Source organism: Nicotiana sylvestris, chromosome 4, assembly GCF_000393655.2.
Source record: "Nicotiana sylvestris chromosome 4, ASM39365v2, whole genome shotgun sequence".
Taxonomy (NCBI): Eukaryota; Viridiplantae; Streptophyta; class Magnoliopsida; order Solanales; family Solanaceae; genus Nicotiana; species Nicotiana sylvestris.
The window spans coordinates 919,206-991,294 of NC_091060.1; the positions used below are offsets into that span (position 1 = coordinate 919,206).

Consider the following 72,089-nt stretch of genomic DNA (forward strand, 5'->3'; position numbering starts at 1 on the left):
AGAAGAATGGTTGTTTGAAAAATCGCCTCTTAAGTTTTAGGGTTTTGAAAAGTGAAAAATAACTGAAAAGTCTGATTAATATACCCCTCTCAGACCCTCTCCGCGGACCGCATAAAAAAGACTGCGACCACGGAGCTCCACCGCGGACCGCAAGAAATTAAGCGGGGTCACGAAGGCTTGGCCTTGCTCACCACGGACTGCACAAATTCCACCACGGTCGCGGAGTCCCCACCATGGCCGCGAAGCTTCCACCGCGAGACCTGGCTTCAGAGACCTGCAACTTCTCTGAATCTGCAACTTTTTTTTAAGTGTAAAAATATTCTGAAACTCACCCGAGCCCTAGGGACCCCAAACCAAGTGTCATACTAACTCAAAAATATCATATGGACCTACTCGTGCGATCACATCATCAAAATAACATGTAAAATCATGAATTAAACCTCAAAACTCAACATTTTCATCAAGAACTCTCAAAGTTCATAACTCTTCAACCGGAAGTCCAACTCTCGTCAAATAAACTCCGTTTTTTACCAAATTCCACAGAAATGTCTTAAATTATATATAAGACCTGTACTGGGCGCCGAAACCAAAATACGGGCCCGATACCATCATGTTCTAATCAAATTTCATTTCAAATTTCTTTAAACAAATTCCAGAAAATAATTTTCTTTGAAAATTTATTTCTCGAGCTCGGGACCTCGGAATTCGATTCCGGGCATACGCCCAAGTCCCATATTTTCCTACGGACCCTCCGGGACTGTCATATCACGGGTCCGGGTCCGTTTACCCAAAACGTTGACCGAAGTTAAATTAGCTCATTCTATAATCAAAACTTATTATTTTTCACAGATTATCATATTTAAGCTTTCCGGCTACGCGCCTGGACTACGCATACAAATCGAGGTAACTCTAAATGAGGTTTTCAAGGCCTCAGAATACGGAGTTTCATTTTAAAACAAGTGATGACCTTTTGGGTCATCACAGTTATTGTTATTATTATTGTTACTAGGTAATTTGCCCGCACTTCGCACAATCATAAACAGTCTCATTAAGTTTACAAATTATCCTTTACTAAGATTCAAAAATAAAAAATAACAAAAAGATAGATTCTTCTTAAAACTAAACATGTTAAGAGCATTCAACAAAAATGGTAAAATTAGCATTATCACATATTTGAAGAACCTCTAACGAATGATAACAAAAGTCTTCCCTTTTATCATTTTATCTTCTACTTATTTTTCAATAGTAACATTTGTTCCTTGATATAACTGGCTTCTCAATATTGAATGATCTTTCACAAAATAATCAAGCATCCCTTTCTCTATTTTTATGTTCACAAAAAACATATAATGTTCAGTTTCACGGCGTGCACTATACTTGTTGGCAAGAGCTTCATGATATGAAGGTTTCCTAAAATCATCACTGTTTACAACTTGTTTGGATGGTTGTTACTCATTGTATTGTATCGTATTGTTACTTTAAATACAATGTTTAAATTCGTCGGTACATAACGACGAAATGTGCCACTCTATGTAACGACCGATTTGGTGTGGTCGCGTCGTTACCTTGTCTTTTTTCTCAATCTCACCTTTTATTATTATTAAATTATTTTATTTTATCATTTACCCTACTTTTTTATATAGTAAGTTTACCTTGTATAATAATTTTTCTTTATAATATTGCAAGTTTATTCTTCATCTTGCTAGTGCGTGATATCATGAAACGATAGCAAACGACACAATCTGTCCAAACATTGTATTTATCAAACGATACAGTACAATACAATACAGTAGGATACAATACATTATGAAACGATGTGTAACAACCATCCAAACAAGCTGTTAAGATCACATGTGAGTTCAAATAAGTTGGACCTATTAATAAATAACATAAAAGAAAAATTGACTAAATATTAAACCAATGATAATCTTGACTGGAAATTGATGAACACAATGTTCTTCCAATAATCTTCACGGAATCTTAGCATTAATTCTCTGGGTAATGAAGATACACAAGGAAAAAAGAGAAACGAATAAGAAAAATACAAAGGCATATTACAAAGAAAAAGAAGATAAGTAGTTTGTATACACTAAACAATCATAATTTATTCTCCGAAAATCTTTTTCAAAACCTCATCAACAAATTCAACAAAGAAATTATACTTGAACAATTAAAATACTAAAGAAAGCTAAATATAGAATGAAAACAAAAAATAAAAGAAAGGATGGCAAATAAATAATGTAGCTAAAATTGGTAATCTCGAGTGAATGTAAAGAACAATCTTAATATCAAGCCCACCAAAAAATTGCCATTGTATCTTAAAAAACTTGTACTCTATATCGAGTTTCCCCAGTATGCGACGAAGGCAAGATAATAATTTTTTCTACAATTTACAATCAAAATCACCTCATACAATAGTATCCATCAATCTAGAGAAATCAAGCGCTTGTTCTTTTTTATCATTCCGGATACAAGGAAATCTTCTTCCTCTATTGCCATATAATTGTCCACAATTTGTATTGTGGCAATAGGGTACCAGTTTGTAGAAGAGCGTGCCCTCATTAAGTCTTTGTTGTACTGTCTCATTGTTAAATTTTGTGTCATGAAAGTTTTGGCCAAAAGAACTCCAAGTCTATATCCGTCTTCACCACACGGTAAATTAATGGGTAATTCAAAGACATGAAACTTGGGAGTAAATATGTGATTCTTTGAAGTCCCTTTTTTTGTCGGATTCGCCTATGGTTCGAAACACACTTTGAAATTTATAGTTGAATATTTATTTCAAATGCTAAGAAGGGAGGAGAAGAATACCTCAGATGCTCTTCTTTCGATTGTAGCTTGTAGCATAGAATTACTGTTGCTTTTTAGAATGTGAACTAATTGAGGTTCTATCAGTATGCCCGATGAAGAATTCCTGAGACAAGATTGTGAGAAATGCGAGCACATGTACATTCATACAAAACGACTAAAGAACTAGAAAAGCAAGAAAAGTTGATGAAGGAATATATATAAAGTATTCGTTGTCCACAATTGTATTAACTGTGGCATGGAACTCGACATAGTGCATGTCTGTTAACGTGCAAATGGCATCAATCCTTGCACTGTAAATCTCATAGCACAGCAGAAACCTTGGATAAAAGGCCAACTCGATCATTCCCATGTAGTTCTAGAGCTGTTAAACCATTATAGCCTTTTGAACGTTAATGATGAATTGCCCCAAATGACTATTTAACAATAGCAAGAAATTTAGATTTATTCTAAACTCATTCAAGCACATTCGTAATGTATGTTAAACTGATATGATCATGCGTATCAAAAAATTGATGTCAAGGCAAACAAAGAACCCAAAGTAACATACTTTATATGCAATTATTGGAATCACAACTACATAAAAACTTGTTCAATGTAACTGATGATACTTCCGCCAGTAAACTTCTTCCATCAAAGTCAATAATGTGATAAAGTACATATAAAGGAGAATTCGAATGGCATCAATCAATTAAAAGTGTTACTTAAAATTCTCCTACACTAAAACGTTTAATGAATTGAGCACACAGTAGATACAAGCTTTCTTAATTGCAATGATTAAAGTATATTACTGAAGACATATTACAAAAAATAAAGAAGTACATTATATTGCGACACTAATCGCTATTACTTACTCATCCCGTCATAGCACTGCAATTCAAGTCTATTATTAATATAATAATAGGTCAAAATTCGAAGTAAGAAGAGTGAAGGATGTTGGCTACTTCTCTTTCTTTGAGGTTGTAATGCATGAAACTTCTTTAATATTTTTATCCCAAAAGGATAAAATTCAAGAACTTAAACCCTAAAATCAGGATTTTTGTAGCATAATTGAGAAAAAACCTTAGATTTTGGACCCTATTTTGCATATATCAAAAGAAAACGAACCTAACAGAAAGAAGAAGAAATTCAACTCCATAGAAAGAAGGCAGGAAATCAACATACATATGAACTTGCTGGTTAAAAGGATCATGGTAGGGCTTGTAAACCTGATTTAATTTTCGTACACTTTTGCTTCGTCGACCGGGTCTCCGCTACCACACTGTATCTCTGGCACAAAAGTGATTGCGCAACACTTCGGAGAGGAGATCATGGACTAATAGTACTTCAACAAATTTTGCTAACAACAAACAAATTCAGAATCTATACGAAAGCCATTATATGATGTCAAATTGCGTTAGATGGATATATGCTCAAATGAACGAAATGAAATATCAATATAGCGCATCAATAGGGGAATTCTATTAGATTAGCACGACAATTTATTAAGGACCAATACCCGAACAACCAAATTAGAAATAACAAAATTTCTGTAAACTTAATACGTAATTTACTATAGTGTTAATATACGAAGAGCCAAAACATCAGAGCACTGACATGGATCTAAAAAATTGAGACTTGAAACTAAAATACTGCATAAAAGGAATTAAATATAGTCAAAAAATGGCAAAAGAATAAAGAGTAGGAATGATGTTGAATTAGATCGTTATGTTACCTTTCTTCCAGTTTCGACTTGTTGATACTGGATAATTTACTCCGCCCATAACCAAGTTCATAAACTCAGAGTTTTCTTTTCTTTTTTTGGGTTTATTAACAAACGATATACACTAAAGATAGGGAATTCAAGAAGATAAGATGTAATGTTAGATAATAAAGATGGAATTCAAGAGACACCATAACTGTTTTCTCAATTTGAGAAAGAAAAGGAATGGGCGTGACTTTTAATTTTCAAATAAGTGACTGTTGAGTTTTTTTAAATAGCAGATAAATAGGAAAAATAGAGGGAAACCCCCAAAAAAATGGAGAAAAAAGATAAAGGCAAATTTTGATCTTGATACCTGCCACATCACCGGACTAAGTCCATCAATTATATAGATATATAGATTATTGTTATTGTTATTATTTGAGTTGAGCTTAACTGAAGAAGTTGGATTCATATAATGGATCCAATTTATTTTGGGATTGAAGCATAATTACTATTGTTGTTGTTATTATTATGTTTTCTACTAATAGGAAGCTAAATCAATTAATTTATATTTTAATAATTCTCTTAACCTTTTTCTCTAATTGATTTGCTTTGGTTTTCTATTTTACAACAAAATGCCGAGTTTGAGAGAGCACAAATGTAAAAGCATGGCCATCGAGCAAAGAGACGGCCACAAAGAGGTGAAAATCCTGAGATCAAAGCTTTGGCTGTTGGAAAGATAAAACAGCAGTTGTCTTAATACACAATCTTCAACAATTTTCATTTTAATAATTCAGGAAGGTTTGTATGTTTCATCTTGCCATTTATTTTAATTTACTGTGAATTGATGAATTATGAATATGCTTTTCCTTGTTTCATTGAGTATTTGTTATGATTATTGGGTTTGAAACTCTGTTTAGAGATGTTTATTGATAACTTGATTGACATTTGGTTCTTTACTCTATTCTCTCTCGTCTCTTTTTTCTTTTTTAAGAAAGAAAAAGAAATGAACAAAAAAGTAAAAGTAAAAGGATAGAATCTGCCTTTGTTAGTGTGTTAAGTTGAGAACAAAGGCACTCTTAATGCTAAGTCTGGTCTTGGTTGACGATACCAAAATATATACAGCACTCTTGGAGCTTTTTCACTAACTAAGTGCAAGATTAGTTGTAGATTCTTTTCATTCTATTTATATATATATTCACGAATGCTCCAACTGATCTCATCGTCCCTTGAATATATACAAAAATTGCATACTCCATTGGCTTTCGAAAATGGAAATTGTGCCAGCTGAATCCATCATCAGACGTAGAGCAGACGAAGTGGCTGAATGGTTACATTCTGTCATTGATATAGCTGGCCCTCCTCCTAGTACAACATCAGTTAATCCAACACCGCGTGTGGAGGAGTACAAAATAAGAACAATTCCCTCTACGCTTTTTAATAGTACTAGTGGGGGAGATTATGCCAAGTACTATGAGCCCCATGTGGTTTCCATTGGTCCAATACACCATGGAAAACCTCATCTTCAAGCCATGGAGAAGTTCAAACGGGAAGTAGTGAGGGAAACGGTTGGACGTGTAGGCATACCCATTGCGGAAGTGTATGCAGCTGTTGAAAAGGACTTGCTCAGCGCTCGGAATTGTTACTCTCCTAGTCCTTCCGAATGTTATGCTGACGACCGTGACTGGTGTCTGATGTTGTTCCTTGACGGCTGCTTTATTATTGAATTCCTCTCCAATGAAGATAGAATTACTAGTGGTAGCAGGAGCACGCTGAATATGAAGAAACATTATCGAGATTTGGTGTGTCGTGACCTTTTATTGTTCGAAAATCAATTGCCTTTCCAGATTCTACATGTGTTAGCACGCGCATTTGCATTTACTGAGGATCATTTGCTAGACCTTACCGGGCGTTTCCTCTTTAACCATTTGTTAACAATATCCCCTTATACTTCATTTATTGGTTATGTAGAGTACGGTTACTTTAGAAAAATCATGACGGACCCGGCCACTCCAACTCCTGCTCATCTTCTTCAAAATTTTAGAGACCTATGGATTCCTTCTTATTTTAGAGAAGAAGAAGAAGATGGTGCTATTTTTGAACCTTTATCAGTCACAGAGCTGAAGAAAATGGGTATTCGTTGCAGTTGTTCAAACAAACAACAATATTTTGGCTCATCAGTCATCCAGCTTAAATCATTTGTGTTATCAGGAACGTTGTTCCTTCCTCGACTAGTTATCAACGAATGGACCAAGACCCTGTTATTAAACCTAGTCGCTTTTGAATTTTTATGCAGCGAACAAGATAAAACCATAGGGGTCTGGTCTTACTTGAATCTCATGAATATGTTGATTAAAGGAGAGGAAGATGTTAAGGAGCTGCGAGCCAGGGGCATTCTTCAGCTCAAATCCATTAGTAGTGACCAAGAAGTGGTTTACCTCTTGAGAGATACAACAACACGTGCAGCGCCTAATCATCGAGCTTACTGGCAAGTCGAGCGATATATTTTTACTTACTCCAAAAGTAAAATGTTCCCTCTACGAGTTCTCTTTGCTGAACTTAAGCATAGGTACTTTCGTGGTCCCTGGAGTTTTCTGCTGTTTCTTGCTGTTCTCTTCACTGTCAGTATGACTGTAATTCAGACCGTCCTCACAGCAATTCAGACTTATAAATAGACTGATTGTGCATACGCATGTTGCCCCCTATCAACATTTCATTCTTGTTTTTGCCTGTATCTTCATTTGTTGTATTATGATTGTGGTCGAATATGGAAACCGTTGGATGAGTTTACTTGATGAAAACTCGTCCAATGGATTTGTTAGGAGGCAATAATTAGGCCTTTTGTTTGGCATCATGTTTCCAATTGTACTTTCCATATATTCATAATATCTTGATTGTGTTGTTACGGCTTGTTTGGATGGTTATGTATCGTTCATAATGTATCATATAATATTGTATTGTACTGTATCATTTTGATGTAAACAATGTTTGGATAGATTGTATTGTTTATCGTCGTTTCATGAAGTCATGCACCAACAATATGAGAATAAACTTGCAATATTATTATTTTAAATAGTAAGGTATGAGGTAATATTATTATACAAAAAAGATAAGGTAAGGATAAAATAGGATTTTTTTTAATAATAAAAAAAGAGCAAAATGAGCGGAAAAATAAGGAAACAACATGACCACACCAAATCAGTCGTTCCATATATAAAGTGACATTTTTTGTCGTTATGTAACGACGGATTTAATAATATAAAATTTAAGTAACAACCAAAATAAATATTGTATTTAACGTAACAATACGATACAATACAACAAGTAACAACCATCCAAACAAGCCTTTAGTGCAATAGTAGAATATGGTACAACAATTCCAGTGAAGACATTCTTTAGTATGCTTAGAAGTTTCTTACCATATATATCTATTTGATCAATAAGGGTCAATTTTTATTATTAATGTCTGATTTTGCTATTTAAAATTCACCAAGAAGCAGAGGATGAGCAACATCACTTATTTTAAGTTTGCCAACACTGGCTAAACTTTTAAACACAAATGGCTACCTGTTGCTATTCCTAACTTCCTACGCTTAAGTATAACACAATTTAACCTTCAATTGGTCAGTAGTAAGTCAACCCTGATGAGGAAAAATGTCCATTACAACCATTTAAAAATACAGACAAGAAGAGATTATTTAGAAGAAATGGAAACATCTTAAGTGTTTCTCCCTAACTATTAACAAACAGCATATATACTATCCTAAGTTTTATTTTTCAAGTTTCCTTTCTTAGAAATATTCACAATTTTTCATATTTTATCACATCACTTTGCTCATATTCTATCTGTGCATTAGAGGGACTCTGCAAATTGAGGAGCTCCTAAGTCAAGCTCTTGTTTCATTATGCAGTTCATAAACCAGTCACTGCTGAAAGTCCATAATCCCTTCTTCACTGCTGACAATGCTTCATCCATGTCTTCTTCACATGCAACGAATATCGTTTTAGAATCGTCTTTCACTTGATCTAGTCCATGTATAACCTAAAAATTTGGTAAGAAATGAACATCAAATAATGCAGGGAAAAATTACATGCTCCATCTCCTTAATTTTCAATTATTTCCATCTTGGTCGTTTTTTCTCAAGCGGAGAAAGTACAAGTTGACTCCCCTTAATTGGCCTACCTAGTGCAAATCCAGATTAGTCGAGCCAGTAGATTTTAGATAATAGATGGTGAAAGAAAAGGAGAGAAAGTGCAAGTTTGACATGATTTTGGAAAAATATAAACGGCATTATGAATATTCTGAAGATTGCTTGCTCATTAAGCAAATATTAACTCACATTTCCTCCTGCAGATTTTATAATGGCTGATAAGGTACCAACTGGAGGATGAACATGAGCTGCAAGACATATGTCATACCCCTTGAGCAGAGATTGGGGGTATGTTTTTGCTCTAAGAACTGCTCCTTTAAGCTCAGTTCTGTACTTCAGTTCGTAGTCTTCATCCCTCAAAATAAATGGCATTTCATCTGGAAAAATCAACGGGGACTGATCAACAAGTGTCAATAATCCAATTAAGGTCAAACTTAACAGTTTTTACCCACCTATAAATTTTCCATCCCGGAAGCTTTCTTTCAACCAACTTGGTGACAGTATCCAAGCTCTGATCGCATTTCCACAAGACCAAAAACAAGAAAACATGCAATCAAATTCTGGAGTCTAGCTACTTACAAGAATTTAGGTTACAAATACAAGAGATAGAAGTGAATGGACGATGTATTGTCTATATGTTTAGAAAAATAAGACATTACATATGACGTTCAAAAAAGATCAACGGACATTTGGATAGTATCTTAACTTTTTGGCACTATGCTGCATTATTTCCAGCCATGACAATCCTACATATTTTACTAAAAGCACAACAACCAAAATCTAAAATCATCCTATCAAAAATTTATCCTATAGATGCAGACATAGATTTTCACATAGGTTTGGAACATTTTATGTACTTTTTGCATAAAATGTCCCGTAAACTCTTATTGCACATGATGTGACAATTTTGCATACACTCTTAAGATGTCCATCTTGGAGAAACTGTCCTTTTCAGAAGGGAAAGCTTAAAGTAGCCTTAAGAAAGAAAACGTTCATCTTTTAACCTGAAATAAACATCAGATGTAAACTCTAGTAATTGTATTCGGGAAATAAGCAGAGAAAACTAAAGGATGGACAATAGTCAGTCCATCTTGTAATTTAGACTTAGGGCAGTTCAACTCCACCTGAAGCGCCTCGGCTAGCAAACCAAGTAGCTATTTGATCATGTGTTAGGCTGTGTTAGAATGACGAGTCGCACTCAAAAATGTAAGTTGCATATCCATCTCATCTTCTATACTTCTGAACTGGGTAACTATGGTGCATAATATACTTTTAGTATAACTGTGGTGCGTAAAGTACAATATTGGTCTTTGATTTGATCATTCCTCATCGACTGTAGTTCACATGCCCATGGCCAGTATTGAGAGACTTAAAACCTGAACTTACTTCTGACTACTTTGAACTAGTAGTCTAGTAACATAGCCTAACTATCACAACTCTATGCTTTTACCTTTCCTGGTTTTATTTTCCTTCAATTGATCAGTTTTGGTTTTTTTTCCCTCTCAATATTACTAGCGATAAAGGACTACAGGAGAAATAGCAGAAACAGTGGACAAACGAAAATAGGAAAATAACAACTCCAAATTTATGGAATAGTCAAGATAGATTAAAATGCCATCAGGCTGCAGCAAGCAGCACACGGAGGAGAAACTCACCCTGAGCAGAGAGCAGAGCAAAAATTCAAGGTTTTCCTCACTTTGCCTGTGACTACGTGTGTGCTTACACTTCCATCAGAAGTAACATCTCCACCAAGGTCTCCGATTATCTGCATAAGCAGCATAAATGTGCAGTTAAAAGGAACAATAACTGAGAAGAATCCCTCAAATAACTGAAAAATAGGTTACAGATTCATATTGTGAAAGGGATTAAGCATCAAATAATCATTAAAGAAGTATCTGGCAAAAAAGTAGGCAACTAGAGTATACCTTGGTCAAATTTGCTTTTTTATTATCATCAGCAATGTTCATCAGCATAATTCTGTAGCTTGTCCCTCTTGAAGAAACGCCTCGGCTACTGTGACCTTTATATGTGGCATTAACTGTTGTAGCTTCTTCAGCATTCTTTTCCAGAGAGCAGCTTGTCAATCGGTCACTAGGATTAATATCTGCCCGACATTTTCTCTTTGAAACTGCAGAGAAACTAATCCCCACATCACTTTCTAAACTATTGTCCTTAGCATGCAAGTCACATTCAGTTTGATGTCCTCCCTTTATTTTTTTGGATTTAACAGAAGTGTACGATGTTTCCCAAGTCCTCTTCTTTGATCCTGATGCTGAACAAGAACATTGTTTCAGAAAAGCCTGGCTTTCGCTTTCATTGAATCCCATAGGTCCGCGCTTGCTGCTCCCAGCAGCACAATCTCCAGGTTGATAGTCTTGACAATCTTGAAAGAAATACAGAAACGAGAATAGTGATACACATTGAAAGATCTGTAGAAGTCACAATATGCTCTAACCTTTTTTTTCTTTTGAATTCAAAGTAACTAAAAATAATGTTGATGAAGCCAGACATTTAAGGGTCATAAAATTACCAAATTTACCTTGGAGCTAGTAACTATTTTGATGTGTGCAGGGAAGTAATTGTTACAAGGATAAACATGGAGTTGATACAAGATGAAAATTAATGTGGTAGTTCTGTGAATTAGCAGAAGTGGTATTAGCTTCGCTTACCGTAGTAGTTAGAGCCGATGCTTTTAGTTGCCTCATTTCTGTACTGGGAATGGTCATTTCCATCAGACACAGTTTCTCTTTGTTCTTGAAAAACTGGAGATTGGCAATCCTCTCCTGAAGGCTTCAAGGGAAATTTCAGACTTAGATACACTGCAGAATCGTGTAAGTTGTCCTTGTTGAAATGAGAAATCATGAGATTTGAACCACCAGGAAAACACAATGCTTTCCGAATATCAGCCTTAACGGGGAGCCTGCGAGCTCTGCCTTTCGTGTCAACTTGACCAATAACTGAAAACCCCTACACGTGTTGCTTATTATCATAAAGTGTAGGAGCAACAGAGCATGTGCATAGCCAGTATCTATGCACCTATTTGATTTGTGTTATCCGTATCTAAACTATACATAAGAAATACAGAGGGATTTATCATAAGGTAAATACCATAATGCATTTTGACATATTTTGTTTTCAGCTTGATAAAGTTCATCAAAAATATGAAACTTACCTTAAATAGCATGCTTTTGGGAATCTTTTATACATATTTACTAATGTATTATATTCTAAAACCAGCCATGATTGGTTATAGTTCAACCCTATACAAGCATAATTGGAGGTTTACCTGCTTAAGCCAAAATAGTTCAGACTCCTTATCTCCCCAGCAAAGTACGGTTCGAACACCCACACCTTGCAATCTTTTCCTCAGCTCCATATAGATTAAGTGACCAAGCCCCTGCAAGTCAAGGTGTTAATATTGTCCCAAGTTCCTATACCATTGAACATTATCTATTAGGAAATTTGTCAAAACTAATGCATGCAGATGTTTAAAAGCGTAAAATTTTAGGATCTTTCAGACTTTAAAATACTTGTTGAATAGTTATGAAGGAATTGTTGAATGGATACACTTATTTGGTTAATTTGGGTCTGCAATAATCATATCTCTTATAATGAGCAGAGAAGAGCACATAAAGAATAAAGAAGATGAAAAATTTAACAAGTTTAACAGAAACGCTACATCTATGTTTCTCACAAAATTCATAGTTCTAGAAGACAGCATTAATATTTGCAATTTTGCACTCATATCTCTCGAAGCACGAGAGAAATGCTACAGTCTTAATCCAGTATGTGAATCAAAGCGACAATCAGAAATCAACATAAAAATCATATTAAAGCTAGGGAACAACTAGTGAACCTTGAGTTGGTACACCGATTTAACAGCCGCAAGAGGAACCTCAGCAAATTGCATATCAGCTGGAACTATTTGATAAGTGATTGCAGCAATGACCTTGACAATAAAAAGATAAAAAAGGATTAGATGCAGAATTTCAGTTAAAGCAATGTGCAGTAGACCTTCACGAGCACTCAGACTTGCACATTTAAATAGTAATGTTAATACATAGAAATACACATTCCATCAAGCTCGATGACCTATAAGACAGAATTTTTTATTCCATTTATACCAAGAAGCACATAATAAGTACTAGTGCAGCAATCATCGGAGCTGAGCATACCTCCTCAGGTTCTATGCCATCCTTGGTTTTCAGAACTAGCGTGCAGTACTTCCTGCCAAAGCAATCAACATTCAAAATGCAGATTTCACATCCATTCACAAAATATATGAAATCACTGGGTTGTTGTTTTGTTGTCACAAAATATATGAAATCCATCATAAGTAGGATTATGCTAAAAGACCATGAGAAAAACATATCAGCACAAAGAGAAGAATTAACTGCTACATAATTATACCCATTTGATACACATCTTTCAAGGAATTGTGATTCTTTTCCAGTGTTTGCAGCATAGTTCATTGCTGGTAGCTCTTTTGAATAAATGCTCAATACTTCCTGCCGCAACATAGACAGTAAACAAGTGAGGATGGTGATATGGTGTCCATCTCATTCAAATGGTTTGATAGCCAACCTTGTTGAATTAATATGATTTGGCAGCTAATTTTGTTGACTTAGTTTGGTTTGGTAGCCAACCTTGTTGAATTTGTGAAAAGGGTGTGTAAATTGTCAAATATTGTAGGCTTTAGAGAGTGAAGTTTTGGCAATAAAAGGAGAGCTTCAACTCTCATTTCATCAAATCAACAAAGAGTGAAAGATAGAGAGCAAGTTATTCCATAGACTTGTGAAGATAGTTTGTGAAGAAAAATAGAGTGTGAAAAATATTGTAGTGAGGTGAAAAAAGCAAAAGAGTATTTTTTTCTTTTGAGGGTGTAGTGGTCTTAGGAGTATTTGTACTCGTTACTACAAAGTGTAAAATTCCTCGCTATAGTGATATCAGTTGCTCTTCTTGGCCGTGGTTTTTCCCTTATTCAGAAGGGTTTCCACGTAAAATTTTGGTGTCATTTTTGCTGCATTTTTTTTCTTGCTGATTTAACCATAACTTAGTGGTCCGCGTTTATCACTAATACCGTGAATATTATTTTTACGAGGTTTATTCCCAACATATGGAAAACAACTTAGTCTAAGCCGCAATTATCAAGCAGGGTAAAATAAAAGATAAGCACAGACAACAGAGAAAGAAAACACCACCTTCATTTGTTACACAACACGAATAATTTGTCGGTGTGTTCTGATTTTGTCAACCAATAGACATAGAAAGGGCTAAGTAATCACAACTGCACAGCCTTTACAGATTTCCCAATCACCCTACCTTCATCTTTTCCCCTAATTACCAATTCATCTATAGGTAGATGCTCTAAATCATAATCCAATCCAAACATAGAATGCCCACCACCATTTTCTGGCAGAACTTTGTCGAGTATAGACAGAAACAAGTAGGAAGGTGTCTCCCAAAATGCTTGAGCTAATATTAACCAAAAGATCATTTACTCCGGAAATGTTAACCACCAAATTTGCATGATGCTATAGACAAAGCACCACCAAATTCTTTTTACATCTTATCAAAATACTATTTTCATTTTCTCCATTTGCGCAGCAACTTCCAAGTACAGTAGCCAAACTCATGAGAAAACTTGTGTCCAAGAGGTAAGCTAAAGCAGCTGCAATATAAAAAACTATATGCAAACAAATAGTATAATTATGACGAATGAACCGAGCAAAATGAATATAATGAATTCATATAACTGACACAGACTAGTTTGGCACTAAGGTGCATTTTATTCAATTGATTATATACAAAATACACTACACTCAAATACACCTAGAAACAAACTAGGTATGCACAAAAAAAGGATATACCTGAAGTAAAGACTTGGTTTTTCCGTCAACATCTTTGGGATTAATGAGCATGAAGCAGTAATTACCTAATCAACACAGGCCCACAACCAAATTGATCATTTCACAAATCAAGAAAAATCATAGATACAACAAACTCAACAAAATGAAACAAAAAAGAAAAATTTATCCCAAAAAAATCCCATACCATTTTCCTCATACCCACTATTCATAGGGATTTCGCCTTCCTTTGAGCAATTCCCATCATCCACCACTACAAAACACATTAACATTAGCAAACCACTCACTTCAAAATATTATAAGCATTAATTAATATCTCGATAAATATGGTAACTAACATGCTATCACATATAAAAATTCACTTACACTATCAGTGTATATAACTTAAATCCTAAAGAAAAACCTGAATGACCATCCAAGAAGTATAGTAAACAAATAAATAATAATAAATGTTATACTAAGTAAGATTATTACCAAAGATTTTGACTTTGGCGTTCTTTGCCAAAGATATTTCGAGACTGTTTTCGTTTAATTCTGAGGAGAATTTCCCAGCTTCCACAACAATCTTACAATTTCCTAAAAATAACAAAAATAAAAAAAAATGAAAATTAGGGATTTTATGAGGATAATTATTGAACTGTTAAATTGGAGCAATCTAGGGTTTTTTTTGCTTACCGATGGGAATAGGTGTATTAGAAGAGAAGAGAGAAGATCGTTTTTTCGGAGCCATTGTAACGTACGTCGTAAGCTACTTTGCCTTTGTTTTTTATTTTGAAAAATGGAAGAAAAAAAATGGTGGGAAACGCAGAGCGAGTATTTATAAAGGATGATTTAAGCGGGAAAAAGAAGTAGTTTTGAATTTGGTTTTACGTTTTTTCATTTTCTTTTTTAAATTTTTTTAACAGTACTCGTATATTTTAAAATATACGACCTGCTCTTTTATGTGTTTTTTTTAATTTCCTTCTTTAAATTCGTTTAAGCCACGACCTGACCGTAATGATATTCCGTCTCAAATAGTTCTTACCCAAAGTAAAAATTAAAAATTAATTAAAATAATTCATTTGTTAAGGTGAAAAATAACTTAAAACTCTAATATATGATAGAATGTGCAAATTATTAGTTGCGAGAAATCAGTTAAGGTTGCTTTTATGTTTTTCTTTTATGTTTTTTTTTTTGGTAAATAAACAATTTTATTACCAAGCAATGTTATGTACTGAGTTTCAAACCTACAAAATCAAATAAATTACACACGCGAGCTGAGCATAGTGCCCCAAATGCTAGGTACTTCCTATCTATCTATCTTCTACCTTCACTGCCTGTGGATATGAATCCAATTCTTTTAATTTATTAGCTACTTTTGACTTCTTGTTTCCTCGATAAAATACGTCTTGTACTATCACCCGAAAGATCCCATCAACAGTCTTCTTCTTGTCCTGGAACAATGTTGTATTCCTCTCAAGCCATATATAGTAGACATACCCTGCGAGAGTCATTTTGTAGACCTCCGCAATGACTTTCTTTCCATTTATTTCTTGGACTGTCCATTCAATCTCTTCATCCCACTTCAATACCGACCTTTGGAATCCCTGCCATTTCAGTAGTCTCCCCAAGATTTCTTTTGACATCCCACATTCAAAAAATAAGTGTGGAATGGTTTCATTTTCCTCATTACACAACTTACATTTTTGGTCTATTGCTTTGCCCCATCCTGCTACCTTATCTTTCGTGTGCAACTTCCCTTGGATCGCCAAATTTATTATAAAACTCCACCTAGGAACAGCATAGTTGTTGCAAGTTAGTCTCTTCCATGGAACCTTTGGGAACTCCCCTCTCATTCTATGGTACATCTTTTTAATAGAGAAGGATTGATGGCTCATCAACTCTGTAGCCTCCATTCCTGTCATTTCTAGGTATGCCTTGGCTTTAAGAATTTTGAGTAGTACCCAGGATGCTTGCTTCACTTGGACCTCCCAGATGTTCTTCCCCTTCCCGTAGTATATATGGACCCACCTTACCCACAATTTATCTTTTTTGGTACATAGGTTCCACGGAAGTTTAATTATTGCTATCTTGTTCCGAGTTTCAATGTGTATTACATTTTAAAAAAAACTACTGTTCTGGGCCAACAGATCTTTTCCCAAGCCAACAATGCTCTCTTTGATACCTATGATGTGCCAGTCCAGAGAAAGCTTCTACATGTTGCCTCTATCAGTTTCATAACTTTCTTAGGTAGCACAAAGATTTGGGACCATAACACTTGGACTGAGGATAGTACACTTTTGATCAGATAGAGTCTGTAAGCACGTGATTTTTGCCCTATATGAGAATTACTCCCAAAAAATTCAAAAATAAAGTAATTTTTCTTGGTGTGCAATTTTGTGATATTTTTGAATAATTATTTGTATTTGTCTGTTGTTTGTTTATTTGTTAAATTAATAAAAATACAAAAATATGTCGCATTTGCATGTAGGATTTAATCCTATAATTGTTAGTAATTAAGTTTGGTTTACAAAAAAATAAAAATTACAAAAATAGGCATCGTTTGCATTTTTAGCATTTAATGTCCAAATATACAATTTTATGCTTAATTATTACTTAATTGTGCGTTAATTGTTATTGGGAGTTAATTTGCGCTTTTATAACTTAATTTAGTTCTTAATAATAAGTTAAGTATTTTTATAATTTAGTTTTAGAGAAATAAAAGAAGAAAAGAGAGCGAAAATATAAAGAAAGTCGGAATTGGGCCTCTTCTTCAATTTCAAACCACAGGCCCAAATAATTGCCCAACTTTCCCCATGACCCGGTCCACTTCAAACCGGGTCGACCCGGTCCGCTCCATTAACCCAACACCCCTTCTTCATTTTTGTCCAACACAAAACAAAACCAAAAAAATAAAAAATAAAAGGTGAATTATCACTATTAATAGTTTTATTTTTTGTTTTTTTTTATATATAAAAAATCCGAAAATATTTTATTTTATTTTTATTTTTATTTTTTTAAAATATATATATATATAATAATTTCGGGAATGATTTAAAAAAAATAAGAAAAAGGGAAGTATTGAATAAAAAAATATATAAAAGTAAAAATAGGTGAAATTCTTTTTTTTTTTAAAGTAAAAGAATGTAGAAGATTTAAAAATAAAAAGTTTTGTGGAAATTTTTAAAAAATTTAAAAGTAAAAGAAGGTTGGAATTAAAAAATAAATATAAAGGTATCTGAAAATTTAAAAAATTTAAAGTAATTGAAAGTAGCATTTTTGAAAGAAAAAGAAAAGATAGTGGTTTGTTTTTTAAAGAAAAGTTAAATAAAGTGAGATTCTCTTTTAAAAAAATAAAAAGTGGGATTTTAAATAAGATAAAGTAATTAAAGTTGGAATTTTAAAAATAAAAGTAAATAAAGGTGGGATTTCTTTTTCTAAAAAAATAAAAGCAATTTGTAAGTGGGATTTCTTTTAATTAAAAAAATAATAAAATAATAAAAAACAAATCTGAAAATTTCGAAAATTTTGCTATAAATAGAAGAGAAAATTTAGGAAGAAGGGTGGAAAAAAAGAGAGGAAAAACTAGATAGAGAGAAGAAAAAAAGAGGGGGCGGAGTGAGAAGTATACACCCGATATACATTCTGGATACACTGAATATACAAGGACAGAATTCATTTTTGAGAGAGTAAAAAAGATAGAAATAATTTTTCTGAAATATTGAGAGCGGAAGAACACCATAGAGAGTTCAAATCTAGAAAGAAAAAAATAAAGAGAGATTTCCGCACTATTTGTCTTCTCCATTTTTACTAGTTTTCTCCGTGTTGCTGGGATTTCTGGACTGAGGTGTTGAAGCTACTGTGTTGGGCTTTCTGCTGCTGTATGTTGCTGTGTTACATACTACTTTGCTGATCTTCTTCTTCTTGTACTGTCATTTCCAGGTACACATTTGTACACTCTCGGCTTGAAGCGAAATGAAATATTAATCAGGCTTTGTTCCTGTTGAATCCCTCCTGTTTAGATTTGTGTTTGAATATAATTTTCCTTTCTTTGTATAAAAATGTAGTCGATTAATTAATGAGTAATGGGCTTGCATATGTATAACTTCTTCATCTAATAATTTTAGTTTAAATTAGTCAAATACTAGTTAATTTGTTTTTGATATTATGGTGTGTCAATCTCATGTTCCAGTATTATTGAATAATAGAATATAGAATGAAAGCAATTTTTCTTTGTACAAACTCGATCGCAATTTTCCATTCACATTAGCTGTAAACTAATAACTAATAAGTTATTTTTTTTTTCAGCATGTAATTAATTGAGAAATTTTCTTTTATTTTTAGAGACAAACTTAATAGAAGAAATGTAGTCACTATAGGTTTATCTTTAAAAATAAGAATGAGATGAGCCTCGCCAAATAAAAATACAAAATTGCGGGGCCCTCAGTAAATATTTGCTTTATATTGCTTAGACTTCGGGATGGACCGTTTAGCAAAATTCCACGGCCCTACCCAAAGTAGATTATACGCTAGTCGCTTTAGGCGCGCCTTTAATAATTTAATTTTCTTAAACTCGGGTGCACATTGATGTGACCCAAATCCAAAACTCAACGGAGTCAAAGTGTGTCGACGACCACGGGTACATTGATTGTAACGCGGTTCGAGATACATTTTCACAACGTTGCAATTTCTTGTAAAAAATAATAATAATAATTATGAAAGCGGTAAAAAGTTAAAATTTGCACATAAGTTCATATTTGTATTAAATCAGATAATCAAGCCAAATATGACAGTTGAGCGACCGTGCTAGAACCACAGAACTCGGGAATGCCTAACACCTTCTCCCGGGTTAACAGAATTCCTTATCCGGATTTCTGGTGCGCAGACTGTAATATGGAGTCATTCTTTTCCTCGATTCGGGATTAAAATTGGTGACTTGGGACACCCTAAATCTCCCAAGTGGCGACTCTGAAATAAATAAACAAATCCCGTTTCGATTGTCCTTTAATTGGAAAAACTCCCTTGTACCCTCTCGGGTACGGAAAAAGGAGGTGTGACAGCTCTGACGACTCTGCTGGGGACAAAAGTTGAACCCAGAACCACTGGTTCAGGGTTAGAATTCGAGCTTAGATAAATTGTTATATTTGGTTTTATCTGATTTTTACATATTTGAGCCTAATGTGATAAATGTTGTCTTTTACCGCTTTGATATTATCTGAACTGTATATAAACTGTGCCGAAACCCTTCTCTTCTTACCTCCGGGGAGAAGCTCGCTGGTCGAGGCTCCCTATTCTGTTAGTGTCAATACCTGAAATAAGAAAGAGGACGGATAAGTTACGAAGCCGGATGGCCTTTTGGTTCCCGGTAAGTTGCCCCCTCCTCGACTCGAGTTGTCCGCTCGGGTACACAGTCTAGAACATATACCCAGGTTATAAACCTAGTATAACGAAACCTCATGCCGGATCCCTAGTAGGAACGCTTATTTGCATCACGTTGCATTTGACTTAGGGGACTCAACACAGGGGTTGGGTCCATCTAGGACTAGCAACCTGAAATGAAGAGACCATTCTGATGCATCCTACTTGCTCTGTACATATATTTGTTTCGAACTTGCATGTTGACCGGTTTCTGAATCTCGGGAATGTTGGTAAATTGAAGAAAAAAAAAAAGAAAAAAAAGAGAGGAAAAAGAATATATCAGTTAGGGAGTTAATTGATTATTTTAGAAAAAATCAATGACCAATTACTGGTGAAACTCTGCCGAAATTTTGAAAAAAAAAAGGAAAATATTTTATTTTGTTTTACTAAAAAATATAGAAAAAAAAGTCTTTTATTTTTGGAAAAATAGATTGTTTTATTGTTTGTTGAAAATGGGAAAAAAATCGTTATTTTGTCTTTTTAAAAAATAGAAAAGGAAAATAGATTGTCTTGCCATGAAAAAATAAAAATGGAAAAGAGTCATGTTTTAAAATAGTTCGGTTAATTTGCCCAAACTACGCGGGTTTGATTCTCACCGGATGTGAGATACGTAGGCAACCCTCATCGGGTCCAACCTCACCTTTTGCTAAAAAGCCAAAAACAAATAATAATAAAAAAATATAATATGTCAAATTTTAATTTTGTCATAAAGAAGTCGGGTGACGTTGTTTTGTCAAAACATAGTTGAATGTTCCCGAAAGGGACGCCGGAAGGTTGACTTTGCATAAACGGCCACCTTCGGGTCATTTTTAAGATTTGGTCCAGTTGACCCACATAGCCTTAAAAATCCTCGTCCCCGAGACGTTGAAAGGCCGTGTTTGCAATATTGACTTTTTTAAAAACGATAAAAAGAGTCATAAATAAGTCAGGTGATGTTGTTATGTCATAAATAGCCGAATGTTCCCGAAAGGAACGCCGGAAGGCTGACTTTGCATAAACAGCCACTTTTGGGTCATGTTTAGGATTTTTGGTCTAGTTGACCCACACAGCCCTATAAATCTTCGTCCCCGAGGCGCTGAAGGGCCGTGTTTGCAACACCAGATTTTTATTATAATTTGAAAAAAAAAACAAAGAGTCGGCGGTCAGGTGAATACCGTTTGAATTTTGTCATAATAAGCCGAGCCAGCTTCGGCCGCGTCTTAAACCGTTCTTGCCGAAATAGCCTTAGAGTATCTTTCAGTTGTCGAAAGGTTATTTTCGTAAAAGAATGGACAAGTTTGTAAAGTGTCAAAATAATCCTCCCCGGCCTCAAAATTCATGTGAGATTTGGAAGGGGCCACATTTGCAAAAATAGCCGTTTGTTTGCATCTGTCAAACGGGGAAAGAAACTGGCCGTTTGTAAATCTTTTGATTAGAATATGTGGGTTGTTTGATTTTCGAGTTTGTAGGTCATCTTCAAACCTTTGAAACCCAGTTTGTTTTAATATGAAAATTGAAAAAAAGTTTATTATTGTTTATCTTTTATTGGTCACGAACTACGCTCGGTCTGATTCATGCGGGGTCATGATACGTAGCCAATCTCCATAAGATTCGACCACAACAAAAAATGAGAAAAAATGAAAAAAAAATCGAAAAAAAAGAAAAGAAAAAATGAAGAAAAAAAAATGAAAAAGAAAATGAAAAAAAGTGGAAAAGATGTTATTAATAATGGGGACCAACGGAGTCCATTCTAACCTGTTTCGCTTTGAATCACAAAGAAAGTTAGGTGGTTGGTTTGTGGTAAGCCGGAAATACAAGACCCAAAAGCACACTTTGCGGGATCAGGCTTGATAACAGAAGCACTCGAATCCTATTGGGGAATTGTTGACTAAGGTTGATGATATCGAAATTGGCAATGGTCTGGACAATACTGATGCGAAGCTCAGTGGCTAAGATGCCAATTTTGATAAAGTGGAAGGACGCTTCGTTCCTTGGTTAGCAAGAGAGAAGCTTGTGGTGGCTTATTTTGTGGTCATTTTCTGTTGTTCAGATTATTAGGGTTGTAATTCGGATATTGTCTCGTGTCAAACTGTCTTATCTTTCCGTTTTGTCATAGCGGTTTGTTTAAGTTTGTCCAGGTTGTTTTAGGATTTTATTCTGGTTTGTTTTTGTTATTCAAACCATTTCACCGGTAGTCTAATACAAAATCCGGTCTTTTATTATTTCCATTCATCTTTTTGTTTGATCCTTTTATCATTTTGTTCAGCGCCGATTCTAGTAACATGACATGCGCACACAGTTTGGACCTAGTCTTTAAAGTTAATCATTAAACCCCGAAAAGGCAATCAGAACATTTAAAGGAAATAAGAACGGTTTGAGATTATTTGAAGCCCAAGTCATGTGGAATTGGGGCAAGTAAAACATAAGGAAAATCGTTAAATGCAAGATTCGCCAAATTGGCATGAGGGTCGTTCATGAGAGTGAGAGTGTCGCCCAACGGTGCTTTAGAAATGACAAATGAAAAAGCAAGTGTTTAACATAATTGTCAAGTCCAGCACCATCGGAAGAGACTATAAATCTATGATCAATTGTGTTGTTTGCACTTGGCATGTTTTGAAGACTGGAATGACGAAGGCATTTTGTTCTGCTACCTAAACATTTTATCCTTCGTTACCCCTTTTGAGCCTTATTTATTTTCTTTCATACCCCTCGTTCGGAATCAATAGCAACGACTAGGAAATACGAGCCTGGAAGGTAAAGGAAAAAAATAAAAATAAAAACGAAAAAAGGAAAAGAAAAGAAAAATGATAACAAAAAAAAACAAAGGAAAGTCAAATGAAAACAGAGGAATTGGGAACTACGTTTGACCTGATTCCTCAAAGAGGATACGTAGGCACTTCACGGCTCGGTCATAGTTTTGAAAAATGAAAAAAAAAAAAATAATCAATTAAGATATCCCCAAGCAAGAAACTGGGGCAAATGTTGCGTTTGTTGTAAATAAATCTGGTTCCGAAGGTTGTAATTTTGAACCCCAAAGTTATTTTGTTTTTGTCGAGCCTTTAATACCCTTTCTTTCTAGCCCTATCCAAAACCTACACTACGGTCCAAAGAAAGACCTTCTGACCAGTCTTCAAAAGATGCCGAGTCACACAAATGAGAGTCTTACCGGTGAATATAACACTCTGTTCCACAGCAGAAAGGACTCTAATCCCCAGCAGAAAGAGTCATACCGGCAACACTCCAAATCCCCAGCTGGAAAGTGATACAAATGAGAGAGTCTTATCGGTGAAAATCTTTACGGACACCGTAAGGCGATGAAAGCTGAGAGAAAAACCAAAATGAGAGAGACTTGATAGTGAAAACCTTTTGGGCACTACAAGTCAAATAAGATTGAGAATCAGATGGGGAATTGCCAATTGAAGGTCTTGAAAGATGATTGACGGCGGAGGATAGGCCACATATGCATGTCATGACCATTAGAGTCGGTATCTGCGTTTGATAGGTTTTTATTTATAGTTTCTTTTGTTAAAGAGTCATCTTTTTCCTTTGTCTTTTTATTCTGTTCCCTTTTATCTTTTTCCTTTCATAGAAAAATTCCCCAATAGAGTCTGTTTGGTCAGAACAAGTGTGAATTGACTTCAAAATATGCCATCAGCTTTCCAATTATGCAAGATGAGATATGACTAGTACATCCAAGTGGTATAGTCAGCAAGGAACAAGCGCGAGGCCAGTGTCAAAAAAGATATCCCCAGCAAAAGGGAATTGACAAAAGGATTGACGAGTGTCAAGAGGGATATCCTTGCCGAAATCAAAGGTTATAAACCTCAAGGCCGAGGCCCGTGGACAAATCAGGGAGAGCAATGAGCATGATTTGGGAAATTCATGCGAGACTAAAAGGTCAGGGAAATGCCAGTTTCCGAGCTGTGCCACAAAAGAAGAGGGATATCCCCAGCAGAAAGGGATCATTCCCAGCAAATAATATCATCCCCAACAAGTTGTGGAACGCAGAGCAGGGAAGGAAAAAGGGAAAAGCCATCCCCAGTAGGAGTATCACAACCAACCACCACGTTTTAAACTAACAAATTTTGTTTGATTTGAAACAGGTAAAGGAAATGGCATTGATGACAGAAATGCATGCCATAAGGGAGACTGTCAAACTGGGGCAGAAAATTTTCCTTTCATTTAGAAAATTTTCTGGAAGTCAGGTACCCATTCGGGGAAGAATAAAGATAACACCAATCTCAAGGGAAATGGTCTTAGAACCAATGTTGCCCCCAACATAATAAGTTTCAATGGAGGAAGTTATCCCCAACAGACAGAACAAAGGGATGACACTTGTGCTTAGAAAAGTAAAGAGCCATTATCATCCCCAGCAACTTCCAGAAGAATGAAGCATCTTTGAAAGGATAAAATTCCCCAGCAGCGTTATCCTCAACAACGTTATCCCGAGAAGATAACACTTTTATCCCCAGCTATGTTGAAAAAAAAAAGAAAAAAAGAAAAAAAGTGGAATTTGAAGGAGGGGAAGAAAGGAGGCTTCCCCAGTAGTATTATCCCCAGCAATCAGGCGTCCACCTGGAGAACAAGGAAGAACAGTTGGAGTATTATCAATCAGGCGTCCACCTGGAGAACAAGGAAGAGCAGTTGAAGTATCAGCAATCAGGAGCCCACCTGGAGAATAAGGGAATACAATGGAAGTATCAGCAATCAGGAGCCCACCTGGAGAATAAGGGAATACAATTCAAATTTTAAGTAATCAGGAGCCCCCCTGAAAAATAGAATGGCGTTTTATTTTTGACATTATTGGTTGAAGTCAGGAGCCCCCTGAAGAACAGAATGGTGATTTGTTGGTTGAAGTTGGGAGCCCGCCCATATAATAGAGGAATACATTCAGTCTTTTCATTTAAAAAAAAAAGAAAAAAAAACGAAAAAAGAAAAGAAAAAAGGGGAAGTAGTTTGCAGAGGAATGAAACATCCTACTCAAAAGGAAGTAATTTTGGAAGGAGTAAGATAACATATTTACTCAGCAGAGTTATCCACAACAGTGTTATCCCCAGTGGATCATCGAGATGTAGAAGCATCCTCGACAGAGTTTCGGGCAACCCAGAGTGGGTAAGGAAGAAAAGGAAAAGTCATCCCCAGCAAAATAATCCCCATCAGTTTCGTTGGGAGCCCGCCCATAGAACAGAGGCATACATTTCAGTCTTTTCATTTCAAGTGTTGAAGTTGGGAGCCCGCCCATAGAACAGAGGCATACATTTCAGTCTTTTCATTTCAAGTGTTGAAGTTGGGAGCCCGCCCATAGAACAGAGGCATACATTCAGTCTTTTCATTTCAAGTGTTGAAGTTGGGAGCCCGCCCATATAACAGAGGAATACATTTCAGTCTTTTCATTTTCAGTTGTTGAAGTTGGGAGCCCGCCCATAGAACAAAGGCATACATTTCAGTCTTTTCATTTTCAGCATTGAAGTTGGGAGCCCGCCCAGATAACAGAGGCATACATTTCAGTCTTTACATTTCCAGAATTGAAGTTGGGAGCCCGCCCATAGAACAAAGACATACATTTCAGTCTTTACATTTCAAGCGTTGAAGTTGGGAGCCCGCCCAGATAACAGAGGCATACATTTCAGTCTTTACATTTCAAGCGTTGAAATTGGGAGCCCGCCCAGATAATAGAGGCATACATTTCAGTCTTTACATTTCAAGCGTTGAAATTGGGAGCCCGCCCAGATAACAGAGACATACATTCAGCCTTTTCATTTCAAGTGTTGAAGTTGGGAGCCCGCCCATAGGACAGAGGCATACATTTCAGTCTTTTCATTTCAAGCGTTGAAGTTGGGAGCCCGCCCATAGAACAGAGGCATACATTTCAGTCTTTTCATTTCAAGTGTTGAAGTTGGGAGCCCGCCCAGATAACAGAGGCATACATTTCAGTCTTTTCATTTCAAGTGTTGAAGTTGGGAGCCCGCCCATAGAACAGAGGAATACATTTCAGTCTTTATATTTCAAGCATTGAAGTTGGGAGCCCGCCCAGATAACAGAGGCATACATTTCAGTCTTTACATTTCAAGAGTTGAAGTTGGGAGCCCGCCCAGATAACAGAGGCATACATTTCAGTCTTTAATTTCAAGTATTGAAGTTGGGAGCCCGCCCATCGAACAGAGGCATACATTTCAAGATCAAGTCACAGGACAATAAAACAGAGGGTTACAACAGGAATCCCCAGCAGAAAACAATAAAAATCCCCAGCATCAGGAAGCAGAAGGTTGCAATAAGAGGTCCCAGCAAAAACTCAAGTGCATGTGTCGAAAGGAAGAAAAGCATCGGAAGAAAAGCACCGGAAAAAATGCAAGCAGACAAGAAAGCAAGGCAACAAGAAAAATTGCAGTATAGCCTAGCTTCTTGTCTTCTTTTAAGCAAGGTGTAACAAGGAGATCGGTAAGCAGTGGTAATAGCATGCAACAACAGTAACATTACAGTCCAACGGTAGTCCCAGCTACCAAAGCTTCCCGAACTACATTGACCTGATTCCTGTTTAGCCCAGGATATGTAGGAAACCTTTGAAGCAAAGGTTCGGTCAAATCTTTTTCAAAAAATGCTTCACACGGAGTACTCGGATGGGCAAAAAATCGCTCGCTTTATCTTTGCACGAAAACCCTTCGTGTCTTCGGGCAAAGAGGGGCAGCTGTAAGCACGTGATTTTTGCCCTATATGAGAATTACTCCCAAAAAATTCAAAAATAAAGTAATTTTTCTTGGTGTGCAATTTTGTGATATTTTTGAATAATTATTTGTATTTGTCTGTTGTTTGTTTATTTGTTAAATTAATAAAAAATACAAAAATATGTCGCATTTGCATGTAGGATTTAATCCTATAATTGTTAGTAATTAAGTTTGGTTTACAAAAAAATAAAAATTACAAAAATAGGCATCGTTTGCATTTTTAGCATTTAATGTCCAACTATACAATTTTATGCTTAATTATTACTTAATTGTGCGTTAATTGTTATTGGGAGTTAATTTGCGCTTTTATAACTTAATTTAGTTCTTAATAATAAGTTAAGTATTTTTATAATTTTGTTTTAGAGAAATAAAAAGAAAAGAGAACAAAAATACAAAAGAAAATCGGATTGGGCCACTTCTTCAATTGTAAGCCAAAGGCCCAAATAATTGCCTAATCTTCTCCATGACCCAGTCCACTTCAGACCGGGTCGACCCGGTCCGCTCCATTAACCCAACACCCCTTCTTCATTTTTTTCCAACACAAAACAAAATCAAAAAAATAAAAAATAAAAGGTGAATTATCACTATTAATAGTTTTATTTTTTGTTTTTTTTTATATATAAAAAATCCGAAAATATTTTATTTTATTTTTATTTTTATTTTTATTTTTTTTAAAATATATATATATATATATATATATATATAATAATTTCGGGAATAATTTAAAAAAAAATAAGAAAAAGGGAAGTATTGAATAAAACAAAAAGTAAAAATAGGTGAAATTCTTTTTTTTTTTTAAAGTATAAGAATGTAGAAGATTTAAAAAAATAAAAAGTTTTGTGGAAATTTTTAAAAAATTTAAAAGTAAAAGAAGGTTGGAATTAAAAAATAAATATAAAGGTATCTGAAAATTTAAAAAATTTAAAGTAATTGAAAGTAGCATTTTTGAAAGAAAAAGAAAAGATAGTGGTTTGTTTTTTAAAGAAAAGTTAAATAAAGTGAGATTCTCTTTTAAAAAAATAAAAAGTGGGATTTTAAATAAGATAAAGTAATTAAAGTTGGAATTTTAAAAATAAAAGTAAATAAAGGTGGGATTTCTTTTTCTAAAAAAATAAAAGCAATTTGTAAGTGGGATTTCTTTTAATTAAAAAAATAATAAAATAATAAAAAACAAATCTGAAAATTTCGAAAATTTTGCTATAAATAGAAGAGAAAATTTAGGAAGAAGGGTGGAAAAAAAGAGAGGAAAAACTAGATAGAGAGAAGAAAAAAAGAGGGGGCGGAGTGAGAAGTATACACCCGATATACACTCTGGATACACAGAATATACAAGGACAGAATTCATTTTTGAGAGAGTAAAAAAGATAGAAACAAATTTTCTGAAATATTGAGAGCGGAAGAACACCATAGAGAGTTCAAATCTAGAAAGAAAAAAATAAAGAGAGATTTCCGCACTATTTGTCTTCTCCATTTTTACTAGTTTTCTCCGTGTTGCTGGGATTTCTGGACTGAGGTGTTGAAGCTACTGTGTTGGGCTTTCTGCTGCTGTATGTTGCTGTGTTACATACTACTTTGCTGATCTTCTTCTTCTTGTACTGTCATTTCCAGGTACACATTTGTACACTCTCGGCTTGAAGCGAAATGAAATATTAATCAGGCTTTGTTCCTGTTGAATCCCTCCTGTTTAGATTTGTGTTTGAATATAATTTTCCTTTCTTTGTATAAAAATGTAGTCGATTAATTAATGAGTAATGGGCTTGCATATGTATAACTTCTTCATCTAATAATTTTAGTTTAAATTAGTCAAATACTAGTTAATTTGTTTTTGATATTATGGTGTGTCAATCTCATGCTCCAGTATTATTGAATAATAGAATATAGAATGAAAGCAATTTTTCTTTGTACAAACTCGATCGCAATTTTCCATTCACATTAGCTGTAAACTAATAACTAATAAGTTATTTTTTTTCAGCATGTAATTAATTGAGAAATTTTCTTTTATTTTTAGAGACAAACTTAATAGAAGAAATGTAGTCACTATAGGTTTATCTTTAAAAATAAGAATGAGATGAGCCTCGCCAAATAAAAATACAAAATTGCGGGGCCCTCAGTAAATATTTGCTTTATATTGCATAGACTTCGGGATGGACCGTTTAGCAAAATTCCACGGCCCTACCCAAAGTAGATTATACGCTAGTTGCTTTAGGCGCGCCTTTAATAATTTAATTTTCTTAAACTCGGGTGCACATTGATGTGACCCAAATCCAAATCTCAATGGAGTCAAAGTGTGTCGACGACCACGGGTACATTGATTGTAACGCGGTTCGAGATACATTTTCACAACGTTGCAATTTCTTGTAAAAAATAATAATAATAATTATGAAAGCGGTAAAAAGTTAAAATTTGCACATAAGTTCATATTTGTATTAAATCAGATAATCAAGCCAAATATGACAGTTGAGCGACCGTGCTAGAACCACGGAACTCGGGAATGCCTAACACCTTCTCCCGGGTTAACAGAATTCCTTATCCGGATTTCTGGTGCGCAGACTGTAATATGGAGTCATTCTTTTCCTCGATTCGGGATTAAAATTGGTGACTTGGGACACCCTAAATCTCCCAAGTGGCGACTCTAAAATAAATAAACAAATCCCGTTTCGATTGTCCTTTAATTGGAAAAAACTCCCTTGTACCCTCTCGGGTACGGAAAAAGGAGGTGTGACAGAGTCTCCCGGCATAGGACAAGTATTTTGTGGTCCATGAAGTTATCATTCCCAACATCTTCTCTACAAGTGGCTGGCATTGTACTAGGGATAGTCTTTTGGAGCTGAGAGGGATGCCCAAGTACCTAATAGGTAACTCCCCTTTTGTAAACTCCAGTGTTGTTAGAATTTCCTCTAGCACCTCTCTGCTTACCCCTCCAAAATAAACGGAGCTTTTGTATCTATTTGCTATTAGTCTTGAGCATTGTGAGAATTCACTAAAACAGTTCATGAGCAATTGAACTGAGATTTCATCTCCCCTGTAGAAGAGAAGTAAATCATCTGCAAAACATAGTTGAATAAGCTACAACTTTGAGCATTTAGGATGAAAACTAAAATCTGGGTTGTTTTGTAGTGTCTTGAGTTTTCTATTGAGGTATTCCATGGCAATAACAAAGGGGAATGGGGACAATGGATCCCCCTGCCTTAGTCCCTTCTTGGCTTGAAATGGCGAGCTTGGTGTCCATTAATGATAACTGAATAAGAGACACTTGTAATACATATCATGATCCATTTTATAAACACCTTTGGGAAGTTCAAAGCATGTAGGATTTGTTTCAAGTAGGGCCATTCTAAGGAGTCATAAGCCTTTTGCATGTCTACTTTGATTATACATCATGGGGACACTCCTTTCCTTCCATAACCCCTGACCAATTCATGGCTAATAATAATATTGTCTTATATAATTCTTTTATGGACAAAAACTGATTGGCTTTGGTCTATTATAGTATCCATTACTCCTTGCAGTCTCTTTGTAAGAATTTTGGATATCAGTTTATACAAAATTGTGCAGCATGATATGGGCCTAAATTGCTTGATAGTGGAGGGGTTCTTACCTTTTGGTATTAATGTAACTGTAGTGCAATTGATAGGCATATGCATGGTCTTTGTATTGAAGAAGGACACGACAACATTAGTTACCTCATTCCCTATAATGTTCCATGCTTTCTTGAAGAAAAACGCATTGAAACCATCACAGACTGGCGCTTTCAGGTCATCTATATCTTTTAGAGCATTCATCACTTCCATTCTTGACACTGGTGCTATCAGTTTCAGTTGCATCTCTCTGTTCAGACAAGGTCCATTTTTCATTTCTATGGGGTTTATTACAGGTATAGAGTTAGCTGCTGAGCCCAGTAGTCGTTTTAGAATCCTATGATCTCTTCTTGAATTGCTTTTTCACTCTGTAGCATTACACCATTATTATCGATCAAACTTCTGATTTTATTTTGGGATAGTCTATTCTTCACAGAGGCAAAGAAGTAGGCTGTATTTGCATCCCCCAATTGCAACCATTGGTTTCTAGATTTCTGCTTTGTTATACATTCTTCAATAAGGATCCACTTCTCTAGTTGCTCTCTAATTGATTTCTCTTCCTTTTTTAATTTCTCTGATATCCCCCTAATTCTCAACTCTTCCTGGACTGACCATAGTTGTTGTCTACTCTTTTTGATTTTCTCATCAACTCCTGAATAGTGAGTATTGTTGAGTTGTTTCAGTTTGTGTTTCACTTTTTTCAGTTTTTCCCATACTCTCTGCATATTCACCTCTTTATCCATGCTGATCCACCCTTCTATTGCTTTTTGCTGAAATTTTTCATGTTCTGTTATGACATTGAAAAATCTAAATGGCCTATATGTCTTCTTCTTGTGATCCTCCAATCTAATAGCTAACGGACTATGGTCAGAAAAAGCAAAGCGCCATGATTATAATATCAAAATGTGGATATTTGAGCATCCATTCTGCATTTGCCACTCCTTTGTCCATCTTACTGCTAACTGAGTTATTCGACCATGTGTACTTTGCCCCTATACTTCTTAGCTCTGCCATATGACAATCATTCATAAAGTCTTTAAAATCTTTAACCCCAGATTCATGTATCTGGTTGCCATTTATTCTATCCTCTATATTCAACACTGCATTAAAGTCTCCTAATGCTAGCCATGGTCCTGCTTGATCATTTTGAATTTGCCTTAGTTCATGCCATAGACTTCTCCTATCACCAATTGTATGCAAACCATAGATAGCTGTGAAGTTAAAACTCATCTTGCTATCCAATATGCAAACCTGCCCATGAATGAGTTGTACATGAGTAACTTCTACTGTGAAACTGACCCTGTTAGGATCCCACAATAGCCAGATTCCTTCTTTATCTCCTGTTCCATAGTTGTTGCACCAGTTCCACTGTGGAGCTATTTTATTTTTGATCTTTTTTGTGACTACTTCTGTCACTCTATGTTATATTATAGTTATTATTGCTATATTATTTTCCTTTATAAACTCCTTCATCTCCTTCTGTTTGTACAACTTATTCAAACCCCTTACATTCCATGTGACTAACTTCATCTTGGAATGAATAAGTGTTGTTTCTCCCCTCCTCTACTTGTGCTACATTGTCCTGCTTCCATCCCCTGTTTGGTTATAGCAAATTGCAAAAGATCACCTGTTGCTAGAGGGTCAAAACCATTTTCGGTCTGCATTCCTTCATTTTGATAGCTCACTGGAGACTTGCCTGTTGATTTCCCCCTCACTCTTATCCACCCTTCTTCCTTTTCTATTGTATTTTCTTTTGTCGGTTCTTTCTCTATAGTTGGTAGCTCATCCATCTTAGTTTTCTTAGGATTGCTTTGTGCCTTTGCTATCTGTGTTCCCCTTTGTGCGTGCCATTCTTGTCTCTGCTTAGAGGCATTATTTCTCAATTGCTTTGGTTGCTCTTTGACCTGTTCTTATTTCTCCTTTTCCTGGAAAGAGTGTCCCAATTGTAGGCAAACATTACAATATTCAGGGCACCAATCATAGGTCACTACCTGCTCAAAACATCTACCATTTGGATCCTTCACATCGATCTTTTCAGGGAGTTTTTTTTGTGATGTTAATCTCAATTAACACACGAGCATAAGAAATTCTATCCACTCTGGTAGTACAGTCATCAGTATACAGGGGTACTCCCAAACTACTTGCTATTCGACTCAGGGATGTCGTCCCCCAACAATTCAAAGGTAAGTTTGGAAATCTTACCCATATTGGCAAAGTATTCAGTACTTCCTCCTGGAAGTTGAAATCAGCTGTCCATGCCCTTGTTATTATCGGCTTGTTGTTTATAGTGTTGGGGGATGCATATAATACCTTGTCTCTGTCCTCTATACTGTGGAATCGAATTAGAAAATAGCCATCGTTATGGTAGTAGACTCTTGGCTTTGCAGCAATTCCCCATTGACTTGCTATGAACCTCTCTACAACCCCAATTGTAGGGGAGTCCCCAACCACATAGAAGACAATTGCCTTGCCCCATTTTTCAGTTTCCTCTTCCACTTCTTCTTTTTCTAATTCTACGATTTTAACACCATCTCGTATAGTGGGGGCGATGTAGCTCAGATTCATACCTTTGGAAGCATATTTGTTTCCTTCAAACAAGTTCACCCAGGGCAGTTTGGTTGGTAGATCATGCCCTAGGTCTAGTCTTTTTTGCGCCTTATTCGTCTCTGCCACTAGGTTCCCATTTTGATTTTCTGAACTAAGTGCTATTTATCCTTGCTTACATCTTTCACTTCCTCCACTGCCGCGGAGAGTGGCGTTTTGGCCTTCTCATTGCAGCTGGGTAGAGCAGGCCATGGACCCTCCTTTTGTGGCAATTGATCCCTTGGCGTATCAGTAATCAGCATGCTTGTGCTCAAAGGCCCCTTTGTGGGCAGTGTAAACTTCTCCGCCATCATCTTTGCTGGTGCGGTGCAAATTTGGTCATTCACATCCCCTCTAAGATCCTCCTGCTCTGAGTTCTCAGTTCCCATGGGTCGTCGATTAACCTTTGTCAATTTCACATTTAATAGTTCAATTCTGTGAGTTGCTTTTTTTGCTAGGCCCGTAGCCATTTCCGGCGACAGCGTACGTTAGTAATCACCACTATCGTACGCCTTGAGAGGAAGAGCTAGAGAGCTGTCATAATTACGTCATAATGATTTTAAAAGAAATTATATTTCATCCCGTTCTTGTAATCTTTTATGTTAATTACACTAAACATTCTTGTAATATAACTCAATTTTGGACATACCCTTGTATTTTGAAATCGTTAACATTCTTTATACTATGAAAATTCTACACTTACACTTACTATAAGGTATAACCATAAATAATTATATTAAAATATAGTAATTATTAAAATTATAAATAAAATTTATGTTATTTCTTTACGTAAACAGCCTTCTTGATTATACTATTTTTTTTCACAACAGAATTGTCAAACACCAAAATTGCCCTTAACCTAAACTAACATATGTGAGCTTCTATTAGGTCAGGGATGAAAATGGCGCAATAAATTTAATAAAAGGTCAGATATGCTAAGTCAAACAATACAAGGACCAAAACTGTTATTTCTCTTAATGTTTATTACAAAGAATTTTTGTAATTATTCTATAAACAAATGCAAAAATTACTTTTAAACCATTAGGGTAAACAATTTAATCTTTTCCTAGTATTTCAATTCATGTGTCGTACTTTTCTTTTTAATTTATCTCAATAAAAATATTTTTTATTCTAATATATTTATTTATTCTTAATGGCACTTTCTTATATAATATGTTTAAAATCACAATATACAAAAATGTTTTTGATATTTTATACCACCTTAGTTTAAAAGGATAAGATTCAAAAATATGTTTTATGTTCTTAAATTTCATGTGTAGTTAATTAATAGAGATCAGACGCTAAGATCATCACATGCACACAAAAAAAAAGAGGAGTTGTTACTGGTTCAACTCTATTAGATACTATATATATATAGTGCTTGTAACACAAAAAATTATTTGGTATTAGTTCAAGATTCATTTGAAGTAGAATCTGGATATATAAGCTAAAAATGAAATATTCTGGAAAAAGTTTACACATAAGAAAATTGGCAAAACTAATACATAACTAAGTAAAAAAGATACGATAACAGAGATAAAAGGAAGTAGCAATACTAGATATTTGTACTCAAAGTTAAGAAAATTGAGATTTAAAATATTTAACATCACGAAGTCAAGTAAGTCAAAATACATGATGACTTAGTCATGCACAGAAGCGGACCTATGCTTATACAAGAGAGGTCGGTCTCTGTTAATTTTAGTAAGAATATATATATATTCTGCATATATAAGTATAAATATATTAAAAACGATTAAATATTTTGCTTGAATTTTTTAAAAATAAAAGTTCGACGAAGGTATTGATTGACTAGTTCGCTCACACCTTCAAATTCTTGGTCCGTCTCTCGCCATACGTACCTTTTAAAACGACAAATATATTAGATTTAGTGGACGTAATATACTTGATTTTAATATAATGCAAAATTGAATGACTGACTTCTTGACTTTCTACTTAATTTCAATCACAAAATCTGGTAAAGAATGCACATATTAATTCCACGTCAACAACGTAAGTATCTTAATGTTCTAATCACTCCAAGCACATTATTAGCATGTTGAATATTGTTTTCTCGAAATATAAACGCACGATATTAAATTAAAGTCATCAAAAACACTATATATGTACAAAGGAGAAAATAAGGAAAAGCAAAATAGTGAACCATAATCTTCTTCAAAACGCGTCGACATAGTAGTAACGACTGTGTATAACTATATCATACGTGTCACGTCACCACCATGCAAAAATCCGAGAACTCAACACGTGTCACTTCTTTAGACACTTAAAACCAATAGAAATGAAATTGGATAAAATCTTACTTCTAACTCTTATGAGTCTGATTTTATAGTTGAAAATAATGGTGTGATAAAAGAAAAAGAAGACAATGGCGACAGTTTCACCACCTCCATGGCAAGTTCTTGTTCTTGTTTCAAACCATCTTGATCCAAAAACACTAGCTATAGCTTCATGTGTATGCAAATCATGGTCTATTTCCATGTCTTCAGATCAAATATGGCAACCCCTTTGCTCCACTCATTACCCTTCTCTCTCTACACTTCATACTTGTTATAATCCCACCGTCTCTTACCGGCAGTTATACGCCCTGGGTCATAGGGCGAATAACCGCCGGCTGAAACAGCCGTTGAAACCTCGTATTTCCCTTAATAACATTATTTTTGCACTTAACATCTATAAAACCACTACACGCATGGTGACTTTAGTCAAGCATGGAAGCCAACTTTGTTTCGACAAGAAGGGTGTTTTTCGGTTCGATATTGATGTCGAGCAATGGCAAAGGTAAGTGTTGGAGGGTGTTTTTTATAATAGCTGTCAAACTTCTTTATAACCGTTAAATCTTTTTATAACAGCCTCGTTTTCTAAATAATTTTGAATGTTAGCGGATTCAAATATTTTTTAGTGTTAGCGAAGTGGTGTGATAGAGAACCTATGTCATAAAATAACACATGAAAATTGGTTCCGGAAAAATTTGACTTTTATAGTGAAGTTTGTTACGTAGGGATGATGTTATATAGGAAATGGTTTCAGTATATATATTATGTTTAATCTCCTTGATTGTGAAACTTTCACTTCCAACCAAGAGGTTGTGAGTTCGAGTCTACCCAAGAGCAAGGTGGGAAGTTCTTGGAGGGAAGGATGTCGATGGTCTATTTGGAAACAGCCTCTCTACCCCAGTGTAGGGGTAAGGTCTGCGTATACACTACCCTCCCCAGACCCACTAAGTGGGATTATACTGGGTTGTTGTTGTTGTTGTGATTGTGAAGTGTATTCAATCATGTTTCAAGTTTGCATTTTTTTGAATTTTTCATGTCAGGATTCCTGGCTCTGCCACTGATGTCAAGAACGGGGATTTGGGGCCGTTTGATTCACTCGGTGACTTGAGGGTGACATGGGATGTGATTTTGGAAGGTTTTAAAGGAGTTTTTAATGTGATGAATTGTAGAGGGAAAGGGAGGTTTGTTTTAGGGTTGGAAGGGTGGTTTTCCGAGGAGTTGCCGCCACCGGGATGTTGCTCGAGCGACACGGTTAGCGGGCTCGTGGCGGATTTGAGGTTAGGGTTGAAGGTAGAAGATGGAAGAGCGGTGGTTGAGAGGATGAGTGCAGGGGTTTTGAGTATAGTGAGTTGGAGATATCTTTTTGTTGAAGATGCTCTTAGATATTTGCAGCATTTTCTTTCACCTTGTGATGTGTAAATAATGTTGGAAACTAGAAATAGTTTTTTGTGCAAATAGTTCACATAATTAAGTCATGTACTATTGACAGTTTTTGATACGGACGCCCAAAATCAGCCTATGTAAATAGAGTATTACCGCTTCAGTTCTCTCTTGAATACTTGCTTTCATGATATTATAATGATTTAAGAAGAAAAACTGCAGGACAAACTAGTTCTCTATTTTAATGCTAGCCTATTTTAAGTCTGCAATTCCATAGGACGACATGTAAATTTCATTCATATATATTATTCCTAATCTGGTTAGGTAAAAAAGGAGATAAATAAAAACATAGGAAGAAGCAATTTCTCTCACTACTGTTAGGTAAAATCTCCAGCAAGATATACAAATATGCTATAGTACGAACATTATATAGAAGAATTTATACACCAAACTTTAGGGATTTCAAAATCCTAAATAGTAGGAAAATATTTAAATGGTTATTCCTATATATTAGATAAATAATTTAATTACGGTATTATTCAATGTGAACTCTATATTTAAAGGGTAAAAAAAATGAATGACATTTTGTTAAGGACCTTCGTGCTTTTAATATAATACTAGTTACTATGTACGTGTGTTGCACGTAAATATTTAGCCAGAACTTTTATGTGAAAGAACAACTAACTAAATTTAGTAACAAATTATTTACAAGATGAAATAATTATTATAAAGTAATTAACGTGATAAAATACTTCTTTATAGATGACATTTTTGGTGTATGTTTCATTCTATAACTTTGACTTCTCCCTCTTAAAAGTGAAACATATTATTAGCCTGTTTGGCCAAGCTGTGATCACGCCCAACTATACCTTATAAAAAGGACAATGCGATCGTTGCAAATATAATCCGGTTTACAAGTCCGGAGTCGAATCCCACAGAGAACTAAGGCTTAGCTACAGCTGTTCACTATCACCAAGAAGACAAGCTTGAACAGTTCCTAACTTATAGATATTTAGATTCTTGTGTTTAACTAATTGATTAACAAATTAAAATAATAAATTAACAACTAAAGATACTAAGAGTTAGAGACAAGATTAAGGAGGTCTAGAGTTATGATTTTCCCAATTGTCGGAATCATTCCCGCTATGTCTTTTATAATTTCGCCTAAGTATTCTCTACCGATCATGAGCACTCTTATTACCGTAAATCTCTCCCGAGTAATCACTGTAAGCACGTGATTTTTGCTTCACGGACAATCGCTCCAAAAGAAAACAAAAATAGTGACCAGTGACCTCGCTGTACAAATTTTCAATTTTTCATGACATGTACTGCGAGTCATTTGTGGTTCGTCCCATTTTGCATTTGATCTTATCAAAATACAAAGTATATCTGTCATAGTAATCAAACCGTAATTCGGTCGTTGAAAGAAAATTCAAAAAATATATATGCATCGTTCGTTCTAGGTTGTGATTTAATTTACTTAAACATTTTAATATGGTGTGATAATTGTGTTGAAGTGTTACATTGTTGTTTGTTTTAATTTCATTTGTTTTATTATTTATTTTGTTATTTCATTTTTGTTTTAAAATTAGAGAACAAAGAAAAGAGTGATGAAAATTGATTTGGGCCCAAGAAATGAAACAAAAATAGGCCCAAAACCGGCACAAGGACCCAGTCCAAGTCAGGCCTACCCAAACACTGATTCAAACGACGCCGTATCAGCGTCCTTATCAGAACCGTTGATCTGACTCAAACAAACGGTCCCGATCAGGTTGATCACTTCACCTCAACGACGCCATTTCAGGTAAATTAATCTGAACCATCCAACCCTTTGATCCAACGGACCCAGGCTTTCCCCCCAAACCCGTCAAACTTTGACCCGATCCAGCCTTACCCGGTCTCACCCACTATCAAGCCCAAACGACACCGTCTTCCCTAAGTGAATAGATCCTGGCCATAGATCTCATTTGATCCAACGGCCAGGATCTAAACCCCTAGATCGTATATAAGCTTTCTATCGTACCCCACGCCCCCTATTCGAACCCCCCTCCACTCATCGTCCTCACCAAACACTGAACCCCCCCGAAACCCTAGCAGCCGCCCTGATTTCCCTTTCACCAGAACCCGGCGGCATGAACGCCGATGACCACCTCCTGAACACCCTAGGACCACCTCACTCTCCTGAACATGGATCTGTTACCCCCTAGCCTCGAATCACCTTCCTTCGTCTCGAATCTTCATTTGAAGATTCGAGTCGAACTCTGACCTATACCAAACCTCACCATCTTCGTACCAGACACTCCCATGACCTCCCTCGTGACCAAACCAGGCTTGGTTTGGTCCGAATCTACCCACAACTCCTAAAAAACCAAATCTAAAGATCCAAACCCTAGAACACGAATAGCCTTGGAATCCGGCTAGTCTTAACAGGGGTTTGAGGTCTAATAGACCTTAATCAAGGTGTTCTCGTGTGAGAACACCCTGATTAAAGTTTGTTCGGCCTCAAATGGTCAAAGTTGAGTCAGACTTGGGTCAATTTTGTTTGGACATTTTTCGGTAAGTTTTTCTTTGCTTTTCTGTTTTATTCGAGTGGTAATTAAGTTGTTAGCATGCTTTGTTGTGATTGCTTGTTATTTCTGGTATTTTTCTTAATTCCTTCCATCTTTGTAAGGCCTTTATTTGGTCGTTGGTTTGTCTGTGTGTGTTCTGAATGTATTCTGTGATATACATGATCGTCAATTAGATTAATCGTCAAATAAGTTAATTCATATAGGTTCCCAGTAATTGAACAAAGTTGTCTGAAGTCATTCGGGACTCTGTACATGTTGTTTATATGAACGATTGATTATTATGTGTTACGATTAATATAGTCGAGTCAATGTATGTCGTCAATTAGTTTCAGTCATTAATGGTAACAACTTGATTCGTGTTGTTTATTTCTGCTGTGATCGTATTTGAATCCCATTAGGAACTGAATTGTATTGCCTAATGGTTTTGTTCAATTTGAATCAAAAACATCTAGGGGGTAGGTTATAATGGCAGTTCAGACTTTGATCTTAAATGGATGCCATGTTTACTTGGTTCAGATTGTGGGCAGCATGTGTATGGTCAGCTGTTAAGGAATTAAATAATTGGACAACATGTGCTGTCAGATTATATTCCTGCTGCCCATACTTTGGCTAAATAAATAAGAGATTAGGACACTTTAACAACAAAAATAGAGAGGGGCTGTCAGGGATCTCATGGGAGGTCTGGTTATTTAAAATAACTGAGTGGAAAAACAACAGGGAGAGGGAATTTTGAGTTGTCACACAGACTGTAAAGTGCTGAATTCAGGCTATAAAAGAGGCAGACCTTCCATTTAGAAGAGAGAGAGATTTTTGGAGTCTGGGGAAAGGGTTTTCTTAGGGGCTGGACTTTTAGTCTTCAGAAAAAGGGAAAACAAAGAGAAAACTTTCGTAACACTTTAACTAGACACTGTCCAAAACTGCACAAGGAACTAAGTTGGTTGAGCTGTTCTGGCCAAGTCAGTTATTCCAACTAGGTTTATTATTGTTCCATTAAGAGAAGGTTGTGTGTCTTCTGCTGTGATTGTTACTACACTGAGTTTTCTGTGTGCTGTGGATTGAGTTTTAGTCTTCCTGATTGTCGGAACTGTAATGGTTATTTGCTGAGCTTTGTGGTTATTGGATTTTCTGTTGCTGTTACATTCGATATCTTGGGTTTCCTGCTGTCTTTCTGCTCTGTTTTCTGGGATTGTCTGTCCATCGCTCGATCACTTGTTGAGCTTCATCATTGTGGCTGTTTTGGTTGTTGCTGTGTTGTGTTGTTTACCTGCTGCTGCTGTGCTTGCTGTGTATCATTCAACTGATCCTCTTCCTTCTTTTGTTCTCTATATCAGGTACACGACTAATACACTGTCAATGTAATTGGAAAGTTGAGCATGAATACAAAAGAAAAGACTTGAAGAATGACTTTTATACATAGATTGTTACATTAAATGTCATGTACTGTATAATAATTTTCATTCCTGTTTGGATAATAGAAGTAGCCTGCATGCCTAGTATATATATGTAGATTAGTTGAATGTTAGTTCATGTATGTATGCTGTTAGGTGAAAATATTCCCATTGCAATAAGTTGTATCTTAGACTTAGTTTAATTGTGTAGTATATTCTTTAATGTAGGCCAAGCATGAAAACTATCCACTACTAGTTAAGTTCTTTCCCTTTTGATAAATGGTCTCACATAACTGGTAAACCATACTTTAGAACAAAGAACACAAAGCTTGCAATCTCAACCTCATGAAGGTCGAGCCCAGGTCAAAACAGACCAAGCAGGCCCGCATCGAACAAACAGTGGCCCAGGTCTGGCCCATCCCGCATGAGCTGGATTTGGCCCCGTAATGTTCAATCAGTTGTCCGTGTGCGTAATCACGTTTACTTATTCTGTAAAAGCATTTTGAATCCTGCTATAAATAAGCCTACAAGCATGTAATTAACTAGGACTATCTCTGTTTTCTATTAGTAGAGACAAACGCGACAAGAAACGTAGTTGCTATAGGATATCCTTTTAAAATAAGGACGAGATGAGCCTCGACAAAAATAAAGAAAAACGCACAAACTGCGGGGCCCTCGTTAAATGTATATATCGAAGCATTCAGTTCCCAAGGTGGGTCGTTTAGCAAATCTCACGACCCTCCCGGAATAATAACGCGATAGCCTCTTTAAGCGCGTATTTAATAATTTTACCTTCTTAAATTCGGGTGCACATTTATGTGACCCAAATCCAAATCTCGACGGATTCGAGATGTGTTTCTAATCACGGGTACATTGATTGTGACGTGGTTCGAGATGCGTGTCCATGACGTCGCAAATTCCTTTTAAAAAACAAGAATGAAACGAGCCTCGACAAACAAAATGTACAAAAGCTGCGGGGCCCTCTAAATGTATGTATATATTAAAGTATTTAGAATTCGGGATGTGCCGTTTAACAAATTTTTACGACCTCCCCCAAACAACAAGACGCTAGTTGCTTTAGGCGCGCCTTTAACAATTTATTTTCCTTAATTCGGGTGCACATTTATGTGACCCAAATCCAAATCTCAACCGAGTCGAGATATGTCGATAACCACAGGTGCATTGATGTAACGTGGTTCGAGATATGTTTTCACGACGTTGAAATTCTTGTAAAATAATAATAACGACAAAAGCGGTTAAAAGTTAAAATTTGCACATATGTTCAATTTGTATAAAATCAGATAATCAAGCCGAATATAACAGTTGAGCGACCGTGCTAGAACCACGGAACTCGGGAATGCCTAACACCTTCTCCCGGGTTAACAGAATTCCTTATCCGGATTTCTGGTACACAGACTGTAATATAGAGTCATTCTTTTCCTCGATTCGGGATTAAAATTGGTGACTTGGGACACCCTAAATCTCCCAGGTGGCGACTCTGAAATAAACAAACAAATCCCGTTTCGATTGTCCTTTAATTGGAAAAAACTCCCCTGCACCTCTCGGGTGCGGAAAAATGAGGTGTGACAGCTCTGGCGACTCCGCTGGGGATTATAAATGGGAACCCAGAATCTCTGGTTCAGGGTTCAAGAATTCGAGCTTAAAATAATCGTTATAGTTGGCTTTATTTATTATCTGATTTTTACATGATATATGTTTAATGTGCTAAACGATGCTTTTACCGCTTTAATATTATCTGAATTGTGTATATAAAACTGCTGCGAAACTCTTCTTCTTTCTGAGTCTTCTAAATTTATGGTGTACACGTGCGCGTGACCCACCTTTCTGTTAGAAATCATACCAAAATAAGACGAAGTTGGGACAAGTAACTAGGCCGGGTAGACTTTCGTGCTCCCGGTACGTTGCCCCCACTTCGGCTCAAACTGTCCGTTTGGGTAAGCCAGGTTTAGAACAATATGCCTCAGGTTTTTACCTAGAATAACTCAGCCATGTACCGGATCCCTAGTAGGAACGTCTATTTGCATCATGTACATCTGACCTTGGAGACTCAACACAGGGGTTGGGTCTGTCTAGGACAGGTGAACCCGAAATAAAAAGATCATCCTGATGCATCCTACTTGCTACCTGTGCATTCATTTGCCTCGAACATGCTTGTTGACCAGCTTAAATGAAATCATGGTGAGAACTGAGGAATAAAATGGGTTGTTTTAAAAAAAAATTCCCAAAAAAAAATAGTTTTAAATCTTGAAATAAAGGTATTTAATCTTGAAAATAGTTTGAAAAATTCCCAAAATAGTTTTAAATCTTGAAAATAGTTTTAACTGAAAATGATTTTTTTAGTGTATATTTTCAAAATGAGTCTTGACTTTATTAAATTAAATTTCAGATACAAAATGAGCACCACACAAAACCCCCCATCCACGAATACATAAGAGTTTCTATTTCAGCTTCAAATGTGGTGGTGTGAATTAGGCGCAGATGGTCAAAAATGGGTCGTCAAGCATTTGGGAAATCTCACGGATATTATAAAAGTTAAACCCCATGATGATCTGATTGCGACATTAGTAACTTTTTGGGACCCTGTTCACAATGTCTTTCGTTTCTCTGACTTCGAGCTCACTCCTACATTAGAGGAGATAGCTGGATATGCTGGTTTTGACGGAAGTTTAAGGAATCAAAGCCTGATATTCACAAAGGCTCCCTCGGTACATCGATTCTTCGGTCTTCTGAACATCAGCAGTCAAATCAGGAAAAGCAATGTCGTCAATGGATGTTGTTCTTTCAACTTTTTGTATTCAAGGTTCGGAAAGTCAGATGGGTTCAAAATTCATGAGAAAGGCCTTACTAACAAGTAAGACAAAGACGCTTGGCAGGTTCACCGTCGCTTCGCCTTCATGGTGGCTTTTCTAGGAATCATGGTCTTCCCAAACAAAGAGCGAACAATCGATATTCGCACCGCGAAAGTTGTGCAAATCCTCACCACCAAAGAAAACCACACCCTTGTCCCCATCATTCTCTCAGACATTTATCGGACTTTGACTTTATGTAAAGCAGGAGCGAAAGTCTTCGAAGGATGCAAAATTTTGTTGCAAATGTGGGTGATTGAACATCTCCAACAACAGCCCAAGATCATACAGTATGGGCCAAGCAACGATAATTGCATCGAGGGTTATGAGGAAAGAGTAAAAAATTATCAGGTTCCAGAAGGGATAGAAGCATGGGTATCTCATCTAAGGGCTTTAACGGCAAATCAAATTGAATGGCCTTTGGGATGGCTCCCGATGAGGGAAGTGATACACATGTCAACCTCAAATAGTTATCTGCTACTATTGGGATTGAGAAGCATCCAGCCGTATGCGCCACTGAGAGTCTTAAGACAACTAGGGAGATATCAAGTAGTTCCTGATGATGAAGATTTGAGTACGTAAGAAATCGAATTACACCCAGAAGCCACTATTCCTGAGGCTCTACTTCAGCAGATGTGGAATGGATGTCGATACTTGAAAAGTGATACTCAAGTCCCGGACACTACAAAGGGTGAGATAAATCCTAGATATGCAAGGTGGTTCGAGAAACGGTCTCGCGTGGATGATGTACCAGAACCTGAGCTAAGAAGGCCAACCAAAAGACCCCATATTCAAAACTTTAATGATAAAATCCAAGAGCGGTTGATCTGGGGAGAAAAAGAAAAGGGGTACAAAGCAACTATCCATGCCCTAAAGGAAAATCTAAGGAACCTCAGTCTGGAGAAAGATTTGCAAGCACAAGAAGCTGAAGGCGAGAAGAAGAGTCTAGCCTGTGAGAATGAAAGTCTTCATGCTCGATTTCTGAGAATGAAAAAGGCTTCTGAAACGCCAATGAGGAATTGGAAGGATCAAAAAACCATCGCCAATCTTTTTGAAAGAATGCAAGATTATGATTCCGTTCTTGCTGCAAATGAAAGGGCGTTGAGCAAAGCAAAAGAAAGGATCCAACAATTAAACGAAGAAGCCAGATCTGATAAGGAACGCCAAGATAGGCAATCCGAGAAAGACAGGGCACAATTCAAGAAGGAAAAAGACCATTGGATACGATCAGAAGACCAACTTCGTGCACAACTAGAAGAGGCAAGAAGGTACAACAGAGAGCATCAACAAGCGGACATTGACAGAGAAAGAGCGCAGGCGAGATTAGAGCAGGCCAGACTCCGAGCTCTATTAGAGTCAACCCTAGATCATGAAGACCATATCAGAGATATATCCACCACTCGCCAGCAGCAATTGCAGAATCAAGGCCAACATCTCCAAGATTTCAGGGCACAGATCCACGACCTGGCAGTCTACACCTCTCAAAGTTATGTAAACTGCCAAGGAATGGATTATGAAAGGTTTACAGAGCATGCACCCACTTTTGCCCATCATCTAGCGATGGAGTTGGAAAGGATGTATCGTATGCTGGGAGGTCATCCAGGTCAAGCCCCGCCTTGAGCAAATGATCTAATAATTTACAACACAAGTGGAAAGTGGGGCACGTTGTGAGATGTTAAGAATTGTATCTTTTTATTTCGATTTAAATGTGTGTATTTCAAGACATTTTCCTACAAAGTTTTCAAATGTAATGTCTGTTCATCTTTTTATCATGAATGAAAATGTTAGCCTCGTGGCAGAACTACGCCTGGTCTGATTCATGCGGGGACGTGATACGTAGGCAATCCCCATAAGATTCGACCGCTCTTAATAAAGAAAGAAAAAGAAAATACAAAAAATAAAATAAAATAACAGAAAAGGGGACAAATGAGCAAACCGGGATGGCGCATGTTGTTCGAAGCAAAGCATGTAGAAACGGTTGACTGCCTAGGAGCATTGCATCCTCTATGTGTTGTGATCAAATCTGTTAATCTCTAACGCTAACAAAGTTTGTTGTCTTCTGATTCAGACAAGTTAGTTGTTAAAGAACTCTGGCAACACACTCCTATCAAACCAGATCCAAAGGACCGATAGCAACAAGCATGACTACTTCTGAGAATAGTAATGAGGAAGAGAGGCCGAGGAGCCAGTTGTTAAAAGAAGCGATGGAAAAGATTGAAAGGATGAGACTAGAGATGAATGCAATGCAGCTAGCCACAGCCAAAACACAAAAGAGCCCTGAAACACTGGGACACACGCCGGAATACCCTCACTCCGGCCCTTCCACAAGCCTCCCAAATCCCTGTTATCATCAAGAAAGAAGCCCTCATGATTCCCAAGCTCCACCACCCCATCAACCTCTCCCAACACCCAATATTCCCATTTTTGTGGGACCCACATCAGCCCCCTTGCAAAGAACGACCAGTGAGCCATTGTTTCAGGCTCACGATACGCAATACTATCCCCCTGAGCCTACATTTCATGCCCCCGAGCCACAGGCTTACAATCCACATTTGGAAGTGCCAGCAGAGATTGAAAAGCCGGTTAAAGCCCCTGAACAGGATGAGGTATTGAGAAAGTTCAAAAGCCTAGAGCAGTCCTTCAGGGACTTGCACGGACTGGGCAACCAAGTCAGCGTAGCATACAAAGATCTATGCCCTTTCCCAGACGTCCAACTCCCGGCTGGATTCAAGATGCCTAAGTTTGATCTATATGAAGGGCACTCCCGGCAAGGATGAGCTGCTAATAGCTTATTTCGGCCAAAGTCTGAGCGGATCTGCGCTAGAATGGTATACCAGGCAGGATTCCAGTAGGTGGTATACTTGGGACGAACTGGCACAAGCTTTCGCAGGTCATTTCCAGTACAATCTCGAGATAGTCCCTGACCGTCTCACATTATTAAGAACTGGGAGAAACCCGGGGAAAGTTTTCGCGAGTTCGGGTTCCGCTGGAGAGAACAAGCAGCTAGAGTCGATCCTCCCATGAGAGAGGGAGAGATGGTGGACTATTTCTTGCAAACATTGGATCCAACCTACTTTGGTCACTTGGTGACAACGGTTGGAAAATCCTTCAACGAGGTGGTCAAGATAGGGGTCATGATAGAAGAGGGTCTGAGGTCTGACAAAATCTTGAACTACTTGGCACTCAAGGCCACAACCCAGGCTATTCAGAGCGGCACGGGAGGTGCGCTGAGAAGAAAGAAAGAAGAGGTTGCCACGATCGAGGCAGGCAGTTGGTCCAGGGCTGACAAGCCACACTACAACCAACCCAGACCTCACAGGCCAAACTACCCATATAACCCACCACAACATTTCTATCCGCCTCGAGAACCACATTGCTCCATACACCAGGCCCAAGCATACACTCAGCCTCCGGTTCGCCCGCAATGGCGCGCGCCGACTCCCCAGAACATATATGCACCACCACAAAACACCTATCCTCCATCGAGGGCATATAGAAACCCTCCAGGGGCAGGCTTTCAGGGAAATCCAGATGCTAGGAATGACAGGTTGCGGAAACAGAGAACTTTCACGGAATTGGGAGAAACCTACACCGCTTTGTTCCACAAGCTGAGGCAATTGGGTTTGGTTAGTTCTGTCCAGACTCGAGAACCAAATCCCCCACCTCAGAATTTGGATCGATCAATAAGTTGTGAATACTGCTCAAGGATGCTCGGGCATGATACCGAGAAGTGTTGGAAGTTGAGGCATGCCATACAGGATCTTATTGACACCAATAAGATCGAGGTCCAGACACCGGAGGCTCCTAACATCAACCAGAACCCACTGCCAGCGCACCACGAGACTCACATGATTGAGTTGGTGTATGAGGGAGGAGAGTTGAGAAAACCCTCACAAACAGTGATGATGATCCAGGCCGCCCCGAAAGAAGTCTCAACCAGTGGGGGAGCGAGGGTACAGTCACAGAGAGAAGGAGTCAAGCCTGTAGTGATATTGGGAAAGAGCCCGTCCGCCATAACAAGCAAACCCGAGCCAAACAAGTTGGTGATATCAGGGATTTCGCCCGCACCAGCAGTTGTGTTGAAGGGGGTATATAGAGAACTGGTCACCATAAAGCCTGTAGTCCAGCTGCCGATGATGGATAGCAAGGTTGTGCCTTTTAAATATGAAAAGGCGGTGGTGATGTACAAAGGAAAACAGGTGGAAGAAGTTAGTTGTGAAGCGCAAGGGCTGACTCGATCAGGTCGATGTTTTGCTCCGGTAGAACTAAGGAGAACCAACCCAGCTGCAACCAAGAAACCTGTGTCCGAGGAAGAGGCTGAGGAGTTCCTGAGGAAGATGAAAGTGCAGGACTACTCCGTGGTCGAACAGCTGAGAAAAACACCGGCCCAGATCTCACTGCTATCATTACTGATCCATTCTGAGGAGCATCGGCGGGCCCTGATGAAGATATTGAACGAAACTCATGTACCCAATGAGATTTCTGTAAACCACTTGGAAACCATTGCCAACAAGATCTTCGAGGTGAACAGGGTGACATTCTCAGATGATGATCTGCCGGTGGAAGGTACGGAGCATAATAAAACTCTATACCTAGCTGTCAAATGTGAAGACTCGGTGGTAACTCGAGTATTGGTGGATAACGGCTCAAGTGCCAATATTTGTCCACTGTCTACCCTGAACCAGTTAAAGATTGACCACGGAAGAATCCACAAGAACAGCATTTGTGTCCGAGGGTTCGACGGAAACGGAACAACCACTATGGGCTATGTTGTACTTGAATTGACCATCGGTCCAGTCCTGTTTACCATGGAGTTCCAGGTGTTAGACGCCACAGTATCTTATAACCTGCTGTTAGGACGACCATGGATTCATGTAGCCAAAGCAGTGCCCTCCCCCCTACATCAGATGGTGAAGTTCGAGTGGGAAAGACAAGAGGTCGTGTTTCACGGCGAGGACACAACGTGCACCATGGGCGGAGCCATTGTACCTTTCATAGAGACCGCTGATGACAAAGGTCCTTGGGTCTACCAGATTTTCGATACAGGGTCGGCCAACAAAATTTCTGAAGGAGAAATCATCCCGCACCCTAGGGTAGCTGCCGCAACAGTCATGATGGTCTCAGAAATGCTGGGTAATGGATTTGTGCCAGGAAAAGGCCTGGGAGTCGAGCTTCAAGGGATTGTCCAACCTGTCTCCCTTCCTAAAAATCTGGAAACTTTCGGATTGGGGTTCAAACCAACCGCAGCAGATAGGAAGCAAGCGCGAAAAATGAAGAAGAGGGTCTGGTTTCTGCCTAAGCCGGTGCCACGTCTCTCAAGGTCTTTTGTCAAAGCAAGTGCCAAGGGGTCGCCAGTCCCAAAGATTCTAGGACCATTGATTGATATGGATGGGGACTTGAATCAGAGTTTTGAGAGGCTATTTAATGGTAGAAGCTGGAGAAGGTTCGAGCAGAACAGAGATACAGTTTGTGGGGCCTGAGGCCAAAACCAACAATTGGACGGTTACTCCTCTTCCTGTCCGAGGGAGTCTTGGTAGTAGGCTTTGATTTATGTTTTGTTTGTTTTGTTTTGTTCGGATTATTCCAGGGTGTAATCCAAATTTTACTTTCGTTTTTGTAAAAGTGTGAACCCTTTTATCCCGCAAGTTTAATAAAGTTCTCTTCTTTTGTCCCATTTTAATTGTGTTTTGCTCTTTTTTCTTTCTGAACAGTTCTCTTTTTACTGGTTGTAATGACATGGCATGCACAACGGACCTTCGACCTAGTCTAATAAATCAATCTGAATCCGACTCAATGATGCAAGAGGTCGTTTGCGACGATGAATTTGAATATGACGAAGATAAGGCCTTCGAAGAGATAAACCGAGAACTATGCCAATTTGAAGAAAAACCCAAGCCTAACCTAAATGACACTGAGGCTGTAAATCTAGGAGACGCTGATAACGTCCAAGAAACCAAAATCAGCATCCACATTGAGCCGAATGTCAGGGAAGAATTGATCAAAACCCTCATGGAATTCAAAGATGTTTTGCATGGTCATATGACGATATGCCTGGATTAAGCACCAATTTAGTGGTTCACAAATTGCCCACTGACCCGGCATACCCTCCTGTCAAGCAAAAGCTAAGGAAATTTAAAACAGAAATGAGTGTAAAGATCAAAGAAGAGGTGATTAAGCAGTTGCAGGCAAAAGTCATTCGGGTCACTCGATATCCCGAGTGGCTGGCCAATGTGGTACCAGTTCCAAAGAAGGATGGGAAAATCAGGGTGTGCGTCGACTACCGCAACCTCAACAAAGCAAGTCCCAAGGACAATTTTCCATTGCCCAACATCCATATCTTGATCGATAATTGCGCTGGGCGCGAGATCAGATCCTTTGTAGATTGCTATGCGGGTTATCATCAGATCCTAATGGACGAGGAGGATGCGGAAAAGACTGCGTTTATTATGCCATGTGGAACTTACTGCTATCGGGTAATGCCGTTCGGATTGAAGAACGCCGGGGCAACGTACATGCGAGCAATGACTGCTGTGTTTCATGACATGATACACAAAGAAATCGAGGTGTACGTCGATGATGTGATCATAAAGTCTTGGCGTCAGGAGGACCATGTAGCAGACCTAAGGAGATTTTTCCAAAGACTCCGAAGGTATGATATCAAGCTCAACCCGGCCAAATGCGCATTCGGGGTTCCATCAGGAAAGTTGCTAGGATTCATCGTCAGTCGACGGGGGATTGAGTTAGACCCATCCAAAATTGAATCCATCCGAGATTTGCCACCGCCGAGGAACAAAACAGAGGTAATGAGTTTGCTGGGTAGACTCAATTACATCAGCAGGTTCATCACTCAACTCACAGCAACTTGTGAGCCCATATTTCGGCTGCTGAGAAAGGATGCTGCGGTAGGTTGGATGGCAGAGTGTCAGGAGGCCTTCGACCAAATCAAAGGGTATCTGTCTAATCCACCCGTATTGGTCCCGCCTAAGCCTGGGAAGCCCTTAATTCTTTATCTGACGGTCCTGGAAAATTCATTCGGTTGTGTACTGGGGCAACATGATGACACGGGAAGGAAGGAGCAGGCCATCTACTATCTTAGCAAGAAATTCACAGTACATGAGGTCAAGTATACTCAACTCGAGAAAACATGTTGCGCCCTAACTTGGGTAGCTCAGAAGTTGAAGCACTACTTGTCTTCGTATACTACTTATCTCATATCCCGTTTGGACCCATTGAAGTATATCTTTCAGAAACCTATGCCCACATGAAGGTTGGCAAAATGGAAAATTCTACTCACAGAGTTTGATATCGTCTATGTGACGAGGACAGCCATGAAAGCCCAGGCGCTGGCCGACCATCTGGCAGAGAATCCCGTTGATGAAAAATACGAGCCCTTAAGAACGTATTTTCCCGACGAAGAGGTAATGCATACAAATGAGCTGGAGTTACCCGAAGAACCGGGTTGGAAGCTTTTCTTCGATGGAGCTGCAAATGCAAAAGGGGTTGGAATAGGAGTAGTACTCATTTCTGAAACAAGACGCCATTATCGTGTTACGGCTCAACTACGCTTCTATTGCACCAACAATATGGCCGAGTACGAAGCTTGCATTTTGGGTCTACAATTGGCTGCGGACATGGATTTCCAAGACGTTTTGGTCTTGGGAGACTCGGACCTCTTGGTACATCAAATTCAGGGTGAATGGGAAACGCGAGATCTAAAGCTCATACCATACCGACAATGCTTGCATGATCTGAGCAAGCGATTTCGATCGGTGAAGTTCAAACATATCCCGAGAGTTCACAATGAGGTTGCGGATGCCTTGGCCACCTTAGCATCAATGCTGCACCACCCTGACAAAATGTATGTTGATCCTCTGCACATCCAGGTCCGTGATCAGCATGCTTACTGCAACGCCATAGAAGAAGAAGCAGATGGCGAACCCTGGTTTCATGATATCAAGGAATACCTCAGAATGGGGATATATCCAGAACATGCCTCTGGAGACCAAAAAAGAGCCCTTCGGCGTTTGTCGAATGGTTTCTTCCTCAGCGGAGGAGTATTGTACAAAAGAACCCCGGATTTGGGATTGTTGAGATGCATAGATGCCGGTCAAGCCACGACGGTTATGGCAGAGGTACATGCTGGAGTTTGTGGGCCACACATGAGCGAGTATGTATTGGCAAGGAAGATCCTTCGAACAGGGTGTTATTGGCTCACCATGGAACACGACTGTATCACTTTCGTGAGGAAATGCCATCAGTGCCAGATACATGGAGATCTGATTCATTCTCCGCCAACAGAGTTACATACGATGTCAGCACCCTGGCCGTTTGTAGCATGGGGCATGGATGTCATTGGACCTATCGAACCAGCAGCATCTAACGGTCATAGGTTCATTCTTGTGACCATTGATTACTTCACCAAATGGGTTGAGGCTAAAACCTTCAAGTCGGTAACCAAAAAGGCAGTGGTGGACTTTGTTCACTCCCATATCATCTGCAGATTTGGAATCCCAAAAGTGATCATCACGGATAACGGTGCGAATCTTAACAGCAGCCTGATGAGAGAGGTATGCCAACAATTCAAGATTACCCACCGCAATTCCACCCCATATCGTCCCAAGGCGAATGGAGCGGTCGAAGCAGCCAATAAGAACATCAAGAAGATACTGCGAAAGATGGTGGAAGGATCCAGACAATGGCACGAGAGATTACCCTTTGCTTTGTTGGGTTACCGCACTACCGTCCGGACTTCTATAGGTACAACTCCTTATTTATTGGTGTACGGAACTGAGGCCGTAATACCAGTGGAGGTCGAAATTCCATCCCTCAGGATTGTCGCTGAAGCCGAGATTGATGATGATGAATGGGTCAAAGCTCGATTGGAACAGTTGAGCTTGATAGACGAGAAGAGATTGGCAGCGGTATGCCATGGCCAGCTGTATCAGAAGAGAATGGCAAGAACATATAATAAGAAGGTGCGCCCTAGGAAGTTTGAAGTAGGGCAGCAGGTATTGAAGAAGATCCTCCCACATCAGGTCGAGGCAAAAGGCAAATTCGCCCCAAATTGGCAAGGGCCTTATATCGTGACCAGAGTATTGTCCAACGGTGCTTTGTGTTTGACAGATATCGAGGGGAGATGTGTCGACATGGCTATCAATTCTGATGCAGTCAAGAGATATTATGCGTAATTTCTTTAATTATGGCAATTTTTGGTTCGTTTGTTTGTATCTGGTATTTATTGGATAATGAGAGGCAATTCTTTCTTCTATCCAAACACTTTAACCCTTGTTTCCGCCTTTTGAGCCTTAAGTTATTCTTTCATACCCCTCTTTTGGAATCACTAATGAAAAAAAAAGAGAAAAGAAAAGAAAAAGAAAAAAAATCTTTAAAGGAAAATGAAAAAGAAGGAGAAAGAAAAGAAAAAGAAGATAAAATCATAAGAAATACAAAACCGTGGGAACTACGTTTGACCTGATTCCTCGAAGAGGATACGTAGGCGCCTCACGGCTCGGTCATAGTGTGCATAATAGGCACAGTGTGCGTAACGCACGTAGCTCAACATAAGTGTAAAAAAAAAATATAAAATTCCCCAAGCAAGAAAACTGGGGCAGAGGTTATGTTTTAAGTTCCAACAAAGGTTTGATTCCAAAAGTTGTAGCAGATCACCCATCAAATTATTTCATTTTGATAGCCTTTCTTTAGCCCCACACCAAAACCAACATCGACGTCCAAAAGACCTCCCGATCAATATCTAAGAGATGCCAAGCCAGGCAAATAAAGCCGAGAATAATACACCGATCCCCAGCAAAGAAGAGGATCATAAGACTGGGAAGGAAGTGATGGTCAAAGGAATCTCCAGAAGAGAGGGTCGTATCGACAACACCCCGATTCCTCGATGAAAAATAAAATGAGAGAGTCTTATCAGTGAAAACCTTCACAGGCACCGAAAGGCGACATAGGATGAGAGATATAAAATGAGAGAGTCTTGTTGGTGAAAACCTTCACAGGCACCATAAGGCACCGGGAGATGAGAGAAAAGAGAGAGTCTCATTAGTGAAAACCCCTCGAAGGGCACTATGAGGCGCCAAGACAGATCAACAAAAAGCGACCACATTCGCAACGAAATGGACACTCATTTATCATCCCCGGCAAGTCAGACCATCGGGCCAATCGATTGATACAACTAGACTGGGTCGGGAATCTATGGTGCACGTCATGATCATGGGGACTAGTCATGTCCTCCAGATAAGTTCTTCTGAATTTCTTCTCCCACCAAATATTGGTTCAGAAAGATTTTCTCCTTTTTCTATCTTTTATTTCTCTTCCTAAAAATTTGTCTTGAAAAGGATTTTTCAAAGCTTACTACCAGAGATCGAAGGGGAATTCATCTAATGCAGGATAACCCCAACAGTCCTAAAGGCTGGCCCCAGGCAATTCAATGTTGTGCCCTGCGTTTTGGAGGAAGTGAACTCCTAAAGGGAGTGGTTTCGGGAGTAAAAGCAGACTCCCACAACATGTACTGTAAAGAGAAAGCAGAAAAGGGGATAAATTGAAAACCAATCCCCAGCAGGCCGAAAACCCCCACCAAGCAATTTTGTCCACCAACCAATTATGGGGGCATAAAGCAAGAAAAGGGGAAGAGAGGAAAAATCATCCGCCGGAAAGGCACCTCCTCCCACCACGATTAAAACTAACTAAATCCTTTTGTCTCCTGCAGGAAAACAAAGGATTGATGATGGCAGCAAGATGCGATGCCAGGGAAATCACCAAAACCGGGGCAGAAAATTTTCTGCCGATTGTCAAAAATTTTCTCGGGAGAACGAGGAAACAATTTCAATACATTTAAGTTCTAGGTCGCCCACCAGTAAAATGCGGGAATACTTTTAAGTTCTAGGCCGCCCACCAGTAAAATGCGGGAATACTTTTAAGTTCTAGGCCGCCCACCAATAAAATGCGGGAATACTTTTCAGTTCTAGGGCGCCCACCAGTAAAATGCGGGAATACATTTAAGTTCTAGGTCGCCCACCAGTAAAATGCGGGAATACATTTAAGTTCTAGGTCGCCCACCAGTAAAATGCGGGAATACACTTAAGTTCTAGGCCGCCCACCAGTAAAATGCGGGAATACATTTCAGTTCTAGGTCGCCCACCAGTAAAATGCGGGAATACATTTAAGTTCTAGGTCGCCCACCAGTATAATGCGGGAATACATTTAAGTTCTAGGTCGCCCACCAGTAAAATGCGGGAATACATTTCAGTTCTAGGTCGCCCACCAGTAAAATGCGGGAATACACTTAAGTTCTAGGCCGCCCACCAGTAAAATGCGGGAATACTTTTAAGTTCTAGGCCGCCCACCAGTAAAATGCGGGAATACTTTTAAGTTCTAGGTCGCCCACCAGTAAAATGCGGGAATACTTTTAAGTTCTAGGTCGCCCACCAGTAAAATGCGGGAATACATTTAAGTTCTAGGTCGCCCACCAGTAAAATGCGGGAATACATTTAAGTTCTAGGTCGCCCACCAGTAAAATACGGGAATACATTTAAGTTCTAGGTCGCCCACCAGTAAAATGCGGGAATACATTTAAGTTCTAGGTCGCCCACCAGTAAAATGCGGGAATACTTTTCAGTTCTAGGTCGCCCACCAGTAAAATGCGGGAATACTTTTAAGTTCTAGGTCGCCCACCAGTAAAATGCGGGAATACTTTTCAGTTCTAGGTCGCCCACCAGTATAATGCGGGAATACATTTAAGTTCTAGGTCGCCCACCAGTAAAATGCGGGAATACTTTTAAGTTCTAGGTCGCCCACCAGTAAAATGCGGGAATACTTTTCAGTTCTAGGTCGCCCACCAGTATAATGCGGGAATACATTTCAGTTTTAGGCCGCCCACCAGTAAAATGCGGGAATACATTTCAGTTCTAGGTCGCCCACCAGTAAAATGCGGGAATACTTTTCAGCTCTAAATTTTGGAATCAGTAACCCCACCTGAAGGCGGAAGGATACAACAGAGATCCCCAAGCAGGAAACAATAAAATCCCCAGCACCAAGAAGCAGAAGGCTGCAAAGGCAAGCGCGCGATTCAAAAGGAAGAAGGAACGCGTCTCGAGAGAAGCAGTTTGGGAACGTTATAGCATGCCCAACATAACAATTTTGATGAAGAAAACCATACCACTGAAGAAACCATTGGAAGGCTTAAAGAAGAGGGCCATGTTCCCAGCAGATCAAGCGAAGTGATGAAAACTGGCATTCAGAAAAGGTGAAGGACCAGTATCATCCCCCAAGTTCACAAAATAAAGGCATCGGAGGAAAGCGCTAGCCGACAAGAAAGCAAGTCAACAAGAACAAGTTGAAGATAGATGAGATCTCATGATCCATAGTCTAGCTTAGCTTCTTGTTTTTCCTTTCAGAACAATGTAACAAGGAGATTGGTGAGCGGTAGCATCCTACAGCAGCATGCAACAGCGCACGACAGTAGCGAGCACTACAGTCACACGGTAGTCCCAGCTACCAATATTTCCCGAACTACATTGACCTGATTCCTGTTCAGCCCAAGATATGTAGGAAACCTCTGAAGCAAAGATTCGGTCAAATCTTTTTCAAAAAAAATGCTTCACACGGAGTACTCAGACGAGCAAAAATCGCCCGCTTTATCTTTGCGCGAAAACCCTTCGTGTCTTCGGGCAAAGAGGGGCAGCTGTAAGCACGTGATTTTTGCTTCACGGACAATTGCTCCAAAAGAAAACAAAAATAGTGACCAGTGACCTCGCTGTACAAATTTTCAATTTTTCATGACATGTACTGCTAGTCATTTGTGGTTCGTCCCATTTTGCATTTGATCTTATCAAAATACAAAGTATATCTGTCATAGTAATCAAACCGTAATTCGGTCGTTGAAAGAAAATTCAAAAAATATATATATGCATCGTTCGTTCTAGGTTGTGATTTAATTTACTTAAACATTTTAATATGGTGTGATAATTGTGTTGAAGTGTTACATTGTTGTTTGTTTTAATTTCATTTGTTTTATTATTTATTTTGTTATTTCATTTTTGTTTTAAAATTAGAGAACAAAGAAAAGAGTGATGAAAATTGATTTGGGCCCAAGAAATGAAACAAAAATAGGCCCAAAACCGGCACAAGGACCCAGTCCAAGTCAGGCCTGCCCAAACACTGATTCAAACGACGCCGTATCAGCGTCCTTATCAGAAGCGTTGATCTGACTCAAACAAACGGTCCTGATCAGGTTGATCACTTCACCTCAACGACGCCGTTTCAGGTAAATTAATCTGAACCATCCAACCCTTTGATCTAACGGACCCAGGCTTTCCCCCCAAACCCGTCAAACTTTGACCCGATCTAGCCTTACCCGGTCTTACCCACTATCAAGCCCAAACGACACCGTCTTCCCTAAGTGAATAGATCCTAGCCATAGATCTCATTTGATCCAACGGCCAGGATCTAAACCCCTAGATCGTATATAAGCTTTCTATCGTACCCCACGCCCCCTATTCCAACCCCCCTCCACTCATCGTCCTCACCAAACACTGAACCCCCCCGAAACCCTAGCAGCCGCCCTGATTTCCCTTTCACCAGAACCCGGCGGCATGAACGCCGATGACCACCTCCTGAACACCCTAGGACCACCTCACTCTCCTGAACATGGATTTGTTACCCCCTAGCCTCGAATCACCTTCCTTCGTCTCGAATCTTCATTTGAAGATTCGAGTCGAACTCTGACCTATACCAAACCTCACCATCTTCGTACCAGACACTCCCATGACCTCCCTCGTGACCAAACCAGGCTTGGTTTGGTCCGAATCTACCCACAACTCCTAAAAAACCAGATCTAAAGATCCAAACCCTAGAACACGAATAGCCTTGGAATCCGGCTAGTCTTAACAGGGGTTTGAGGTCTAATAGACCTTAATTAAGGTGTTCTAGTGTGAGAACACCCTGATTAAAGTTTGTTCGGCCTCAAATGGTCAAAGTTGAGTCAGACTTGGGTCAATTTTGTTTGGACATTTTTCGGTAAGTTTTTCTTTGCTTTTCTGTTTTATTCGAGTGGTAATTAAGTTGTTAGCATGCTTTGTTGTGATTGCTTGTTATTTCTGGTATTTTTCTTAATTCCTTCCATCTTTGTAAGGCCTTTATTTGGTCGTTGGTTTGTCTGTGTGTGTTCTGAATGTATTCTGTGATATACATGATCGTCAATTAGATTAATCGTCAAATAAGTTAATTCATATAGGTTCCCAGTAATTGAACAAAGTTGTCTGAAGTCATTCGGGACTCTGTACATGTTGTTTATATGAACGATTGATTATTATGTGTTACGATTAATATAGTCGAGTCAATGTATGCCGTCAATTAGTTTCAGTCATTAATGGTAACAACTTGATTCGTGTTGTTTATTTCTGCTGTGATCGTATTTGAATCCCATTAGGAACTGAATTGTATTGCCTAATGGTTTTGTTCAATTTGAATCAAAAACATCTAGGGGGTAGGTTATAATGGCAGTTCAGACTTTGATCTTAAATGGATGCCATGTTTACTTGGTTCAGATTGTGGGCAGCATGTGTATGGTCAGCTGTTAAGGAATTAAATAATTGGACAATATGTGCTGTCAGATTATATTCCTACTGCCCATACTTTGGCTAAATAAATAAGAGATTAGGACACTTTAACAACAAAAATAGAGAGGGGCTGTCAGGGATCTCATGGGAGGTCTGGTTATTTAAAATAACTGAGTGGAAAAACAACAGGGAGATGGAATTTTGAGTTGTCACACAGACTGTAAAGTGCTGAATTCAGGCTATAAAAGAGGCATACCTTCCATTTAGAAGAGAGAGATTTTTTGGAGAGATTTTTGGAGTCTGGGGAAAGGGTTTTCTTAGGGGCTGGACTTTTAGTCTTCAGAAAAAGGGAAAACAAAGAGAAAACTTTCGTAACACTTTAACTAGACACTGTCCAAAACTGCACAAGGAACTAAGTTGGTTGAACTATTCTGGCCAAGTCAGTTATTCCAACTAGGTTTATTACTGTTCCATTAAGAGAAGGTTGTGTGTCTTCTGCTGTGATTGTTACTACACTGAGTTTTCTGTGTGCTGTGGATTGAGTTTTAGTCTTCCTGATTGTCGGAACTGTAATGGTTATTTGCTGAGCTTTGTGGTTATTGGATTTTCTGTTGCTGTTACATTCGATATCTTGGGTTTCCTGCTGTCTTTCTGCTCTGTTTTCTGGGATTGTCTGTCCATCGCTCGATCACTTGTTGAGCTTCATCATTGTGGCTGTTTTGGTTGTTGTTGTGTTGTGTTGTTTACCTGCTGCTGCTGTGCTTGCTGTGTATCATTCAACTGATCATCTTCCTTCTTTTGTTCTCTATATCAGGTACACGACTAATACACTGTCAATGTAATTGGAAAGTTGAGCATGAATACAAAAGAAAAGACTTGAAGAATGACTTTTATACATAGATTGTTACATTAAATGTCATGTACTGTATAATAATTTTCATTCCTGTTTGGATAATAGAAGTAGCCTGCATGCCTAGTATATATCAATGTAGATTAGTTGAATGTTAGTTCATGTATGTATGCTGTTAGGTGAAAATATTCCCATTGCAATAAGTTGTATCTTAGACTTAGTTTAATTGTGTAGTATATTCTTTAATGTAGGCCAAGCATGAAAACTATCCACTACTAGTTAAGTTCTTTCCCTTCTGATAAATGGTCTCACATAACTGGTAAACCATACTTTAGAACAAAGAACACAAAGCTTGCAATCTCTACCTCATGAAGGTCGAGCCCAGGTCAAAACAGACCAAGCAGGCCCGCATCGAACAAACAGTGGCCCAGGTCTGGCCCATCCCGCATGAGCTGGATTTGGCCCCGTAATGTTCAATCAGTTGTCCGTGTGCGTAATCACGTTTACTTATTCTGTAAAAGCATTTTGAATCCTGCTATAAATAAGCCTACAAGCATGTAATTAACTAGGACTATCTCTGTTTTCTATTAGTAGAGACAAACGCGACAAGAAACGTAGTTGCTATAGGATATCCTTTTAAAATAAGGACGAGATGAGCCTCGACAAAAATAAAGAAAAACGCACAAACTGCGGGGCCCTCATTAAATGTATATATCGAAGCATTCAGTTCCCAAGGTGGGTCGTTTAGCAAATCTCACGACCCTCCCGAAATAATAACGCGATAGCCTCTTTAAGCGCGTATTTAATAATTTTACCTTCTTAAATTCGGGTGCACATTTATGTGACCCAAATCCAAATCTCGACGGATTCGAGATGTGTTTCTAATCACGGGTACATTGATTGTGACGTGGTTCGAGATGCGTGTCCATGACGTCGCAAATTCCTTTTTAAAAAACAAGAATGAGACGAGCCTCGACAAACAAAATGTACAAAAGCTGCGGGGCCCTATAAATGTATGTATATATTAAAGTATTTAGAATTCGGGATGTGCCGTTTAACAAATTTTTACGACCTCCCCCAAACAACAAGACGCTAGTTGCTTTAGGCGCGCCTTTAACAATTTATTTTCCTTAATTCGGGTGCACATTTATGTGACCCAAATCCAAATCTCAACCGAGTCGAGATATGTCGATAACCACGGGTGCATTGATGTAACGTGGTTCGAGATATGTTTTCATGACGTTGCAATTCTTGTAAAATAATAATAACGACAAAAGCGGTTAAAAATTAAAATTTGCACATATGTTCAATTTATATAAATCAGATAATCAAGCCGAATATAACAGTTGAGCGACCGTGCTAGAACCACGGAACTCGGGAATCCTAACACCTTCTCCCGGGTTAACAGAATTCCTTATCCGGATTTCTGGTACACAGACTGTAATATAGAGTCATTCTTTTCCTCGATTCGGGATTAAAATTGGTGACTTGGGACACCCTAAATCTCCCAAGTGGCGACTCTGAAATAATTAAACAAATCCCGTTTCTATTGTCCTTTAATTGGAAAAAACTCCCCTGCACCTCTCGGGTGCGGAAAAAGGAGGTGTGACAATCACGGCAATTTACTTGACGCACTCTCCCGAGCTACGCTAGCTGGCTTTTGATACAGCTCACTTCAGATTGCACCCAAGGCTTCGTTATCCCTAATCCCGCCTTTAAACCCTTGGTTATTGATCCCTCATATACTCTGGGAGTGGTGTTGTTCAACAATTACCTAAATATGCACTCTCTCCCGAGTTATGCATACTAAATAGGCACAGCTAATTGAGAGTTCTTCAATTAACTACAATAAGAACGTAGTTGAACAAATAGAGATTATACTATGGCTCAATTATATAAAAACATAACAAGAATTTATCCTACAAAAGGTTCTATCAAAACTCTAGATAACAATTTAGCTATTCATAATAGTATGTAAAACTACAATACTAAAAGTCATAACCAACAATAAAAAATAGGAAGAGAAAAGAAAAAACTTGTAGAAGAATTCCCAAGCCTTGCTCCTATTGTGTCTCTGCCTCCTTAGGTCAAATCTATGTCAAAAATATGTCCTCCCATTTTCTTGGCCGGCTTCCTTGGTTTAATATAGGGTTTAGGGCTTAAAATCCCGTGTTTTGCACTTTGGTCCCTTAAAATCCCGTGTCATGCCGCGGTTCCACTGCGGTCGCGCCGGAACCGCGGCCAAACACCCTCTCAGATTCTTCAGTTGTCCGCGACTGTCCTCTGCCGCGGTTCTGCCGATGTCGCGGTTTTTGACCCTGTTCCGTTTGGAATTTGGACAAACGTAAGACATGAAAGTTGTAGCCTTTGAGTTAGCTTTCCAATAATATATTGTGGAGCCCAAATGGAGTTCTGAGTAAAAAGTTATGTCTATTTTACTAGACAGTGCGCAATATGCCTCTTCGAGTTTTCGTTTTGTTGTTTTATCATCCGTTGATCCCCGAACGTGATCCCGGCTTAATTCCTTGAGCTCTTACTCAGACTTCATAGCTCCAAACCACTTAAATTCATTCCATAATATCTATATAGCTCGAAATCACACCTACAAGGCATAAAATACACAATTAGCGCAAAATACTACCGATTAAAGCGCATACTCAACTAAAGTGCAGTAAATTAGAGTGTAATAATCGACTAAAATACGTAATTATAGCCTATCATCAACACCCCACACTTAAACCACTGCTCGTCCTTGAGCAATCAAACTACACTTTTTTTTATAGACACGACCTTTTTTAAACAATTCTCCTAACTTATCACACCAAGAGTATTTAAAATAGACTAAGCACAAAAGCGTAACATTTTCACCTCAAGATTTGACTCATAAGTACCACGCATTATTCACAATTCACCTACTTACTCTAACATAGAGGTCACTGACATTACCTTTCCTTCATGAAAAAGTGCCCTTACACAACAAAAGAGAGTAGTTCCACACAATAAAATTTAAGAACACTTAGGAACTCAAGATAGAAAGAATTCACTCACTCTTAGAAATAACATTCATATGCCACAAAAGATGCACCATAAGTTTGCCCGTAGTGTACTACTCTACTAATGGAGCTCATTCAATCTAGGATCAATTAGGACTTTATTTGGTTGTAATGTAGCCTATGGGATGGGTAGTATACATTTAGATATAAGAGTGACTACACCTCCCTAAGCACTTTAATACATATACTTTAACATTCAAACCTCATACTTATGTCAAGCCAAACTCCACCTTCACATCAATATACATCAAATCCCAAATTATTTAAGCACAATTATATCAAGAGTCACCACTATCAAAGAATATATTTTTTTTACAGCAATACAACTTTTTTTTTCTTTTTCAATTCAAGAGGCTCTTGCTTTTCAAATCAGTGCACCTTTCTCCTTATTTCATTGGTTCCACTCAAAAGTCAAACCAACCACCCCACACTTTAACTTTTACAAAGTTCGTAACAATTCAAGTGTTCATGAGAGGTTACAATGGTTTAAATAGATAGTTAATTCAAACAAATGGGTAAGGTTTGTAATGTGGTTGCCAAAAAAAGGATTACAGGCTCAAATAGGTTAACTACGATACATAACAATTAGGCGGGTAAAGTATACATATCTGGCTCAACAAAGAAATGCCTATATCACTTCCTAGACTGAATAAAACTACTATTTCGCTTTGCAAACACACGGGGCAAGTTCTAGGCATCAAATGCAATGCACAGAATATAACAAATCCTTACACACACATGGCACATGACTCACTCAAGATTGGATCATCAAGACACTCTAGTCAAAGCAGTTAAGCAAAGTTAAGATCATACAATTTAAGGTACTTCTACAAGAGTCAAAAACTGAGCCTAAGCGTCACAACCAAAGTACTCACTATTCTCAAGGCATAACAAAGTCAAGAGATATTGCTTCACTTCAAACACAACACAATGGCTCCTACTCCCAAAAAAAAAAACTAACTACACCCGGTTCAAATAAAACCCTTGGAAAAGAACCGTGGTTTAAAGAAAAACCAAGGGGGAATTATTACACTACCTAACAAAAGAAAATCTTTTTGTACTTTTTCTTTAGACTTAAATCCCTCAAAAAAATTGTCTAATAGATCCATCGTCGGGAAAAGTCCAATCTTTTCTATCTAAAAAAAATATTATTCAATTAAACTAACACAACTAAAATAGCATAGAAAATCACTCAGACAATCTCCTCACCCCACACTTAAAATTGTGCATTGTCCCCAATGCACACCATACTAATAAGAGGCTAAAAGAAACTCCCTGATAGGCCAAAGGCCGAAGCATTAACAGCTCATGGGGTACTCAGACTTCTCCCAAGCTTAGTCCTTTGTGCGGGTACCTCACACTTAGTTCCAACCATTTGGTTTGTTGTTGCATCCTTCCAGTACCTTTGTTTTCCATGCTCCTAGAAAATAAAAAATTGACACTACAAAAATAATACAATTAAAAAAATAAAAAATAAATAAAAGAAAGCAATAAAGTTAGGTTGCCTCCCAACAAGCGCTTGATTTAACGTTGCGACACGACGCAGATCACTTTTTGCCTCCACCTCGAGTTTATGAATTGAACCCCAAGTTTTGATTCAAGCTTATGATTATGGTCATGGGGCGGTGGAACGAATCTGACTGGCCCAATAAAATAATGTAGTATTCTGCACTTCTTGGCCTTTAGATGAGGTGTGTAATCCCGACTTTCTGGAAAGAAGAATTCCAGAATGTAAGCACTTTGTTCCTCATTCCTTGACTCCTCAAGTGGCTCGGACGACTCTATTTTCATATCATCATCTAAACACAATGTGGAAAAATGCTTGGAGTGAGGGCCAATGCGCTCAACTACATGAACATTGGGACAGTCTACATTCTCAACACTAATGACAATAGAGTCAACTAAATATGTATCCTCAATATCCTTGGTTGACTCTAGTATCTCCTCTACGACATCGACATCCTCAAAATCTAGATGGTTAGAGTGTTGGGGTTCTACTTTGGATCTCTCCATTGGCACCTCAATTTCCATCTCTAATGCAAATTGCTCCCGGCTACTATCCATAATGTTGACATATTGAGCATTAAAAGCTTCAACTAGTTGACTCACTTGAGCCTCTAAGTTGCGAATAGTTTCATCTTGCCTTTCTACCTGCAGCTGTATTTTACTTTGTTGTTCTATAATGCACTTTAACATATCTTCGATCTTCTTTAGGTCAGCTTCCCTAGGTTCTTTGTTCCTGTTATCCTCACAAGAAAACGTAGAATCATCATAATAAGGGGTTGGGGGAAGATAAGAAATATAAGCATAACCATGAAAGTGACCATCTTGACCACCACACATATCACACACATTCCACACATAAGATTGAGTTGGTGCACATAACTCGCTCTCGGGAATATTTTGATAATTTTGCCAAGGGTAGTTTTCATCACAATATTCGTAAGGAGGATTAAAAGTAGAATTACCAACATCAAAAATTTCATAATTCAATGATGCCATGTTTTTTTTAAATCAACAAGTAAAACAAAAAAAAATCAAATACCAAAAAATAAAAATAAAAGTTCAAACTTGAAACCTAGCAATATGTATACCTACAACTACACCGTTAGTCCCCGGCAACGGCGCCAAAATTTGATCACGCCCAACTATGCCTTATAAAAAGGACAATGCGGTCGTTGCAAATATAATCCGGTTTACAAGTCCGGAGTCGAATCCCACAGAGAACTAAGGCTTAGCTACAACTGTTCACTATCACCAAGAAGACAAGTTTGAACAGTTCCTAACTTATAGATATTTAGATTCTTGTGTTTAACTAATTGATTAACAAATTAAAATAATAAATTAACAACTAAAGATACTAAGAGTTAAAGACAAGATTAAGGAGGTCTAGAGTTATGATTTCCCCAATTGTCGGAATCCTTCCCGCTATGTCTTCTATAATTTCGTCTAAGTATTCTCTACCGATCATGAGCACTCTTATTACCGTAAATCTCTCCCGAGTAATCACGACAATTTACTAGACGCACTCTCCCGAGCTACGCTAGCTGGCTTTTGTTACAGCTCACTTCAGATCGCACCCAAGGCTTCGTTATCCCTAATCCCGCCTTTAAACCCTCGGTTATTGATCCCTCATATACTCTGGGAGTGGTGTTGTTCAACAATTACCTAAATATGCACTCTCTCCCGAGTTATGCATACTAAATAGGCACAGCTAATTGAGAGCTCTTCAATTAACTACAATAAGAACGTAGTTGAACAAATAGAGATTATACTACGGCTCAATTATATAAAAACATAACAAGAATTTATCCTACAAAAGGTTCTATCAAAACTCTAGATAACAATTTAGCTATTCATAATAGTATGTAAAACTACAATACTAAAAGTCATAACCAACAATAAAAAATAGGAAGAGAAAAGAAAAAACTTGTACAAGAATTCCCAAGCCTTGCTCCTATTGTGTCTCTGCCTCCTTAGGTCAAATCTATGTCAAAAATATGTCCTCCCCTTTTCTTGGCTGGCTTCCTTGGTTTAATATAGGGTTTAGGGCTTAAAATCCCGTGTTTTGCACTTTGGTCCCTTAAAATCCCGTGTCCTGCCGCGGTTCCACTGTGGTCGCGCTGGAACCGCGGCCAAACACCCTCTCAGATTCTTCAGTTGTCTGCGACTGCCCTCTGCCGCGGTTCTGCCGCGGTTCTGCTGATGTCGCGGTTTTTTACCCTGTTCCTTTTGGAATTTGGAAAAACGTAAAACATAAAAGTTGTAGCCTTTTTAGTTAGATTTCCAACCATATATTGTGGATCCCAAATGGAGTTCTGAGTAAAAAGTTATGTCTATTTTACTAAACAATGCGCAATATGCCTCTTCGAGTTTTCGTTTTGTTGTTTTATCATCCGTTGATCCCCGAACGCGATCCCGGCTTAATTTCTTGAGCTCTTACTCAGACTTCAAAGCTCCAAACCACTTAAATTCATTCCATAATATCTATATAGCTCGAAATCACACCGACAAGGCATAAAATACACAATTAGCGCAAAACACTAGCGATTAAAGCGCAAACTCAACTAAAGTGCAGTAAATTAGAGTGTAATAATCGACTAAAATACGTAATTATAGCCTATCATCAAGCTGCAAAAATCAGCTTATTTTGAGAAGTGCTTTTTTTCAAAAGTGTTTTTCTCAAAAGTACTTTTGGTGAGAAGCAGTTTGTGTTTGGCTAATTAGTTTTAAAAGCACTTCTGAACAGCAATTAGTGTTTGGCCAAGCTTTAAAAAAGCTGTTTCTAAGTGTATTTTTCTTAAAAGTGCTTCTAAAAAAAGTGCTTTTGGAGAGAAACTACTTTTTTCTGCTTCTCCTCAAAAGCACTTTTTTCCTTCCAGAAGCTTGGCCAAACACCTCAATTTTTGGCCAAAAGTGTTTTTGGCAAAAAAAAAAAAAATACTTTTGGCCAAAAATAAGTTTGGCCAAACATGCTAATAGTTGTCCATCTTTGAATCACCTCCAAAAAGTATTACTTTTTAACAACTATATTTCGACATATTTGTAATGATTGTCTAAATTATTTATAAGTTATGTTGCATATAACCTGAATAAAATTATTACCGCTTTATCGTATTCAAAGCAATAAAATATTAACCATACACATATTCTGATAATCAGGTACATGATTAAATATTTTAGAGAAATATTTATTTTAACCACTCTAAAAAAAATAATAACAAGATAAATATTTTTTTGTATATATATATACACACTTATTGGCTAGGTAATTGCAATTACTTTTTGGCAAAGCAATCAATTTTACATTTTGCCTTGGATTCATTATATACTCCATAGTTATTTAATAAATTGAAAAGGATTTCGATTTTTGTACATTTTTCACTTAAAATGATCATTCCGCTCCTCAAATATAACAAAAATAATAGTCACAACCATACAAGAAAAATAATTACATGTGGCACCTATTAGGGTGATTTTTTAACATATAGCATAACATTGTTGAGAAATATTTTCAACATATGTAAGTAATAAAATATATGGTAATCACATGAATCACATAATTGCGTCGAGTTCGCACCTTTTTTACTTGAAAATAGTATCGAAAATTACGAAGAAGTATATGGTAATTTTGAAATTCATTTCACGTCGCTTGAGTTAAAATAATTTTAAAACTTTTGGATAAATCTCCACTATTTAAATATGTACTTTCGAGAATAATCAAGAATTATATGGACATGAAGAATAGATACATTCAAAGATTATATTACTTCAATGCTCTAAAAATAACACTCGTATTTCTCAACAAATTAGTACCTTAAACAATACAAATAAAATAAATATTTATTATATAGAATAAGGTAAATATGAAAAGATAGATAGTTTGAAAAAAAAAAACTTAAATTCATAAACCCAATATCTTCAAAACGATACACAAAGATAAAATCAAGACCTTATATTATGCAAACATCCTATTTGTTTGGAAAGTTCCAGTTGATTTTCACATTCTATATGAACATATTTTTGCTTCTGTCACAAAGCCGATCCAATCACTGTGTTCGAGTTACTTTAAATTATTTAATAACCAGTCATATTACAATATATGTTCTCTATAACAGCAATTCGCTATAACATCCAAAAATATCCGGAACAATAGAGATTGTTATAGAGAGGTTTGACTATAGGAGACTTGGACGTACTTGTTCTAGGAAACCTAATCTAACATCCATCGATTTTCTTTGATAAATTTGCAAAGGAATCAATTACTCACATTGAAGTTATAAAAATAAATAAATTAAAGAGTACAATATCATATGTATTATTTAAACCACTTTATTATCACGTAAAGGAAAAATATTCATCTTAACTTCCCCTATAGTTTTTTATCCTTTAAATTTGATTTTATATTTTAAAAAGTTATTATTTAATTATTTTCTTTTTATTTAATATTTTAAAAATTAACTCAAAGTAGTTGAATTATGTAGTAACTCCTAATATTTAGGAACACAAAGCATATCATAAAAGATAACAATTATTTAATTTTAGCTTTATATGAACTAATACAAATTCAATTTTTCACTTTGTTCAGAATGTTATTAATTGTTTTTAGAGCGTAGTATTAAATGTTCCTTTTAGTATGTATCTTGTTTTAAGGAATTCTAATTAGGAACAATAATTCTTCTTGAAATAAAATTATGGACATATTTTTTTAGTTCAAGTAGGATTTACTTTGTAGGGTTGGGCATATGTGTAGTTTAAATTAAAAAAGAATTCTATTAATAGGTAATTTACTATTAGATCCTTAAATTATACGAATATTTAAGGGCATAAAAGTCGATCAATATTTCAAGGATATTTTAGTCGTTTAACATTTAGCATAAATTATTCGTGCTTTTACAATAATATAGATATAGATAGATAGATAGATATAGATAGATATAGATAGATAGATAAATAAACTAATTTTCATAAAGCACTATCTTTTAGTAGTAATTAGCCATCTATAAATATCATTTGCTATATTACAGACTATAGATACCTTTTCCGTGGTTATAAAATGTATTTAAGCTATTGTATTCATGAATACAGTAGCAAAAATAGGCGTGAATCAGGGAAGTCCAGCTAATCAGTTATTGTATTTGAGTGTATTCGACTGTATTCATGGAGTGAAACATGGGATTACAGCTAGACAGATTATTGTATTCAACTATATTCGATTGTATTCACGACGTGAAATAGGGTATTACACTGTTTTTAAAACGAAAAGTGAATCAATTAACATAATAGACTCCTAATATAACTCAACAAACTCAATTATAACACAAATTTTGTATTTTCAGTTATAAAAGAGATTCTCAACCGAAAAATACCCCAAAAACATAGCAATCTTCAGAGAAATTATACAATACATCTGAATACATAAATTATATTAATTAAAAAAAACATATGAATATATTCATGGCATATAGCGAGACAGTGAATACAATGAAATATATAGAATACAGCGGGATACATTGAAATACAATGAAAAAAAAAGACAGTGAATACAATGAGATACATGGAATTACAATGAAAAAAAAGATAATGAATACAATGAGATACATGGAATACAACGAGATACATTGAATTACAATGAAAAAAAAGATAATGAATACAATGAAATACATGAAAATACATTGAAATATATTAACAGAAAATCAAGTTGCTCAACCCCAAATTATGTCGTCTTTGTTCAAGAACAAACTCTAATTTCCGGCGAATCCGCCGTTCACTGGACCGGAGCCGAGGTCACTTCCTGAGCAGAAGCAACTGCCGATAAGAACACCACAATGACAAAAAACAATGTCAAAGCCTTCAATACCATATCTTAGAAGATGTAGAAATCACAGAATTGAAGTGGTGGCCCACTTAGGTATCAAAAACGTTGTGCCGAAGACAATTATGCAGCTTATGAATGTGGAAGGACTGACGCGAGAGAACGTGGCGAGTCATTTACAGAAGTATAGATTGTATATGGAGAGACAGGGTAATGAGGGGCCTTCTTCTTCTTCTTCTTCTTCTTCTTCTTCTTCTTCTTCTTCTTCTTATGATTTGCTTAATTCCACGTCGGTGAAGCAGAGTTTGTGTGAGTCCGGTTCATTATTGAATAGCATATCAAAGTAGAGAGAGAAAGAAAATAGTGTAACTGAATAACGTATTTAGTGGCTTAGGGTTAGCAGGTAACCAAAATTAAATATTTTGCTATAAACATTAAAAGGTATCTATAGAATATAATTTTTTAGATGTGATTTTATGTAAGTTAATTTCAATATTATACATGGAATAATAACTGTATGATTATAATATCATGGGTGATTATGTGATTCGAACAGATGAAATGAATCCTATGTAATCGTGGATGTGTACAATCCGTGGAATGAATATTCTGGAGGTGTCCATCTCCACCTAAAAGAGATCCAAAAAATTGCTTTTTCATTTTAATGTTTGGCTGAAATACATGGAGTCATTTTTATTTTATTTTTTGACAAAAGGGAGATTATATATAAAACTACGAAATATTGTTTGTTACATCATCCAGAAAACAACAAGCCTTAAGGACATTTATATTGCCCTAGTTGGCTAGCCTACAACATACATCAATACTAATAGTCTTAACAAAATAAACACATTCCGCCCTATCTGTAGCCAGCTTATTTATAACATAAGGGGGTTGTCTGTGTAGGAGTTGATGTTCCTTTCCATCTTTAAGATCTTCCCTTGCTAGCTTATGGGTTACTTTGTTCCCTTCTCTGAAATTATGGATGATTGTCGGCTGCTTCAGCTGGAGTATTAACCACCTGCAGGTGCATATAATCAAAACGTGAGAAGCACACCTAGAATTAATTAGTTTGATTACCTCTGTTGCGTCTGTTTCAATGATCAAATGAGTGTAACCCTTCGTCAGAGCTATGTTGAGACCCTCCTTAAGTGCTAGTAGTTCAGCCTGAAGAGGTGAAGTTGCTAGGCATTGGTGTTGGAAACCCATTATCTAGTTGCCATTATGATCTCTGACTAGACCTCCTAAACCCCCTAATTTGTCCTTATCTTTGAACGCACCGTCAATATTGAGTTTGTAGAAGTTTGGGTAGGGCTTGTGCCATGCAACTTTAATTGCATGGGAAGAAACAATAATTTGTTCATTTTCAGTGAGTAGCTTATACTCAGTTGCTAGAACTATGACGTGTTTTGGATTAAAGTTGTAGCTTGTATTAGAGTAATTGTTGTTATTTCGATTGAGCCAAATGCTCCATAGGACAAAAGGATATAGATCTTTCCATGGGAGATTAGGGGTGAGAGTGATGATATTTAAATTATTAATGTTTTCGCCAATGGGGCATGTTATGAATTGGGGAGGCATTAAAAACCCCTTATGTTCCAGTAATTGCAAAATATACTCAATTGTTTCCTTATCGGATCCTATCAAATATTTCACATTTTCTATGATTATCTCTATTTCAGGTATTCGGGGAATCCTCCTTAATAGACGAAATGTTCCTATTATGTCAATGCCAATTGAATCAATGTTATTAGCTGTGAATTCGAACTTTTTGGTATTTTCTGTTTCTTCGGATGATATGATGGGTCAATCATTTGCTTCATTGGTTCCAACGGTGGCAGCTGCGGAATCTGCTATTGGGTTAGCTATTTTCGTTATTACTTTCCGAGTCCGAGGGACTATTGCTGTAGAATCTATTAATAGCATTCAAGGTTAAAGATGACTCCTAGAGAGTTACCAAAATACGAAGTTCTCTTCTCCTTTCTTTCTCTTCTTTCTTTTTGATACTTGGTTGGCAGGGTCAGTAATTTATAACAGCTTTTCGAAGAGAAATTTCCATCCCCAGTTAGATCCCAAGTCATGGTGTTGCTTGAGCTCGTCAGGTTAGATTTTTTTAGTTTTTGAAGGCTAAAAATATAGCAGAAATTAGTAGTGAAAAACACTATAGATTTAGTATGCATCTCTGTGTATGCTTGAGTTTTATGAATATGCATCAACTTTAAACTTTGTCATGAAATTGTTAATATTTGAGGTATATTCATTCTGCATCTTTATCAGACAATGTTAATCAGCTCTAACTGATATTCTCAAATAAAACATGTACGTACTATTTTCTTTAACGAAAGAAAAGGAGATACACTGACCAAGGAAATGGCTTGAGTGATGAGATTGATATGTATAAACTCACTGTTGAACAAAATTCTGCTTTCTGATATGTTATCATTTTGATGAGTCAAAATCAGTTTTGCTAAAACGCAAAAATGCCTTGACATTGTGATCATTTCCCTGGGACCAAAATGCATGGAGTATAGAAAAAGTCTTCGTAATTCGTAATAATTGTCCATAGCCAGTGTGACCAGGAGGTCACGGGTTCGAGCCGTGGAAACAGCCTCTTGCAAAAATACAGGGTAAGGCTGCGTACAATAGACCCTTCTGGTCTTGCCCTTCCTCGGACCCCGCGCATAGCGGGAGCTTAGTGCACCGAGTTGCCCTTTAGCCACTCTACCACGAGAGTGCTCATACTCTCACTAGCACATGTACATGATAATTCTACCTACCAAGACTGATGCAGATGAGAAGAAATCACCTAACAGTTGGAAAACAGTCACTCTTGAGTGCTCATGTGATGAAGTAACCATATATAAGAGAACCAAATTCAAGTACTCAACAAAGCTTTGTGGTAAAGTTGCAGGCCTCTATTGAAGCAGGAATCCAGATAGTTTTTTTATAACCAAGAGCAAATGCAGATGGAAAAGGAACTAGCTTTCAACCAAAACGGTTATTGAACAACACGATTTAGAATTACAAAAATTAATACAA

General features: G+C 37.5%; 5 protein-coding genes across 10 annotated transcripts in view; 2 read left to right on the plus strand and 3 right to left on the minus strand.

Annotated features, from left to right (window-relative positions):
* The first annotated feature begins 5,666 nt into the window (after positions 1 to 5,666).
* Positions 5,667 to 7,395, plus strand: LOC104243674 (UPF0481 protein At3g47200-like). The gene has a single exon (XM_009798907.2). The coding sequence runs from the start codon at positions 5,764 to 5,766 to the stop codon at positions 7,165 to 7,167; it is 1,404 nt and encodes a 467-aa protein (XP_009797209.1). The 5' UTR covers positions 5,667 to 5,763; the 3' UTR covers positions 7,168 to 7,395.
* Positions 7,396 to 8,100: 705 nt separating this feature from the next.
* On the minus strand, positions 8,101 to 15,272 carry LOC104243673 (uncharacterized). Of its 4 annotated transcripts, none has more exons than XM_009798905.2 (14): positions 15,186 to 15,272; positions 14,985 to 15,086; positions 14,698 to 14,763; positions 14,514 to 14,578; positions 13,054 to 13,151; positions 12,819 to 12,870; positions 12,500 to 12,592; positions 11,930 to 12,040; positions 11,313 to 11,433; positions 10,569 to 11,026; positions 10,299 to 10,408; positions 9,096 to 9,154; positions 8,833 to 9,020; positions 8,101 to 8,534 (listed from the first exon to the last, which is right to left on the minus strand). In XM_009798905.2, the coding sequence occupies exons 1-14, from the start codon at positions 15,238 to 15,240 to the stop codon at positions 8,346 to 8,348; spliced, it is 1,767 nt and encodes a 588-aa protein (XP_009797207.1). In that variant the 5' UTR covers positions 15,241 to 15,272; the 3' UTR covers positions 8,101 to 8,345. The 4 variants fall into 4 exon arrangements, with proteins under 4 accessions (XP_009797207.1, XP_009797206.1, XP_070027806.1 ...); XM_009798904.2 differs by having other exon boundaries at positions 11,313 to 11,610; XM_070171705.1 differs by lacking the exons at positions 13,054 to 13,151; positions 15,186 to 15,272 and having other exon boundaries at positions 11,313 to 11,610; positions 14,985 to 15,017.
* Positions 15,273 to 15,802: 530 nt separating this feature from the next.
* On the minus strand, positions 15,803 to 16,414 carry LOC104243675 (uncharacterized). Its single transcript, XM_009798908.1, has one exon. The coding sequence runs from the start codon at positions 16,412 to 16,414 to the stop codon at positions 15,803 to 15,805; it is 612 nt and encodes a 203-aa protein (XP_009797210.1).
* An 18,738-nt stretch (positions 16,415 to 35,152) lies between these two features.
* LOC104230938 (probable F-box protein At5g04010) lies at positions 35,153 to 36,479 on the plus strand. Its single transcript, XM_009783849.2, has 2 exons — positions 35,153 to 35,565; positions 36,101 to 36,479. Exons 1-2 carry the CDS (start codon positions 35,153 to 35,155, stop codon positions 36,477 to 36,479), a joined length of 792 nt encoding a protein of 263 aa, XP_009782151.1.
* A 35,414-nt stretch (positions 36,480 to 71,893) lies between these two features.
* LOC104227093 (dihydroneopterin aldolase 1-like) overlaps positions 71,894 to 72,089 on the minus strand; it is a 3,940-nt gene continuing 3,744 nt past the window's right edge. For all 3 annotated transcript variants that reach the window (XM_070171707.1, XM_070171706.1, XM_070171708.1), the window contains exon 3: positions 71,894 to 72,089. This exon is cut by the window's right edge and continues 215 nt beyond it. The gene's annotated coding sequence lies outside the window, so the exon portion shown is untranslated.

Excerpts from the sequence above, each read along its gene's own strand:
- LOC104243674 (XM_009798907.2), top strand. The coding sequence starts at position 5,764 with ATGGAAATTGTGCCAGCTGAATCCATCATCAGACGTAGAGCAGACGAA.
- LOC104243673 (XM_009798904.2), bottom strand. The coding sequence starts at position 15,240 with ATGGCTCCGAAAAAACGATCTTCTCTCTTCTCTTCTAATACACCTATT. Across the intron at positions 15,087-15,185 it reads TAATACACCTATTCCCATCG|GAAATTGTAAGATTGTTGTG; the intron begins GTAAGCAAAAAA and ends TGTTATTTTTAG. Across the intron at positions 12,593-12,818 it reads ATGGCATAGAACCTGAGGAG|GTCATTGCTGCAATCACTTA; the intron begins GTATGCTCAGCT and ends TTTATTGTCAAG.
- LOC104243675 (XM_009798908.1), bottom strand. The coding sequence starts at position 16,414 with ATGACAGGAATGGAGGCTACAGAGTTGATGAGCCATCAATCCTTCTCT.
- LOC104230938 (XM_009783849.2), top strand. The coding sequence starts at position 35,153 with ATGGCGACAGTTTCACCACCTCCATGGCAAGTTCTTGTTCTTGTTTCA. Across the intron at positions 35,566-36,100 it reads GATGTCGAGCAATGGCAAAG|GATTCCTGGCTCTGCCACTG; the intron begins GTAAGTGTTGGA and ends TTTTCATGTCAG.